General features: G+C 42.3%; 3 protein-coding genes and 1 long non-coding RNA gene across 8 annotated transcripts; 2 read left to right on the top strand and 2 right to left on the bottom strand.

The window, feature by feature from the left end:
* Positions 1-17,867: 17,867 nt before the first annotated feature.
* Positions 17,868-21,132, bottom strand: LOC110530467 (ubiquitin-conjugating enzyme E2 variant 2). Of its 2 annotated transcripts, none has more exons than XM_021613547.3 (4): positions 20,842-21,132; positions 19,307-19,476; positions 18,874-18,999; positions 17,868-18,720 (listed from the first exon to the last, which is right to left on the bottom strand). In XM_021613547.3, the coding sequence occupies exons 1-4, from the start codon at positions 20,894-20,896 to the stop codon at positions 18,574-18,576; spliced, it is 498 nt and encodes a 165-aa protein (XP_021469222.1). In that variant the 5' UTR covers positions 20,897-21,132; the 3' UTR covers positions 17,868-18,573. The 2 variants fall into 2 exon arrangements, with proteins under 2 accessions (XP_021469222.1, XP_021469223.1); XM_021613548.3 differs by having other exon boundaries at positions 19,328-19,476; positions 20,842-20,996.
* A 277-nt stretch (positions 21,133-21,409) lies between these two features.
* On the bottom strand, positions 21,410-32,605 carry LOC110530465 (DNA replication licensing factor mcm4). Of its 4 annotated transcripts, none has more exons than XM_021613543.3 (17): positions 31,913-32,605; positions 31,231-31,312; positions 30,988-31,143; positions 30,470-30,633; positions 30,243-30,344; positions 30,010-30,105; positions 29,765-29,860; positions 29,366-29,504; positions 27,153-27,373; positions 25,886-26,006; positions 24,654-24,913; positions 23,908-24,273; positions 23,527-23,654; positions 22,890-23,097; positions 22,325-22,553; positions 21,873-22,006; positions 21,410-21,717 (listed from the first exon to the last, which is right to left on the bottom strand). In XM_021613543.3, the coding sequence occupies exons 2-17, from the start codon at positions 31,292-31,294 to the stop codon at positions 21,625-21,627; spliced, it is 2,577 nt and encodes an 858-aa protein (XP_021469218.1). In that variant the 5' UTR covers positions 31,295-31,312; positions 31,913-32,605; the 3' UTR covers positions 21,410-21,624. The 4 variants fall into 4 exon arrangements, with proteins under 4 accessions (XP_021469218.1, XP_021469219.1, XP_021469220.1 ...); XM_021613544.3 differs by having other exon boundaries at positions 31,231-31,337; positions 31,913-32,005; XM_021613545.3 differs by having other exon boundaries at positions 31,231-31,325; positions 31,913-32,005.
* An 830-nt stretch (positions 32,606-33,435) lies between these two features.
* LOC100301812 (CCAAT/enhancer binding protein (C/EBP), delta) lies at positions 33,436-34,943 on the top strand. Its single transcript, NM_001160641.2, is given in 1 exon segment — positions 33,436-34,943. A coding segment is annotated over 1 exon segment (924 nt). The 5' UTR covers positions 33,436-33,661; the 3' UTR covers positions 34,586-34,943.
* A 25,432-nt stretch (positions 34,944-60,375) lies between these two features.
* LOC149982103 (uncharacterized) lies at positions 60,376-64,227 on the top strand. The gene is made up of 2 exons (XR_016482584.1): positions 60,376-60,621; positions 62,358-64,227. It is a non-coding gene; the product is annotated as an uncharacterized LOC149982103 (long non-coding RNA).
* Positions 64,228-72,089: the final 7,862 nt, after the last annotated feature.

Here is a 72,089-nt window from a genome sequence, read left to right as displayed (position 1 = left end):
CTCTCTCTAACCCCTCCACAGACACCCCTCTACCCCTAACTCCTTCCACCTCTCTCTCTACCCCTCCACAGACACCCCTCTACCCCTAACTCCTTCCACCTCTCTCTCTACCCCTCCACAGACACCCCTCTACCCATAACTCCTTCCACCTCTCTCTCTACCCCTCCACAGACACCCCTCTACCCCTAACTCCTTCCAACTCTCTCTCTAACCCCTCCACAGACACCCCTCTACCCCTAACTCCTTCCACCTCTCTCTCTACCCCTCCACAGACACCCCTCTACCCATAACTCCTTCCACCTCTCTCTCTACCCCTCCACAGACACCCCTCTACCCCTAACTCCTTCCAACTCTCTCTCTAACCCCTCCACAGACACCCCTCTACCCCTAACTCCTTCCACCTCTCTCTCTACCCCTCCACAGACACCCCTCTACCCCTAACTCCTTCCAACTCTCTCTCTAACCCCTCCACAGACACCCCTCTACCCCTAACTCCTTCCACCTCTTTCTCTACCCCTCCACAGACGCCCCTCTACCCCTAACTCCTTCCACCTCTCTCTCTAACCCCCCGCCTCCACTTGCTTGCTGCTTGGTTCAGTCCCAATCTTTTACACATCTTACATGAGGGTTATTTCTGGCTCCTCTGTTCCCAATGTTTGCATTATTAGGAGTACATTTCATGTCAATTTATGATCGGTTAATACCACATACTTTTTTATTGAGATTTTCTCTCGATCCAGTTGAGAAGAAAAACCTTAAGCCCCTGCCCCTGAAAAACAAAAAGCTTCAGTCACATTTTCAAACAACTTTTCCCCCATTTGGATCATGCCGGGCTCATGAAAATAACTGCTGGAAGAATTAAAAGAATAAGTGTTTCATAGCCTACTTATTGTCAATTACAGGCAGTAAAAGTGCAGACAGTTTATTGAAACAGTTGACTCCAAGTTTTATATTATAATAACCATAAGGACTACTGAACCCTTGAGGATCACTGTACTCTGAGAACCAAAGTTTAGAAACCTAATTTTGAATGAATATTGAGATAAAGCTGATACTCTGGCTGCACATGTTCAGTTTCAGTGTAATGGAACAACTACTGTATATAGGCCCTCTCGCTAAAAATCCCCACCCTCGGTTCTCAGTGGAACAACCCTCCCAAGGGTGTAGGGGAGAAAAGCATCTTGAATGACAATGTAAATGCCTAGTTGAACTCAGGCACTAGTACTTCCAGAGACTGGGAAGGGAAGGGAACAGTGCTGAGAGTGCTCAAACTAGCCACAGCACACATGAGCTCATGCCAGAAATATGCTAGCAGAAGGCCACAGGAGCCATGGAAATATTTGGACATATTTTTTCGCTCCCTCTGCTCGTCTGAGATGATACCAACTGCATCATCTTTTATGGTTTAGAGGCGTTTTCATGTGGCTCGAGGGAGGCAGAAGTTTGGTCTCGTGTTTTTGTCTTATGACATTGCATTTGAACCACAAAAAATTTGACCCATTGTCCCATAAGGTTGACCCATATGTCTGTATGATTACAAACTCTCCAATCAATCATGATACCATGTCCTTTCATAACTGTCAATAATGAACATTGATTCAGTATATACCATAATATTGCACAATGAAACAACAGTAAGAAGCTGAAAACTGTAAACATAGCGTCTGTTTGGCAGCTAGTTGTAAAAGGTCACAGATTGACCTTGTTTGGTGTTTTCTAGTGTGTAGAGACTCCCGCTAGAAATGGTTATGAAAACATGAGAATTACATTGACATAATCCACTTTGCCCCGTTCTGTGGCAGATGGGGTTTAGTCTGGCCGGGCACACCACTCCTCTGAGCACATGAGAGGTACCATGAAAATCAGTGCATCCATGTAGGTTTCATTTCCTTAGCAATGTGACTAATCAATGTGACTAACTAATGTGACTAAGGCTGCAGATAAAAAGAAACTGGAAAATGGCACTGTGAACAAAATGAACTTTTGGATATCAGAGCGGCGGTAACTCACCAGCATTACGACCAGGAATACACCTTTCCCGAATCAGATCCTTTGTTTGTACCCTCCTGGGCAATTTAACTGATTCGAGAGCATGTTCCAAAACACCGCAGGCAGACAAGAGGTACTCTTTGGACTTTTAGTCTGACTCAGGAGGCGCAAACACCAACCACCGCTTCCGAGTATATTACTCGCTAATTTTCAGTGTCTGGATAATAAAGTTGACGAGCTCAGGGCAAGTGTAACGGCTGTCGTCGGTGGAAGAAGGTGAGGACCAAGGTGCAGCGTCGTAAGTGTTCATGATTTTTAATATAATCAAAACTGAACACTAAACAAAATAACAACTAGGAAGAACGAACAAACGAAACAGTCCTGTCTAGTGATGACACACAAAACAGAAAATAAACACCCACGAAACACAGGTGGAAAAAGGCTACCTAAGATGATTCTCAATCAGAGACAACTAACGACACCTGCCTCTGATTGAGAACCATACCAGGCCAAACTCAAAAACCAACATAGAAACACAAACATAGACTGCCCACCCCAACTCACGCCCTGACCATACTAAAACAAAGACAAAACAAAGGAACTAAGGTCAGAACGTGACAGCAAGGATTTCCTTCCAGAGAGACATCAGCAATTGTAACATACTCTGTTTCACTGAAACATGGCTCTCTCGGGATATACTGTCCGTACACTCAGTTGGGTTCTCAGTTCATCATGCAGACAGGAATAAATATCTCTCCGGGAAGAGGAAGGTCAGGAGTGTATGTTTCATGATTAACTACTCATGGTGTAATTGTGATAACATACAGGAACTCAAGTCCTTTTGTTCACCCGACCTAGAATACCTTACAATCAAATGCCGACCATATTACCTCCCAAGAGAATTCATCTACGGTTAGTCACAGCCGTGTATATTCCCCTTCAAGCCGATACCGCGACAGCCCTCAAAGAACTTCACTGGACTTTATGCAAACTGTAAACCACATGTCCTGAGGCCGCATTTATTGTGGCTGGGGATTTGAACAAAGGAAATATGAGGAAAACGTTTACCGAAGTTCTATCAACACATTGACTGTAGTACTCGCGCTGCTAAAACACTCGACCACTGCTACTCCAACTTCCAGGATGCCTACAAAGCACTCCCCCGCCCTCCCTTAGGAAAATCTGATCACGACTCCATTTAGATCCTTCCCTCCTATAGGCAGAAACTCATACAGGAAGTACCTGTGCTAAGGACTATCCAACGCTGGTCTGACCAATCGGAATCCACACTTCAAGATTGTTTTGATCACGCGGTCTGGGATGTGTTCCAGGTGTTCCAGGCCTCTGAGAACAACATAGACAAATACACTGATACAGTGACTGAGTTTATCGGGAAGTGTATAGGAGATGTTGTACCCACGGAGACAATTAAAACCTACCCTAACCAGAAACCGTGGATAGATGGCAGCATTCGCGCAAACCTGAAAGCGTGAACCATCTCATTTAACCATGGCAAGGTGACTGGGAATATGGCCAAATACAATCAGTGTCATTATTCCCGACGTAAGGCAATCAGACAGGCGAAACATCAGTATAGAGACAATGTGAAGTCGCAATTCAATGGCTCAGACACGAGAGGTATGTGGCAGGGTCTATAGACAATCATGGACTACAAAGGGAAAACCAGCCACGTCGCGGACACCGATGTCTTGTCTCCGGACAAGCTAAACACCTTCTTCGCCCGCTTTGAGGATAACACAGTGCCATCGACGCGGCCCGCTACTAAGGTCTGTGGGCTGTCCTTCTCCATGGCCGACGTGAGTAAGACATTTAAGCGTGTTAACCCTCGCAGGGCTGCCGGCTCAGACGGCATCCCTAGCCACATCTTCAGAGCATGCGCAGACCAGCTGACTGGAGTGTTTACGGACATATTCAATCTCTCCCTATCCCAGTCTGTTGTCCCCACATGCTCCAAGAAGCCCACCATTGTTTCTGTACCCAAGAAAGCAAAGATAACTGAATTAAATGACTATCGCCCTGTAGCACTCACTTCTGTCATCATGAAGTGCTTTGACAGTCTAGTCAAGGATCATACCACCTCTATCTTACCTGACACCCTAGACCCACTTCAATTTGCTTACCGCCCAAATAGATCCACATACGATGCAATCGTCATCGCACTGCACACTGCCCAATCCTATCTGGGCAAGTGGAATACCTATGTAAGAATACTGTTAATTGACTATAGCTCATCATTCAACACCATAGTACCCTCCAAGTTCATCATTAAGCTCAAGGCCCTGGGTCTGAACACTGCCCTGTGCAACTGGGTCCTGGACTTCCTGATGGGCCACCCCCAGGTGGTGAAGGTAGGAAACAACCTCCACTTTGCTTATCCTCAACACTGAGGCCCCACAAGCATGCATGCTCAGCCCCCTCCTGTACTCCCTGTTCACCCATGATTGCATGGCCACGCATGCCTCCAACTCAATCATCAAGTTTGCAGATGACACAACAGTAGTAGGCCTGATTACCAACAATGATGAGACAGCCTACAGGGAGGAGATGAGGGCCCTGGGAGTGTGTTGCCAGGAAAATAACCTCTCACCCAACGTCAACAAAACTAAGGAGCTGATAGTGGACTTCAGGAAACAGCAGAGTGAGCACTACCGTATCCACACCAACAGGACCACAATGGAGAAGGTAGAAAGTTTAAAAGTTCCTCAGAGTACACATCACTGACAAACTGAAATTATCCACCCACACAGACAGTTTGGTGGAGAAGGCGCAACAGCGCCTCTTAAACCTCAGGAGGCTGAATAAATTTGTCTTGGCACCTATAACCCTCATAAACTATTACAGATGCACAATTGAGAGCATCCTGTTGGGTTGTATTACCACCTGGTACGGCAACAGCACCGCCCGCAACCGCAGGGCTCTCGAGAGGGTGGTGCGGTCTGCCTAACGCATCACCGGGGGAAAGCTACCTGCCCTACAGGACACCTACAGCACCCGATGTCATAGGAAGGCCAAAAAGAACATCAAGGACAACAACCACCCAAGCCACTGCCAGTTCACTCCACTATCATCCAGAAGGCGAGGTCAGTACCGGTGCATCTAAGCTGGGATCAAGAGACTGAAAAACAGCTTCGATCTCAAGGCCATCAGACTGTTAAATAGCCATCACTAGCACATTAGAGGCTGCTGCCCTATATACATAGACTTGAAATCACTGGCCACTTTAATAATGGAACACTAACACTTTACATATTTGCATTACTCATCTCACTCTTAAAGTGGCCAACTGATAGAGATTTATATCCATCCTGCCCTGCATTTCTAAAGTCTTCGAAAGCCAAGTGAACAAACAGATCACCTACTATTTCGAATACCACTGTATATTCTCCCCTACGCAATCTGGTTTCAGAGCTGGTCATGGGTGCACCTCAGCCACGCTCAAGATCCTAAACAAAATCATAATCCCCATCGATAAAAGACAGTACTGTGCAGCCATCTTCATCGACCTGGCCAGGGCTTTCGACTCTGTCAATCACCACATTCTTATCGGCAGACTCAACAGCCTTGGTTTCTCTAATGACTGCCTCGCCTGGTTCACTAACTACAGTGCCTTGCGAAAGTATTCGGCCCCCTTGAACTTTGCGACCTTTTGCCACATTTCAGGCTTCAAACATAAAGATATAAAACTGTATTTTTTTGTGAAGAATCAACAACAAGTGGGACACAATCATGAAGTGGAACTACATTTATTGGATATTTCAAACTATTTTAACAAATCAAAAACTGAAAAATTGGGCGTGCAAAATTATTCAGCCCCTTTACTTTCAGTGCAGCAAACTCTCTCCAGAAGTTCAGTGAGGATCTCTGAATGATCCAATGTTGACCTAAATGACTAATGATGATAAATACAATCCACCTGTGTGTAATCAAGTCTCCGTATAAATGCACCTGCACTGTGATAGTCTCAGAGGTCCGTTAAAAGCGCAGAGAGCATCATGAAGAACAAGGAACACACCAGGCAGGTCCGAGATACTGTTGTGAAGAAGTTTAAAGCCGGATTTGGATATAAAAATATTTCCCAAGCTTTAAACATCCCAAGGAGTATCAGACCACTGCAAATCTACCAAGACCTGGCCGTCCCTCTAAACTTTCAACTCATACAAGGAGAAGACTGATCAGAGATGCAGCCAAGAGGCCCATGATCACTCTGGATGAACTGCAGAGATCTACAGCTGAGGTGGGATACTCTGTCCATAGGACAACAATCAGTTGTATATTGCACAAATCTGGCCTTTATGGAAGAGTGGCAAGAAGAAAGCCATTTCTTAAAGATATCCATAAAAAGTGTTGTTTAAAGTTTGCCACAAGCCACCTGGGAGACACACCAAACATGTGGAAGAAGGTGCTCTGGTCAGATGAAACCAAAATTGAACTTTTTGGCAACAATGCAAAACGTTATGTTTGGCGTAAAGGCAACACAGCTGAACACACCATCCCCACTGTCAAACATGGTGGTGGCAGCATCATGGTTTGGGCCTGCTTTTCTTCAGCAGGGACAGGGAAGATGGTTAAAATTGATGGGAAGATGGATGGAGCCAAATACAGGACCATTCTGGAAGAAAACCTGATGGAGTCTGCAAAAGACCTGAGACTGGGACGAAGATTTGTCTTCCAACAAGACAATGATCCAAAACATAAATTAAAATCTACAATGGAATGGTTCAAAAATAAACATATCCAGGTGTTAGAATGGCCAAGTCAAAGTCCAGACCTGAATCCAACCGAGAATCTGTGGAAAGAACTGAAAACTGCCGTTCACAAATGCTCTCCATCCAACCTCACTGAGCTGTTTTGCAAGGAGGAATGGGAAAAAAATTCAGTCTCTCGATGTGCAAAACTGATAGAGACATACCGAAAGCGACTTACAGCTGTAATCGCAGCAAAAGGTGGCGCTACAAAGTATTAACTTAAGGGGGCTGAATAATTTTGCACGCCCAATTCTTCAGTTTTTGATTTGTTAAAAATGTTTGAAATATCCAAAAAAAGGTTGCAAAGTTCAAGGGGGCCGAATACTTTCGCAAGGCACTGTACTTCTCAAATAGAGTTCAGTGTGTCAAATCGGAGGGCCTGTTGTCTGGACCTCTGGCAGTCTCTATGGGGGTGCCACAGGGTTCAATTCTCGGGCCGACTCTTTTCTCTGTATATATCAATGATGTCGCTCTTGCTGCTGGTGATTCTTTGATCCACCTCTACGCAGACGACACCATTCTGTATACATCTGGTCCTTCTTTAGACACTGTGTTAACAACCCTCCAAACGAGCTTCAACGCCATACAACACTCCTTCCATGGTCTCCAACTGCTCTTAAATGCTAGTAAAACTAAATGCATGCTCTTCAACCGATCAGTGCCTGCACAGGCCGCCCGTCTAGCATCACTACTCTGAACGGTTCTGACTTAGAATATGTGGACAACTATAAATACCTAGGTGTCTGGCTAGACTGTAAACTCTCCTTCCAGACTCACATTAAGCATCTCCAATCCATAATTAAATATAGAATCGGCTTCCTACTTCGCAACAAAGCCTCCTTCACTCATGCTGCCAAACTTACCCTCGTAAAACTGACTATCCTACCGATCCTTGTCTTTGGCGATGTCATTTACAAATTAGCCTCCAATACTCTACTCAGCAAATTGGATGCAGTCTATCACAGTGCCATCCGTTATGTCACCAAAGCCCCATATACTACCCACCACTGTGACCTGTATGCTCTCGTTGGCTGGTCCTCGCTACATATTCGTCGCCAAACCCACTGGTTCCAGGTCATCTATGAGTCTTTGCTAGATATAGCCCCGCCTTATCTCAGCTCACTGGTCACCATAGCAACACCCACCCGTATCACTCGCTCCAGCAGGTATATTTCACTGGTCACCCCCAAAGACAACACCTCTTTGGCCACCTTTCCTTCCAGTTCTCTGCTGCCAATGACTGGAACGAATTGCAAAAATCACTGAAGTTGGAGACTTATAGCTCCCTCACAAACTTTAAGCGTCAGTTGTCAAAGCAGCTTAACGGTTGCTGCAGCTGTACATAGCCCATTAGTAAATAGCCCATCAAACCAACTACCTACCCCATCCCCACATTTGTTTTTCTGCTCTTTTGCACACACATATTTCTACTTGCACATCCTCATCTGTACATGTATCACTCCAGTGTAAATTGCTAAATTGTAATTAATTTGCCACTATTGGCCTATTTATTGCCTTACCTCCTTACTTCATTTGCACACACTGTATACAGATTTTTCTATTGTGTTATTGACTGTACGTTTGTTTATCCCATGTGTAACTCTTTATCTTGGCCAGGTCGCAGTTGTAAATGAGAACTTGTTTTCAACTGGCCTACCTGGTTAAATAAAGGTGAAATAAAAAAATATATGTATATACTGTATTCTATCCTATTCTACTGTATCTTAGTCTGACATTGCCTGTCCAAATATTTAAATATTCTTAATTAAATTCCTTTACTTTAGATATTACTTGTTAGATATTACGGCACCGTTGGAGCTGGAAACACAAGCTATTTGCTACACCCGCAATAACATCTGATAAACTGTTGTATGTGACAAAATAAAATGTTCTTTGATATGACAGATATGGGCCTGTTACTAAATAACAGGTGCATTTCATTGAAGAGAACAACGACAGCTTAATGTTGTGATGTTGTGTCAGCTCTGTGTCAATGCTTTGGAATAGTCTCTTGAAAAGAATAAAGGAACAACAAATCATGAAACATTAAATCAAAGACATTGGGAGGTACCAGAGACAGAGAAGCCTTTATTATCATTCACAGAGCACGCAACGAGACGAGGCAGAATGATGACCAAGCTAACTCAAGCCAAGCCCCGAGGGACAGTGAAGAGTCATTCATGGTGGAAAGCTCTTCTCCTCGTATCCTTTCTTCACTCTTCTCTTCAAGACAAGCCCAGGGGGACAGTGAGTAAGGAGTCATAGGGGGGGGGGGAAGGCTCTTCTCATCAAGACAAAACAGGACTGATGATGATCACTAGCTTCCATCCAACACAAAGCCCAGGATTCCCTCCTCTTCCTTCCCAGCATTGTCTGACATCCTGCAGGGCCAGGTTCCCTCTGTGGCCCTGTGGACGCTGCATGCCACAATAGCACCAACCAACCAACCAGTAGGGCCTGGGCATGGGGGGGGGGGGGGGGGGGGTGACCACGGGGACAGACAGCAGCAGTCAGCTCAGCTTGATGGGATGTAACCAATGACTGTTGGGGATGTGACACACTTCTTTTCCTCAACAATTAACTACACTACAAAGCAAAACGCCTGACACGACATGAAAGTCTAACGTAACATTATAGTCATGATGGACTCTAGTTGACAGGTCTACAGTACTATGAAGACAAACTGTTTATCACGCAGTATGTACAAGTGGCCACATACTATTACATAATTTGGTGCTGAATATTAACAAAATGTGCTCCCCTTATAAATGTCTTTAAAAAAAATATGACACCGATCAATGCGGATATAGAATAACAAACGTTTTAAACATAAGCTACATTATATAAAACACTGGGGGAAATGTCATGATGGACTGAACCATCTCAACATGTTGCACATTCCATGTGGCGGTAGGGCTAAGAGAAAAGGAGGCTGGACAGTCAGTCTGACTCCTCCAGACTTTGGTTACCATTGCACACAGTCCTCCTCTCAATATTAATAATAATATTACTGATGGCACCGCGCTGAGAGAGCAGGATTAGTCTTTATACTGCTGGATGAGAGTGGCCGGCCACAGCGCTCCCTGCTTTGGCTGCTATACATATGGGATTTGACTTGACTTTCTTAAACACAGCAAAATGGGAAGTCAAACATATTTTTCATTTAAAAGCAATTAAGTGGATACCAGTCAGAATCACTGGCTCCAGCGCGCAGCGGAGCGAGGGAGTTTTTCTTTTTCTGGGTTTTATTACCCATTTCCTTTCCCCTTGCGCCAGCAGAAGGAATGCTCACTTTTCTCTCACTAAGCCACAATTCCAATGCCAGAAACACACATACAGGGAGCACCATGAGCCAGTGTTTCCCTAAACATGTGAGGAGACAATATAAGGGCCCTCTAACACTTGAGAAGTGTTGTGTTCCAACATTTATAGTGAGGTAATTAGAAACATCCAGCTGTAATTTAATAGTTCCCGCAGAGTAGAGACATGAAGTCTAGTGACTTTTCTTCCATCCGTATAAATAGCTTGAAATGCAATAAGAACACAGCTCATTTGCTAATATATATTTTTTATCTTACCCCCTTTTTCAAAATTCTGTCAGTTGATGTGAGGCCCTCTTTAATATCACATTGGCCACATATTAAGTGGCAATAAATAGGCAATTTTAATTGATGTTTCAGACAGTATGTTTATTATCATAATACAACATTGGCCATGAGATAGAGAACTTCCCTTTGACTAGCTGATATATCGTTCTATGGATTCCAATAGCCGTGAGCGGTAAGCACAATGGGTCAGAGTATACACAAGCTGACTGAAGCCTAGCTATCTGCATGATTATTGCACTCTGTCTGTGAAGTGCATGTCAATTGCCCAGGGAGCCAAGAGTGCAAGCAGACATGTGGTTCTAATCTGTCCCTTTTCTCACAGTGAGAAGAGGCAATTCATGTACTAGCTCACTGTAAATACAGCACTTAAAACACACAACAGACCTTCCTTGTTTTCACAGCACCACACATTTTATATGTGAGCAATTCCCCCATTGGGAGTAAACAATGCCATTTTTTGTTATCATCAACATCATTTTTTCACATCCAAAAAATAGATAAACAATTACCCTAATACTGGGAAATATCATGTTCTCTGTTGTTCCACGTTGCCATTGTTGTAACAAATACAGTCTGTGCATCCATTCTTTGAAAATGGGCCTCAAATTGCTTCAAGCTCAGAACAAGTAAATTATCTTTATTTTTTTTTAATTTATCTTTTTGTTTGTTTATTCACTTCAACTAGGCCTATTATATGTTCAGACTCAATTTGCACAAACTCAGCCTCAGACAATCATGGGTAAATCCTGTGAAATGTATACAGAAATGTGCTTCTGATAGACAGACATTCTCCATTTCCATTCATTCCTCCTATCCTGTGGGCTGTAAAAGAGCCAAAGCTTTTTACAGTACTGACAGACGGAAGACGTGACCTTTTGGCCCCGGGGGGCAGAAGGTGAGATCTCTGGGAACCCACTAAGGAGGGCTGGCTCCAGCAGCCAGTCTGTAGACTAGCCTCATGTCCTCCTCACCACATTCCTTCCCAACTTAGATCACTGAAACACTCTCAGGCTGCATTGAAATCAGTCACTCAAACCCAAACCAAGATTGATTAATTTCACACGCTTTTGAACGGTGAGATACTGGTTGCCTGACTGCATGGCTGGAGAGCTGAGACTGAGAGGACAGAGACACTGTGGGTGTAAAAAGTGAACTAATCTCAGTATAAGCCTCCATTTGAGATTCCTGCAGAGAGAAAGAGCCTTGAGAAAATAAGAAAATGGATTAAATTGATGTCTTTGTTCAGCTGTTCAGAGCTAAAACTCAGATTAGAATGGTTAAAGAGTCAAGTGTGGATTTGCGGCTCCTATTATTAAGATGAATCTCTCTTAGGTTAAATACTTTATTATATGGAAAGCTCGTTGTACGACAGGTTAAATGGTAAATACAGTGCTGATTATCTTCAAACTGCTGCCTGTGCCACAGCTATCTCAGCGGGGATGCCATTTTTTACCCCAGAATTTCTGGGGACCCCATTTATACCCCCAAAGTTCCCCAAATGTAAGGGCACAACCTTGAAATCGGCAAATTTAGATTTTTACATCAACAAATAACTTTCAATTCATTGCATTTTCATCTCTTATCAAAATGAAACCAATAAATACATTTACTCAGTAAAATTATATTTTTCAAATAATCTTTCTCAAAAATAATTGTATATTGTACCATACAATAATCTGTACTCTTCCTTTTTTGTTCCAAAAAAAGTTTCTATTTTTTATTGTATATTGGCGAACTCGACTTTGAATATCACCTCTGTAAATCAACACATTTCACTGCACCTATCCTGTGTATGTGACAATAAAACATGATTTTTTATGGTGAATAGTATGCATAAATATATTCCTGTGTGTGTAACTGGGAATTGGTGGAGAGCTCTTCAGATTTGGGTTAAGTAAATCAGTTACAGTGAAGACTTTAGATTAATGACTTATAATAAAAGTATGCTGGTTGTCCCTACCTCCCACTAGTATATTTGAAAAAGAAGCATCTAGTCATCCAGCCTCAGCAGCACACACTGTACTTGTCCAGACAGAAAATTATTTATAGCATGTTTGAATAAAGTATAAATAGCATTGTATTGTAATGGAAAATTACTAGTAAAAATACATGTTGACCTTACTCTGTTCCAGTGATTGCTAATCCATATACCAACCAACAGCATATGCACTCACCTCCATATGTATTTGGACAGTGAAGCAAACATTTTAAAATGTGGCTCTATAATCTATAGCATTTTGGATTTGAGATCAAATGTTTCATATGAGGCGTGACAGTACAGAATGTCACTTTCTGTTTTACCGTTTAGAAATTAAAGCACTTGATGTATCTAGTGTCCCCCCCATTTGAAGAAGTCATAAGTATTTGGTAAAACTTCACTTATAGTGTATTAGAGTAGTCAAACATTTAATATTTGATCACATATTTCTGGCATTCAATGACTACATAAAGCGAAAAACTAGTTGAATGGGCATTTGCAGTGTGTTTTGGTTGTGTTTCAAATTACTCATAGTGCTACTGGCCTGGAACTTCCCTCAGAGTACTGTCAACCACTCCACAACCAGCATGTCACATCAGGTCAGACATTATACTATCAATACTTTCAGTAGGTTACCATCCATTTAATACTATTGTACCATACTTCTCTCATTTCCCCATGCAACCATCACACCCTCTATGGACACAAAACCTGGTAAATAGAAATATATCAGCACACGGACCAAAACTACAGTACCAGTCAAAGGTTTGGACACACCTACTCATTCAAGGGTTTTTCTAAATTTTTACTATTTTCTACATTGTAATCTAAAAATCTATGGAATGACACATATGGAATCATGTAGTATCCAAAAAAGTGTTAAACAAATCTAAATATATTTGGATTCTTCAAAGTAGCCACCCTTTGCCTTGACAGCTTTGCAGACGCTTGGCATTCTGTCAACCAGTTTCATGAGGAATGCTTTTCCAAAAGTCTTGAAGGAGTTCCCACATATGCTGAGCACTTGTTGGCTGCTTTTCTTTCACTCTGCAGCCCAACACATCCCAAACCATCTCAATTCGGTTGAGGTCGGGTGATTGTGGAGGCCAGGTCATCTGATGCAGCACTACATCACTCTCCTTGGTCAAATAGCCCTTATACAGCCTGGAGGTATGTTTTAGGTCATTGTCCTGTTGAAAAACAAATGTTAGATAGATAGATGGGATGGCGAATCACTGCAGAATGCTGTGGTAGCCATGCTGGTTAAGTGTGCCTTGAATTATAAATAAATCAGACAGTGTCATCAGCAAAGCACCCCTGCACTATCACACCTCTTTCCTCCATGCTTCATGGTGGGAACCACACATGCAGAGATTATCCGTCTCACAAAGACACGGCGGTTGGAACCAAAAATCTCAAATTTGGACTCATCAGACCAAAGGACAGATTTCCATCGGTCTAATGTCAATTAGATGGAATATTTCTTGGCCCAAGCAAGTCTTCTTCTTATTGGTGTCCTTTAGTAATGGTTTCTTTGCAGCAATTTGACCATGAAGACCTGATTCACAAAGTCTCCTCTGAACAGTTGATGTTGAGCTGTGTCTATTACTTGAACTCTGAAGCATTTATTTGGGCTGCAATTTCTGAGGCTGGTAACTCGAATGAACTTATCTGCAGCAGAGGTAACTCTGGGTCTTCCTTTCCTGTGACGGTCCTCATGAGAGCCAGTTTCATCATAGCGCCTGATGGATTTTGGGACTGCACTTGAAGAAACTTTCAAAGTTCTTGAGATTTTCCAGATTGACTGACCTTCATGTCTTAAAGTAATGATGGACTGTCTTTTATCTTTGCTTATTTGAGGTATTCTTGCCATAATATGGACTTGGTATTTTACCAAATAGGGCTATCTTCTGTATACCACCCCTACGTTGTCACAACACAACTGATTTGCTCAAACGCATTAAGGAAAGAAATTCCACAAATGAACTTTTAACAAGGCACACCTGTTATTTTAAATGCGTTCCAGGTGACTACCTCATGAAGCTGGTTGAGAGAATGGCAATCATTTATTTAGATTATTTAACAGTTTTTTGGATACTACATGATTCCATGTGTTATTTCATAGTTTTGATGTCTTCACTATTATTCTACAATGTAGAAAATAGTAAAAATAAAGAAAAACCCTTGAATGAGTAGGTGTGTCCAAACTTTTGACTGGTACTGTACATTCAAAGCCTTCTGACAAAATTATGGAATAATAGTGTTCTCTATCTGGTTGCATTTCAGTCTCCACCGAGGACATCTTTTGAGAGAAATAATCAGTCATACTTTATTTGGATAGTCCTGATTTTGCCATCTTTAGATGCGCCAGATGGCCATACTTTCAACAAACTATCTGTGGATAAGCAACTACTTGCTAAGGTTACGGTTAGGTTTAGAATAAAGGTCAGGGTAAGGGTTAAGGTTAGGATAAGGGTTAAGGTTAGAGCTAGTAAATAGTTAGTTGAACTGTTACTGACAGTCTGCAGAGCATCTACAGGTGGACTATCCAAATAAAGTGTTACCAAATAATCACTTGCGGGTGTCCAGAATGATGACTTAATCCCATCAATTAATAATTTATAGCTTGTGCTTGGACACCAATTCAAAGACACAATGAGGAGGACACACAGTGACTGCTGGCTAACAGGCTGGCTGCACTGCACAACACGAGTAGCTAGTGCAATCATACTTCCCTTTGGCAATCAGTTCAGTCTAAAGCATGTCTCTTTCTTAAGAGTAATGTAAACATGCAGCAATGGAGGCCCTGGAGACAAACCTAAGCAGCATCACGCTGCTGCCCCTGCCTTTTAGAACCGTCATGGCCCCTAGAGCAGAAACCACAGCTAGATCACCCAGTAGTATTATCTCACAGGTATATAGCTCCCTCTAGGGGATGATGATGTCACAGCTGATTTATTATAGAAGGGCTGAAGCTACAGTATGTAACAAGAAGGGGTGAATCTTTAATCGAATTTCCTTGATTCGTCAAGAATTTAAATTTTTTCCTTGATTCCCACTTTAGCTCCTTCTCAAATCACACCAGAGGGGAAGATCCAGGATGGAGAGGACGCAAAGAATCAAGGAAAGATCATTGAGATTCAGTCCATCAGGGAGAAGAGATCCTCCACCAGGTCTTCCCAAAGCACCTTTTCAAAGCTGGTTTCTTCCCAGCATCAGCACAAATGAACAGACAAATGATAAGTTGTACAGTAGTGACTCCATGATGTGTAAATCATACCAAAATATGGACTCAAGACATTACTGACATTTTTCCTGTGTACTCCTCCAGTAGATATTTCCTTTGTATATTTAGGTTGCTTTAATGAGTTAATATGCTGTTAGTGAGATGACCAGGCTGGTGTATAGTTCAACACCAGTGTTATTTACAGTAAAGGAAATATTCAGGAATGGGATATTTCTTTGTTTTCTTCCTCATCTTTTGGGATACCATTTACCCTTTTTTCTGCTGAGAATATATATCCATTGTTTATGTAAACCTATCATCTTGAGTTGGGATCTATAAACAAATACAGCAGAGAGAATGCATGAATACATTTAACAAAGGAAATGTTTGTAGTTATGCTGACATTGAGCTCTCCCATACTGAGGTTATGTGGTGTGTGTGTACACTACGTGTATGTGTGTGTGATGTCCAGTCCACAACGATATGGGCGGTCTACCCTGCAGTGAATGTGATGCTCAGCCACAAGACAGTCAAGCTGCTCTCAGTCAGGCCACTGCAGTGGGGGAGATTTATGTGGTCAGGTCATGTGGAGGACTGGCACGGTGGACTTGCAGTCACTAACCATTACAGTCACCCCCGAGTCTAACGTCACACAATCCTCTGTAACATGAAAGCTGTACTGTACTGATACTGACCCTCTCCTGCAATCCAGAGTTCTGACAGTATAGGAAAAGGGTGTTAAATAACTGTCCAAAATCATGAATGTATCAGTATTGTTAATCAGAATGTATTGCCTTTAACACAAACAGCTCATAACTGTATGAAGAAGAAAAAGGGGCTCGTAAAAACTCAAGCTAACGGATAGTTTTATAATTATCTGCTAATACAATAACTTGACTATGGCTTGGCAAATGGCTATTATACACTATCCAAATGGCCTGACATCCCCCTTGTAATTGTTTAGGTGCCAATTGCTAGTGGTTAATCCCCGAACCCCATTTAAAGCATGAAAGCAAATGTCTTAAGGCTAACAAGTGCCAAACCATTCTATAAAGCATTCTATACAGCATCACAGATGGAGATAAAAAGCTAGAAAATATATTGCTGATCTATGAGAATTGTTGAGAGTCCAAGGCATTATTCAGAATGTATTCAATATACAGTGGGGCAAAAAAGTATTTAGTCAGCCACCAATTGTGCAAGTTCTCCCACTTAAAAAGATGAGAGAGGCCTGTAATTTTCATCAACGGTACACTTCAACTATGACAGACAAAATGAGAAAAAAAATCCAGAAAATCACATTGTAGGATTTATAATGAATTTATTTGCAAATTATGGTGGAAAATAAGTATTTGGTCAATAACAAAAGTTTATCTCAATACTTTGTTATATACCCTTTGTTGGCAATGACAGAGGTCAAAAGTTTTCTGTAAGTGTTCACACACTGTTGCTGGTATTTTGGCCCATTCCTCCATGCAGATCTCCTCTAGAGCAGTGATGTTTTGGGGCTGTTGCTGGGCAACACGGACTTTCAACTCCCTCCAAAGATTTTCTATGAGGTTGAGATCTGGAAACTGGCTAGGCCACTCCAGGACCTTGAAATGCTTCTTATGAAGCCACTCCTTCGTTGCCCGGGCGGTGTGTTTGGGATCATTGTCATGCTGAAAGACCCAGCCACGTTTCATCTTCAATGCCCTTGCTGATGGAAGGAGGTTTTCCCTCAAAATCTCACGATACATGGCCCCATTCATTCTTTCCTTTACACGGATCAGTCGTCCTGGTCCCTTTGCAGAAAAACAGCCCCAAAATATGATGTTTCCACCCCCATGCTTCACAGTAGGTAAGAAGCATTTCAAGGTCCTGGAGTGGCCTAGCCAGTCTCCAGATCTCAACCTCATAGAAAATCTTTGGAGGGAGTTGAAAGTCTGTGTTGCCCAGCAACAGCCCCAAAACATCACTGCTCTAGAGGAGATCTGCATGGAGGAATGGGCCAAAATACCAGCAACAGTGTGTGAAAACCTTGTGAAGACTTACAGAAAACGTTTGACCTCTGTCATTGCCAACAAAGGGTTTATAACAAAGTATTGAGATAAACTTTTGTTATTGACCAAATACTTATTTTCCACCAAAATTTGCAAATAAATGAATTAAAAATCCTACAATGTGATTTTCTAGATTTTTTTTCTCAGTTTGTCTGTCATAGTTGAAGTGTACCTATGATGAAAATTACAGGCCTCTCTCATCTTTTCAGATATTTCATTATAGATTGAGTAAAAAGGAATCCAGTTTGCAACATACAGTATTTCTCAAGACAGTGATTTTAATGTCAGAGAAATCGCAATGTCATAAACTTGTAATTTTCTTTAGAAGTTAAATACATGGGGTATTTTTTTCAGAACAGAACAGGCTTGAACATACGTTACAATTCAAAGAGCTGCAGAACAGAAACATTATTGGAATCGTGTCAAATACAGATATACTTTTTTAAATCCTTCAAAACTTGTGACACTACTTCTGGCCTAAAGCCATTGGTTAATCTTCATCTGCATGATATGTCAACATACCTCCTACATTTGACTAAATTACAATTTAAATGTAGCTTTTGGTCAACTATTTATTTGTTAAAGCATGCCATCATACACACATTTCAATTATTTATTTTAGTCACCTGCCATTCGAAACATAAATTGTTTGACTTGGGTATACACTTGGTGCCATTCTTCTCTTGTAAAGCCAACTTGATACATCTCACAATCATAAAGTGAATGGTCACACTAACTTCAATAGAAGAGAAATAACTGTGTACACTTGTGGTCTTAAAAACATAATTTCACTCGCAGTGGGGACGTTCTAGAATGACCATAGGCTAACTAAAAGGAATGTCCAATCTTGCTCAGTCTAAATTCTTAAAATAGTGGAGTGAGAATCATCACGATTGTGATGGCCTACACAATCATTTCAAGGAGAATACGATTTAAGACAATAGGGGTCAAAAGTAAACAACAGTTAATTACTGTAGGTTTGTCCTTCTGGTGGTTGTGGAAGCTTCATATTCTCTTTGGACATCATTAGACGCCTTAACTCTTGAAGAACAACTTTAATGCTATAAGAGGTTTGCCATTTAGATAGAATTGGTATGCTACGTGTATCCACCTGAGAGAGAGAGGAGAGGCAAATTAGTGATCATCCTTTGATGAGCACTAGGCACTGAGTTTACCAAAAACACATGTACATTAATAATTATATAAATATATTTAGACCTGTTTCATTTGTAAGGGCAAAAAATGTAAATGTGATGTTACTTACCATCCCATTGGAATTGTTTATGCCATTCATGCTAACTTTTGTTACAAATCTAACAATTGGAGGTGATTCAGGATATTTAGGACCACATTCCACTTTCAGACTGTATATCCTGTTCTCATAATTAGTCTGGAAAACAAAACACAGAAACAAACATTGCTTGGTCCGGGTAATGGTGATGAGCTATGCTCATTACTGTGCCTGTCTTGACTTACTGTTTTTTGTTGTTGTCTTAAAGCATTTTCAACAACAACATTTTGCCAAAGCGTGGTCTTAGAACACACAACTATTACGGAAATGGCACGGTGATGTGCTTATATTACAGAGGTAGTTTGGTAATCAAACCTTGAGTGCGGTGTAACCTTGCCTGAGACTTTTGTTACTTTAGCTCAGCTGGCTAACACGGTCATGTGACGCGCAGATGTCTCTTACTTACTCCTGCTGCGGTCACACTTACTCGTGCCGGTCCGATGATCATGCCTGTCCACCGTGTTAGCGTCATATCTTCATCATCTTCAAGGCCCCAGCTGACTGTCCCATCTCCAACACCTTTCTGACCCTCTTCAAGCTCTTCCAACAAGCGAAAATTACGTGGAACTTTAACTCCTGAAATAAAAACAAGACAAGATTTTAAAAACTAGAAGAGGCAATCCTGGGGAGGGTTTGTCCATGCTACCCTCAACTGTTCATGCAACACAATAACATATCAAACTGCTCACGCAAGTTAAATGCAACAAATTCTTAGAACTTGCTATTTGCTTGTGGCTGAAAACAGGCAACCAACTGTCACTATCCCTTGTGCTGTATGTCACTGGAATGAATACTTACTTCTAATGGGTGATGTCAATGCAGGGTACCATTTCAACTGTACACTGATGGTAAAACATCAGTCTGACCTGGCATGATCTTCCCTATCTGACCCCATGAAAGTTCATAAATAAGAGATCATCCTAACAGTCATGAACCTTATCTATATGTAGCCTATTGAACACTGGATAATTAGTGATGATGGCCTGGACTAACCTCATCCTACATGAATCCAGGGGGGATGATGAGATACAAAGATGCATATGTGCGATTTTGAGTGGGTGTTGTGTTCTGGATCATTCTGTATGCCAGGGTGGAATCAGAGATATGGAACCCTCGTGCTTGGCTATGAAACTTATGGGATGCAGGCGTCATGATTCCTCAAAATCCACCAGCGCAATATCAGACCTGACATGGGCCAACTTCCTTTATTCTTACAGGCACAATACAAACAGCGAACTGAGAAAGGTAATGTATTAATAAAAATGGTTGCATAGTAAATGTGTGATATGACGTTTCCTTCAATTAATACGAAACTTTGGTCTGGCATGCATAATAAAATGCAGCAACTTCACGCCCCACGGCTAGTATATACAAATCTAGTTAGCTACCTAGTACAACAGTTGCACGAGCGCTAAACCAGCTTCCTCTCCTTGCTGCATGTGAGTAGCTAGCGAACTATTATGAAAACCAGTGGTCTCTTCTAAAATGATGCAAATTCTGTTTGCTACTAACTAGCGAGCTTATTGTAAAAATCTGCAACTTCATAACCAAAGTTAGCAAAGCACCCAAGCACCTAACGTTATCGAACTACTGTACTAGCTAAACGTAAATATATGCTACTGGTGGAAGGCTAACTAAATTATCCTAATCCCAGCAAATACTTATGCCAGTTTGTGACCAACTTTGTATAGATAATGAAAATATACATATAACATTCTGGTTTGGCTAAGTTACAGAGTAGTGAATACACCACTGAATTTTGCTAGTCTAGCTTGCTAACGTTAGCCGCCACTCGATTTCTGGCTAGCATGCTGCAAGCATTTCAGACCCCAGGTTTATCTTCTAAACATTGTTTTCGCGTAAACATAGTATTTTTATATTCTGACTTCAATTATATAATATTGAAATCTTTACATATTTCCCAAAGTGAAGCAGACAAACCTGAGGAGGCCGCCATCTTCTTCAGCCAAATCCAGAAGCACACAAAAAGTGCCATAAACGAGGGGTGTGTCAGGTTAGGTGTCTGCAGAAAACGCTCCCACCGGTTCCTTCCTCGTATTCGACTATACACTACTAGATTCTGTACAATATTTTAAGATGCATGTGGCTGACAAGGTGGTCAATAGCAGGAGGTGCGCATTACACAGCTACAAAATAAGCTGAAGAATAATGCTGAGTATATACACAGGACCTCAGCTGATACAGCCAGAAGAGGATGGACCACTCAAGACTAAATTTAGGGAGTTTTTGCTTGCTCTTTTTGGTCTATGCAGGGTAACTAACACCCGACTGCTGAGAAAGGTCTTTAAAATAATATACAGTATTCCAAAGTGTAAACTACCGGTCACCATGGCACACCTTGTCAGAGTTGTGCATTGTAGCACTGGCATGTTTGTCATCAGCATTTGTCCTTGATTAGCATGAGTAAAACTGAGTCACCCTTCTCTGTTGGTCCAATGTTCATTGAAATATTATAGACAAATCAAAAAAATAAAATAATAATAAAAGCAACCCTCAAACATAGCATTTATTTATTGCGCACCATAATAAACATCTGAGACACCAAGCACTACCAGGAATCACAAAGCATACAAAGCTAGCCATCATCATGGTCAAACATTCTTTACACACCAGTATTCAGTACAGAGAAAAAGCTGTTGCTACAGGGAAATACATGTGAATTCAATGACTGTACAAGGAAAGAAGGGAGATGCGTGTATTTCTTTACAGCAGGCGAACAGTCTTTCCAGTGACGGTCAGATAGTCTTCATCTGCCAGGGCACGCAGAGCCTCTTCAAACATGTCCTTCGTTATTGCCTGAAAAAAATATAAATAATTGGGTCAGATATACACCATATTCAGAAGATATGCCTGCCATCCAATTAAAATACATATCTAAATATAGTTTAAAGGTTTTTCTGTATAGTTAGTTCTCATCAATAGGAAAAGCAGAGCTGGTAGGTACTACTTACGGCTTTAGACTGTCCTCTGAGGTCATCAAACAGCTGCTGGTATTTCATTGCAGGGGTCTTTCCCCTGGACTGGATCATTTTTTTCAGAGCTTGGGCCACTTCCTCCTTACGCTTACGGGCCGTGGCACTCATTCCTGGGTTGAGTAAAAACAAGACAGGTTAATACTTGCTCCACAATACACATTTTTTAAGATACTGACTAAGGTTGGGTTTGCATAGTCAACCAATTCTAAACATTAAACATGGCATGGCAGACAGGAATTTGAAGAGCTGTCATAGCACTACACAGACATTTTAGTCATTTAGCAGAGCGACTTACAATTAGTGCTTTCATCTGAAGATAGCTAGGTGAGACAACATCACAAATCGTATCAAGTCAATGTTCCCTTAAAGTATTTATCAGCAGCCAGTGCTAGTGGAAAAAGTGTCGTTTTAGACAAAGGCTTCCATACCAGTTGTGAGAATGGAGATGTCTACGAAGCCAGTCCTTGGGTCTGTAGCAGACTGCTTGAGGGCCTCGCGGTGTAGTCTCTTGGCCTCCTCCACGTCGACCGTCTCCACCTTGTCAGAGAAGCGCACCTTGGCATGGGCCTCGGCCAGTCGGATCAGAGACTCCAGCTGCCTGGGGTAGGCAGACACCATCCCCCGCCCGCTGCCGATCTTCCTCATGTCCACATAGGCCTGGGAGAGAAAGATACCCATACAGTCAATCCAATTTCTTTATAAAGCCCTTTTACACTTTTGAATGCTCTGGCATGATATTTTAGTGCAATGTTTTGACCAGAAGGTCTTTGTCTGGCATAAACCTGGAACCAGCACTTCCACACAACTCGGGGCCAGAATCAAATATTTATCTCCAGCAGCCAGTGGATGGATGACATTTGTTTACTAGCCAGTCACTGAATACTTTTTTTTTTACCCGTATTTATCTGGTGGCATGGCGCTAATGTCAGGCCCTGAAGTTACATCTACATCACAGCCACTTTCAATTTGGAGCATTTTATTTAAATATCGTACTTCAATGAGTGCCTGGCTGGCTTCTTCGTTCAGTCTGGGGTTGATGTAAGTGCGAGCATATGCAATGTAGTCCTTCAGCACTGCCATGTCCAGGAACTCTTCCTCGATCTGCTCCTCGCTCTGGTAGTAGAGCGCCACCAGGTGGTGAGCCAGGCGACGGTCGTACGCCTCGTCTTGAGGATCCAGCATCAGGAAGATCAGATCAAATCTGTAGGGAAGAAAATGGTATTTTGATTTGTTTGTTTGTTTGTTTGTTTGTTTGTTTGTGTATATATATATAAAATAGTTAACATACTTCAACCTTATTTACAACAGTTCATAAGAGTGTTGAGCCAGTAACCGAAAGGTCGCCAGTTTGAATCCCTGAGCAGACTAAGTGAAAAGTATGTTGTTGGGCCCTTGAGCAAACCACTTAACCCTAATTGCTCCTGTAAGTCACTGTGGATAAGAGCATCTGCTAAATTTCTAAAATGTAAATGATATGCATATTGTGAGTGCAACATTTATCTATGCCAATAAGGCTCAGTTGTTAGGGGTTCAGTGGCCGCCAGTGAAGCGACCCAAATAGGATATTATTAACAATTAGCACCATATATCAACAGTGTTCAGGGCTGTTAAGCTATCAGGTAATATTTACCTTGACAGCAGTGTGTGAGGGAGCTGGATGTTCTCGATGGTCGTCTTCTTGGGGTTCCACTGAGACTCCACGGGATTGGCTGCTGCCAGGACAGAGGTGCGAGCATTGAGCTGGCAAATAATTCCAGCCTGCACAAAGAGAAGAGCTTAGTGAGAAACTACCCTGTCGTTCACCGTTACTAACAATCTATCAAAACACAAACAAATCAGAATGCTTCTACAATAGTAAAACTTTTAATCATTCTGTTAGCAACACCACATTCAAAACACAAATTTAACAGAGGCCTATACGTTTCTCAGAAGTGCACTGGTCATTAGGACTAGTCCTGAGCATTGCGCTGAAACTTCAGTCTCAACTTGTTTTGTCCTTCTCTAAACCCACCTTGGCAATGGAGATAGTCTGCTGCTCCATGACCTCATGCAGCACAGAGCGTGTGCTGTCGCTCATCTTGTCAAACTCATCAATACAGCATATCCCGTTATCACTGAGCACCAGGGCTCCGGTCTGCAGTACAAGCTGCTTGGTCTCTGGGTCCTTCATCACGTAGGCTGTGAGGCCCACAGCACTGGAGCCCTTCCCAGACGTGTACTGACCGCGGGGCACCAGGTTGAACACATACTGCAGCAGCTGGGACTTGGAGGTACCGGGGTCTCCACAGAGCAGGATGTTTACCTCGGCACGGAAGTTACCGCGGCCTGTCTGGCTGAAGTCTTTACGGGTGCCCCCGAACAGCTGGAGAAGAATACCCTGTGGAAGAGAACGTTTGTCCTGGTCATGACTTTAATTAAAATCTGAACGCAGGCAAAAATCAAACAATTGCTGCAGTAAAATGCCCTGGGAAAAGAATGACAAACTTTATAGTACTGTTCATAGATGTTGCATAAAAGCAAAATCCACTAATATGAAAGACTGCAGTTACACATCCCTGGCAGCAGAGGACGCCACATTGCTATGGTCATCTGAAGGGATCGATGGGACAGTTGTCCTGTGGCAAGTTTCCCCAAAAGCATTGTCGCACAAACATCTTATAACCACAGCAAGCAATGTAGAAAATATGATCTTAGAGCTGCAATGTTGCTTCTGGGAAACTCATCCTTGACTGATAGTTGATAACCATCCCCACTGACCTTCTTGATATCCTCTTGTTCGTAGATGCTGGGGGCCAGGGCGGAGGAAAGACGCTCGTACACGTCTGGTTTGGCGGCCAGCTCCTTCAGTGTCTGGACGCGCTCCTCAGTGAAAAGCTTCTGGTCTGAATCCTCATCCAGCCCATGAAGGCGCTTCTCGTCCGTCTTACGGAAGTGGATGACGTCGATGTGGGTCTTGTACACCGACTTCACTGTGCTCTGGCGAGGGTTCTCACGCATAGGAACCGCTCTGTAGATACCTGTTGTGGAGATGAGTTTAGTAATGACGACAGTCATTTTTTGTTTACCATCCAATGTCAGGTTACAGTGATGTACTCGCATCCTGACATCAAAAAGCTCTGCAGAAGGATAGCTAACACTGTTGGGAGTCTCATAAATCTTGACAAACACAAGGCTGATGGCTATAGCCATGTTCAAAGAGTATATTATTCTTCTGGTTTTATCAAGCTCTATTTGGGATATATTACCCTGCCTTGCTGGCTTGCTAGGTAATCAATCCTCTGATGACATCTGCAATATTGTAGATGATACCCATTTGATGACGTGTTTGTTTAACTTGCACAAGCTGCATTTTATGTTGCATGTGATCATATCCACTGCTGGGTAAACAAAGAGGTTTCTGATGAACTGCGAGCGCAACTTTTCATGACAAGGACAGAAAATGAGTCTATAGGACCAAACTGCAGTAAGTCACAGCAGCAGTATGCATGACAAGGGCCAATAGCTTTACCTGACGTGACAGGACCAGGAAAACTAGGCCCATGGTTATAGGCTTTAAAGGGGCAATCTGCAGTTGAAACAATAAAGTAGGCACCCCACCTCTGTTTTTCTTTTTGTTTTTTGAAGCTGAGAAATGTAACCATCCAAGATATCAAAATTATAGCTTTAAGCATATTTTGAGGTTTTACAGTGTATACAAAGATTGAAGTAAAACAAGCTTAAATTTTGGTTTCTGGCAGTTAAACTAAGCTCATGAGGCACTTAAGTTATATTCCTCAAAAATCAATAAGTATATATAATTAATTTACAATCAGAAAAATTGGTGTAGCAACTGCGGATTGCCCCTTTAACTAGAGCAGAGTCTTTCTTGGTCAGATCACATGGAAAGTTAAAACTCTTAGCCCTTCATAGCCTGTGTGACCATATCACCAACAGCAAAGCTATACAGCCATCGGTTCACAGCTATTTCTTTTAGGGGTCAAACAGCTCACCAGTGATGTTGATGCGGTCTCCTGGCTGTACTTTGTCGACCAGGTCGTTGTGAGCGTACACTATGGTGGTGTGAGGGGTCTGCCCAGCAGGCATGTCATCAGGAGACTCCTGAACTTTGATCTGAAAAAGAGAGGAGAAAATGAATCAGTGAGAAATAAAGGCGCTCTTGCTTTAGTTGTGGCTGGGAATACACTAGTATTGTACTTGTGAACAAACCCAGGAAGATGAGCTCTAATGGGTAACAACCATTATCTCATCAGTTCTGTTCAGCAGCATCAAAGAAAAGTATATCTTCCATTGAAAGTAAGCAGACTGTCGTACAGTATAAAGTCATCCCCTCTCCTTGGTAGAGGGAGGTTTTCAAGGATCCACCTGAATACCTGAGATCCGAGCGGGTCCGGATCCAGAATTCTAAATAATGTCAACGGTCTGGGTTGGATCTGATTGTCACGGGTATGTGTAACTTTAACTTAGCTGCAGTAGAGAGAGAGAAATTGTTGCATGTGAACCATTTACATTTATGCTGCTGCTCTTTTCATAATAGTGGTGCGTGTACCTTGTTGTTGGACAATCATAAGTCAAAGCGGCAATATGCTACAAATCATGTCATGTGTCAAATACAACAGGTAGACCTTACTGTGAAATGCTTACTTACAAGCCCTTAAACAACAATGCAGTTCAAGAAAGTCAAGAAAATATTGATTAAATTAATTAAAATAAAAAATGAATACCAAGGCTATATACAGGGGGTGCTGGTACTGTGTTAATGTGCGGGGGTACATTTTACCTCTGTGTTGAAAAAGTTATGAGATATCTAATAAATGGAAGATGGAATTAAAATGACAGAATTCAAAGTGAAAAGGAAGTACAGGCTAACAGGCAGGCTGCTACTTAATATTTTGAATGGGGTGGTTTGTTATTGTGTAGGACGAGAAAACGCATGCCTTGATTGGCCTAGCTAGCTTAACTAGTTTCTCCTGGTTTGATGCAGTTAAGACAGGTACTACGTAATCATATTGGATGATAAATAACCTAGCTATGGGCAGATATTAGTCTACTGTAGCACGAGTCGGCTTGGTTGGTTGTCGTCTCTCCCACGTGTCACTTGCTCACACTCACTGTAGCCTACACACACAGCACGGCCACTGGATCGACCAGGTCTATACGGAACGGCTCTAGTTGCAGATGGTGCAGTAGTTCATGTATTGGCGTCTTGTCCGATTATAAAAAAACAACTAGTGCCTTCTTCCTCTCCCCATAGCTCACCATCTGTTTGTCGGAGAAGGCAGAGCGGTTATGGATGAGGGCCAGGCTGTGGGTGGTGTTGCAGTTGCGGCACACTGCAGGTTCTGCGATGCGGCCACGGTCCACCTCCACACGGGTAGAGAAGGCACACACCTGGCACTGGAAGAAGGCCTCCTGCATCTCTGGGATCAGCTGGGAGGTCCTGATCACCATGCCGCTGATGGTGATCATCTGATCAATGTCTGGGAGGAGAGCGACAGCGAGGCAAGATTGTATTAAAAACGAATCATTAAGCATCAGACCTGGGTTCAAATAGATATTTAGTTCCAAAAGTTTAAACCATTTAGCACTTTAGGACGCATAATCAAGTGCTTGAAATTGAAAGAAAACAAATACATGATTCACTCTTCATATGATTGTGTAACAGATCTGCATGAGTTGTTCAGGGAAGCTAGACATCCATAATATGGGGCGGCAGGGTAGCCTAGTGTTTAGACTAGTAACCGGAAGGTTGCAAGTTCAAACCCCCGAGCTGACAAGGTACAAATCTGTCGTTCTGCCCCTGAACAGGCAGTTAAGCCACTGTTCCTAGGCCGTCATTGTAAATAAGAATTTGTTCTTAACTGACTTGCCTAGTTAAATAAAGGTAAAAAAAATAAAATAAATAATATGACATGGCCTAGGCCAGGGGTCTCCAAACAGCTAGATCTTTTCCCCACATTGTTACGCCTTAATCTAAAATTAAATAAATTGTTTTTTTTCTCTCATCAATCTACACACAATGAATACACAATACCCCATAATGACAAAGCAAAACCAGGTATTTATACATTTTGGCAAATTTATAAAAATATAAAACTGAAATATCACATTTACATAAGTATTTCAGACCTTTAACTCAGTACTTTGTTGAAGCACCTTTGGCAGATTACAGCCTCGGGTCTTCTTGGGTATGATGCTACAAGCTTGGCACACCTGTATTTGGGGAGTTTCTCCCATTCTTCTCTGCAGATCATCTCAAGCTCTGTCAGGTTGGATGGGGAGCATCACTGCACAGCTATTTTCAGGTATCTCCAGAGATGTTTGATCAGGTTCAAGTTCAGGCTCTGGCTGGGTCACTCAAAAACATTTGAGACTTGTCCCAAAGCCACTCTTGCGTTGTCTTGGTTGTGTGCTAAGGGTCGTTGTCCTGTTGGAAGGTGAACCTTCGCCCCAGTCTGAGGTCCTGAGTGCTCTGGCGCAGATTTTAATCAAGAATCTCTCGGTACTTTGCACCGTTCATCTTTCCCTCGATCCTGACTAGTCTCCCAGTCCCTGCCACTGAAAAAGATCCCCACAGCATGTCATGTGCCTTTTACTTAGGAGTGGCTTCCATCTGGCCACTCTACCATAAAGGGCTGATAGGTGGAGTGCTGCAGAGATGGTTGTCCTTCTGAAAGGTTATCCCATTTCCACAGAGGAACTCTGTCAGAGTGACCATTGAGTTCTTGGTCACCTCCCTGACCAAGGCCCTTCTTCCCCGATTGCTCAGTTTGGCCGGGCGGCCAGCTCTAAAAACTGTCTTGGTGGTTCTAAACTTCTTCCATTTAACAATGATGGAGGCCACTGTGTTATTGGGGACCTTCAATGTTGCAGACATTTTTTGGTCCCCGTCCCCAGATTTGTGCCTCGGCACAATCCTGTCTCGGAGCTCTACAGACAATTCCTTCGACCTCATGGCTTGGTTTTTGCTTTGACATGCACTGTCAACTGTGGGACCTTATATAGACAGGTGTGTGTGCCTTTCCAAATAATGTCCAATCAATTGAATTTACTACAGGTGGACTCCAATCAAGTTGTAGAAACATCAAGGATGATCAATGGAAACTTGATGCACCTGAGCTCAATATCGAGTCTCATCGCAAAGGGCCTGAATACTTATGTACAGTGTTTATGCTCAGACCATCCATTTTCGTTGTTTGTCTATGAATAATTATAATATTAAGAGTAAAAAAAGAAAAAAGAAGAAAACATCCCAAACCAGGGAAAATAATATATATATAAATAATTTGATAGGGCCCCTTAAAGTTGTTTATTACCATTATTTTACCAGCTATATTGACAGACACAGCTATTGTACACCAGAGAAGAATGTGCCTATTTGAAAGCTATTTTTTAAAAGACGCAGTAGCTCGACATTTTTTTTGTAGCTCTCACACTAAAAAAGGTTGGAGACCCCTAGTCTAGACTATTACCTTCAGGGTTTAGGCTCCTCATGTTCCTGGTCTTCAGGGCGTTGTATGGCCGCACCTGGATCTGGTGTTCCAAGATGGAGTCTGGGAAACGCTCGAAGAACAGCTCATTGACGGCCATGTCAAATGTAGGTATGACTTCCTGTGATATAGATTTAGGAGAAACATTATGAATCACCATTTATATTGGTATGCCCACATCATTAAACATATTGTGTCTCTATGGGCAGGACCATGGTAATAAATGGCAGATGAATAATGAAAACCGCCTGTGCATGCTGTCACAATTGGATTTAATACGGTCATACGGGAATTTGTTTTAAACTTTGCATTCATAGCTCACTATCCTCCATTAATATTAATGTGCAAGACCATCTGGCACATGTATGCATGTTTATTTACCTGGGGGTAGGAGATGAGCTGCCTGTACAGGTCTGCATCAAAGGACTGCACATGGCTGCAGTTGACATTCAGCACAGGGTCACCAATCACACTGATCTAGAGGGACAACAGAAAAAGAAAATGAACATCACTGCAAAATGACAAGCAAAATGTTGCATTACTTTTCTCAAGAAAACCAAATACAAGATGAACTACAGGTAAATGGTTGATCACAGTTTTGGTGTCACACAGATGGGAGACCCTACCTCCTCCAGCTTCTGCATGTAGAGAGGCTCATTCAGGTCCAAACCAGCATTCTCATCCTCATTAGAAGTGGGGTCAATGAACCTCTGCAGGAATCTCTGTAGGAAAATTAACAATAGAAGCATTCAGATAACGAGCTTCTATCAATTTAAATAGATTTAACTAAACTTTTCTTTATCAATTACATTTTCATTATTTATTTTTCTACACCAATGAAGGCACACAACTTCCATACCTGAAACTTCTCCTTGCAAGTTCCCACATTGACATCAGTGCCCCAGATAACCAGCTTCTGTCCCGCTGCCTGCTCACTGGCTACTGCACCATCTGCACTTGGCTGGTGGAATAGAAAATGTCCTAAAGTGTTAGAGATTTGCTAATGGTATCATTCTATATCTATGTAGCATTAGCAGTTCTAGAATTCCTGACTATAATTCTCCATATAGGAGTTTCCCTACTCACCAGCTCTGTGTGGAGGTCCACCTGGGGGGCCTTCCTGGCAGAGCCCAGGTCAGGGCGCTGTCTGACTGGGGTGCCACGCACACCACTGCGGGGGGTACCCTCCAACCTGGAGCTAGGAGTCCCGTACATCAGAGGGGAGCTCATGTCCACCTCACTGGGGAGAACTGGGGAGAAGAGGATAGGACATTGACATGACATTCAGAGTGATATCATAGGGTCAGCATCTCAGTTCTTTCAAGTACAGTTCCAGTTTATTTTTTTCAGTTGTTGCACAAATTATCTGGGCCCGTATCCACAAAGCATATCAGAGGAGGATCTTTCCATATAAAACTGATCCTAGATCAGCACTCCTATTCTGAGACGCTTTGCAGATAAGGGTCCAGATGTCAAAGCCTGGAGAAGTGTTTCCGTACCAGAAATGGCAATACAGCAGAAATAACATTTTTTTGTAACTGCAAAAAGGGCTCTCAAATAGCATCTTGCAGCATTCTGTGTGTCAATGATGGTAAAGCAGTTACCTGAACGGCGTGGGCTGGAGAACAGAGAGGTGTCATGGACTGCAGGGCTGGCAATATCTGTAGCTGGAGATGTGGGCATGGCTGGCAGATCCCCGTTGGATGAGTCCTGACCTCGTCGCCGCTGGGAAGGAGGAGAGGCCAGGCCATCACTGCTGGCTACAGACAGAAAAAATACATATCCAAGTCAACAATCAACATAACTCTGTAAATATGACTCAGATAACCTGTTTCTGTATAACTTACGAGTGACTGGAATGTCATCCCTACTGCGCTTGCTTCCAACGGGAGTTGATGTTGGTGAAGACATCCTGAATGATCACAGGTCCTAGATATAAAATCTGGTTGAGTAGCTAAAACAGTCAAAAACTAAAGTGAAATACATGCATGCGTAATTTACTTTTACAAAAACATTATGCAACCAGCATGTAACATAGCTGAGTTGAGCTACAGTTAGATAATAATAACGCCAGACTAGTTGTTGGTACTTGCATTCTTTTGACATGTGCAATGAAAGTGAAACAATGCACACTAGCCAGCTAACTAACAACGCTAGCTAGCTAGCTAGCTAGCTGAACAATTGACTAGAAACTCCCGAAAAACTTGTAAACTATAAATAAATATTTTTTTCTAAATCCTAAACTAGCTACTTCCTCTAAATTAAGCATCATCATCCTAATCATGTTGAATTAAATAACATAGTGTCTGGCATGTTCAAGACAACTGTAAACAGTAGCTAGCTAACTTTACAGCGTGCAAGACACTAATTTAGCCGAGGAAACCCAGTAGATTACTGAGTGACTTTACTTTAACTCCCAAACACATATACGTAATCTGAATTCTCTTTAATAGCATACAATATTCAATACGAAATTACCCATATCGTTAATTTATCTTCTGATACCATAGAAATATCTTACAATCTTACCTTCTGTAGGATGTAGCTATGTCGTGCGGCTGCAATGAATTTGGCGCGAAATTGTGGTTGACACGTAATATTCCCGGGAAACTTTGCACCAATAGCAAAGCAAAACTACTTGAGCGCTAACCATTAGCACTTGCACATCGAGGGGGTTCAGGTGTCAATGTCTTAGATCAGTAAATACGGTTGTTAACATTTTTCATGAAGTACATTAATAATTGTTTTTGTTGTAGCCTTTAATTCTTATTTTCAGTACTAGACCCATTCTTTTCACTGCAATAACTGTGTGTGTACCTAAAATTGCTGGGTAATCACCCCTTCTGATTTCGTTTAGCCCTACATATATTCCACTCAGGGGCCATAGTGTCAATGTTTGCCAGAAGGTTGCATATGTGTCACTAGAAATGTCTATGTGTTTTGAATATCAACCCTGGTAAAAATACGGAATGCATATCCGTGGGAACACATCAAACATGCAGAATTCCTCTTATTAGTAATGACTGCATTCCCTGATATATAAAATAAATTAATAATAATCATTTCCACGGTCATCATGGACATTGAATTTCATTCACGTAGATAACTGCGTATTTTGAACAGCAAATGTTTAACACCAAATGTGTGATTACAAATATACTGAACAAAAATATAAACGTAACATGCAACAATTCCAATGATTTTGATGAGTTACAGTTCATATAAGGAAATCAATCAATTGAAATAAAATTATTAGACCATAATCTATGGATTTCACATGACTGGGCAGGGGTGCAGCCACGGGTGGGTTTGGGAGAGCATAGGTCCACCCACTTGGAAACAAGGCCGACCCATTTTTTTTTATTACAGACAGAAATACTCATCAGCATGACCTCAAACCTCACTTGCCTGTTTACAGGTGATTGATGCCCGTAAACCCTTTTCAGTACACTACACACTGACGTCACGCGCGACTCTTGGCTGCAGTAAGAAAGCCATCTCCAAATGTTTTTTTTTGTAAAATAATTATTTTGGATGCAGCAGTTGTTATCTAGAATGCTTGTGCTCATTGGCATAAACTGTAGCAAAAGTTAGCCAATGCGCCATTTTACTGGTTGAAGTTGAAGTGTTTTTTAAACATAATGCAGTTGATTTGCGATTATGACACACACATTATATTAAGCAGGACATTCATACGATCCTTTAACATCCAATTATAATCCAAAAGTAGTATGAAATGCACTCATAAACAACATGTAAATAGAGGCTTTTTTGCTGGCGTTCTATAAGAACGTGTTCTGCCACTAATTTGCCCGCATCGCCCTCTTGCGGCAATGTTTGCAAATACAAAGGGGTCTATAAACTCTGGCTTGGTATACGCAGCATGAAATTATGCACTTGTAAATCAATCCACTCGTAGTAAAGAGGGTGGCGTAGTAAAGAGGCGACCACGTGATTCAAACTCAACTCTACTGGCTTGTCAAAGGGGGAGTTAAACCTTTGACGTAAGCAGGGGAAAGTACAAAATACACTCCGCGAAATACAGACGCTTCAGAGAAGTTAGAAACAGGTCATAAACCTACAGTGACTATGCAGCCACTATTTTAGGATAAACCTAAACACCACTTGAAAGAAGCAACGGTGTGGAAAATAAAAAGAAGCTCCATTAATACAGAGTGAGCGTGATACATTGTTGCATTGTATCAAGCTTGTTCCAACTACTTGACTACTAACGAAATATATTGACGTCCGAACCCACGAGGGCAGAAAGCAGAGTTCATGTGCGACATATACAGCCTGGATTCTCAGTTCGTGTCTTCACAATGCAACATGAGTTGGGCGGTGGAGCCTATCAACTTCTACGACAATAAACTGAGCAGCGGTCTCCAGGGGGTCTGTAAACCCGGTAGAGGTGATCATGGCACGGCCGAGGAAAGCACCATGACCGAGTTAAGTACAGCCCCTGCAATGTACGACGACGAGAGTGCCATCGACTTCAGCTCCTACATCGAGTCGATGACAGCAGTGCCACACCTGGAACTCTGCAACGATGAACTTTTCCTTGACTTATTCAACACTGTGAAGCAAGAAAAGACCGATTTATGCATGTCAGCCTCGACTACATCGCCCAGCAACATGCAACATATGTCAAGTTGTTCAACCAACGCATACGCATTTGGAAGCCAAAAAGAGTTCGAGAGGAAGCTCAAGGGGGGATTTGACAAGGGGGCCTTCAGCGCACCGATCAAGCAGGAATCGGACTGGAGCGACAGTGACATGTCCTCGTCGTTACCTTCACAGATAGAAACCTGCGACAAGACCTCCGTGAGCCGTCTCATGGGACAACCAACTCCGCCAACAACCCCAGAGCCCATCTCAAGCCACTCCAGTGTCAGCTCAACCCAGTCCTCCCCTCGGAAGGTCGGCAAGGACAGAGGGAAAAAGAATGTTGACAGGTACAGTCATGAGTACCGCCAGAGACGCGAGAGGAATAACGTTGCGGTGAGGAAAAGCAGGGACAAGGCAAAGCAACGCAACGTGGAAATGCAGCAAAATATGCTTGAACTGGGTTCAGAGAATGACAGATTACACAAAACCATCGATCAGCTAAACCGTGAGCTCACTGGGCTGAGGGATTTCTTCAAGCAGCTTCCCAATCACAATTCCTCGTTTGTGGGGACCACGGGTGGGGACATCCGGTGACAAATTGTCACTTTCTAATGAACTGAACTGAGCTTTTGAAATACATACCTCAACAGACTTTTATTACCATCTGTGTAACAGATGCATTACAAACAAGCGTACATTTATGGCACTGGAAATGTACTGGAAACCGGAGGCCTACTCCCATATTGCTGCCATAATCGTTTTTGGGAAAAATGTTTTTGTATATTAAATTATTTTACCACTTCATTTACATATTGTTATACCAGATATGATACATGTTTTTATAATTCAAAACTTTGTATAAGAGCCAGAGCATGCTCACATTTTTATATAGTTTGTATAAAAAACTTGAAATATTTGGCTATATGGAATCTCTAATAAAAGTGCTGAAAAGTCATACAAATCATGGTCTATGTGTGTGTTTGGGATGCATAGATTATTAGTATACATCAGTGATTATAAATTACTTGGAATGGTTAAAGTGGGTTTTATTTGGATCTGGTGGTGCCAAGAATCTACCTCAGTTGGAGTTGGGCCACCTCTGTAGAATGACATTTTCACGGCTATTTAAATAAAGACCCGAAAAAGGTAAAATATTTTTTTTTTAATTAAAAAATAACTATACATACACTAGCATAATACAATGTTTATTGACAGAGTATAAGTACCATTCATCTTCAGAAATATATTAGGAGGTAGATATTCAAGGAAACACAGAGAAACGTGTGGCTATTTACAGCAAACAGGCATATTTTACAGTCACCAGTTGCACCCACGTGGGCCAAGTTTGACATATGTTGCTCCTCTCTGGTCTGTCAGTTCTAGCCTTGGGCTGTCAGCTCCTGGGTCCTAACCCATCAGTAACACACAAACAGATCTATTTTTTCACCAATTATTCACATTCTGTACAGAGAGAGCTTGTGGGGCTGGGCTGAGGAGGCCTCAGTCTTACAGATTTATTTCATGGGGTCCCACTCCCCACTTTGACAGCCTCAGAGGCAGATGTCTTCCAGGCCGATGCACAGGGCAGGTTTCCTGGTGACCACACGGATGTAAGCGCTGATGGGGCCCACCCCCCTCCCCAACACATTCTCCATCTTGCAACCTGGAAACTCCAGCACATGGGCAATCAAAACCTAACCATGGATCAATAGTCTTAGGATATGGTCGTACATACAAGTTAGACATGCTCAATGAGAACAAAAGTTGGAGCTAAGCTAGCCATCAAATGTCAATGTTACTCGTATAATATAGTTTCTGACGACAAAACACAGTATTGTTATTATTAGATTGGTGGGGGGAAAACACCCAATGCAAAAATTCAATAGACAATATATGTATTGAATACGGTATGTGGTGCTGATCCACTTCAGTTAACCTGGGTTGCCCGGATTCTCAATAATGGATGTAAGCCAAGAATATACCAAGAATGCTTGATGGTATATGATGGTCAGAGCCATACATTTAGATATATGGCTCTGATGGTGGTATGTGGTGAAACTAGTGGTTATATATTAGAAGGCAATATAGAGCCAACTTCAGCAACACTAGTATCATGTGGCTTCTCTTACACTATTGATCTGTGTGAGTGAGTGAGGCCATTGTTCTAAACAGATTGTCACGGATCCCTCCGGAACTTTCATTGCGCACACCTGGCCCCTATTCCCACTGATTGTATTTGTATATATATGTCCCCTTTGTTCATCATGGTGCTGTCCATTATTGTTACAATGTACGTTGGTGCGTGTGAGTACCTGTACTGTGTGTTTTGGGCTTTTGTGCACTTGTGGATTGCGCAGATGATTACGGGTCTAGTCCCATGTGTTGATCATTGTGCGTGTGTGTATTTATTTGAGGTACTCCTCGCTCTTTTGTTTGGGTTTCAACCCTGTGTTTTGTGTACATGTTTGTTTGGTGTTTGTCCCCGTGCCTTTACACGCTGTAATATGGGGTATAATAAAAAAAACTATTACGCATTCCTGCGCCTGTCTTCCAAATCATTGTTACCAACGTGACACAGATCTCTTATCACAGTCTAACTACGGGACATTGGACAAATGACAATGATGTCACTGTGTCAGCAAATATACTGAGTTTGTTCTGACACATGGGAGGATCCAGATGCTGTACTGGTGCACTTAACCATACTTAACTGAGAGACAAGCACTGTCTACATAAATAAAAGGAAGGTAATGTACCGTATATTACATAACAGGTGAGCAAGAGAGAACTCCCCTCATGGCCAGAGGCTGCAGAGTAACACACAGGCATGATGGTGCTCTGCTGGAGCTAGAAAACAGCAGAGAGAGAGAATAGTCACCATACTAGGTGTTTGAATGGCCTGTACTGGTCCATCAAACTACAGTTCTTCATATATTACAGCACATGCATTATAAGAATGTTATAAGATATTATAAGCATGGACTTTATTTCAGAGCATTTTTTGACAGTTTCACTTTCTCATAACGATACAGTCAAAGACTTTATTTGACAGCGACACTGTAAGAAAATACAGAAGTATGAGGATACCCTTAAAGTGATACGATGTTTTGAGCTCACACCTTGATTAAGATTAGATTTGATCATACTTCAATTTCTGCTACTATATGCGTATATACTGCTATCACACATTGAAAATACAGACATTTGCCAATACACATTCACATAACTAGAACTCAAAATCACAGACTCTCACCAGGGAATCACAAGCCACACAATCGAATGCTTGACTAGAGACAGCACAGGCATAAGGTGTTATAATACAGATGATGACTTCACATTTCCCAGCCATCCCGAGTTTCCGAGACCCCTCTGGGAAAAATGCAGTTATTATATTCTATTGTATTGGTAAACCAATAATTCAATCAGTTTATTAGGCTTATCCACTATAGCTTTTCAGCAAGTGCATTGAAGACTTACAGCTTTTGGGGTGCCATCTCCAAGCAGTCACTCCCACATAAGCTGCAGACTGGCCAGGAGTAGGCTATGTCCTCATCCACACCAACTATCACACCCTGCAAACACCAACACAACCATCAGTACCAGCCAGAGAAACAAACCACTACAGGACACCACACTGACCAACCTGGTTCACATAGGCAAGCAACAAGGGCGGAAACTGAGAATTAGCGGTTTAATCATCTTATCAATATTCCACTGTGGTTTGGCTTAAAAACGAAAGATATAACTAGCTCTGTAAGAAAATAAAAATGCAATTCTTATCTGTGAGATGATAAGGATAGCAAGCGTTTACTCCCTTAACCAAACTGACACATTCTCAGTTAATGGCCCGAGATGAGTCCGGGACCACACATGCACACCAACTTATGTAAGATACAGTGCCGTCAGAAAGTATTCACACCCCTTGACTCCCCCCCCCCCAAATTTTTTTTTATTAGAACCTCAATAAAAAATGTATTAAATGTAGATTTTGTATCACTGGCCTACACACAATACCCCATAATGTCAGTGGACTTATGTTTTTAGAAAATTGTACAAATTATTTAAAAAGTAAAAGCTGAAATGTCTTGAGTCAATAAGTGTTCAACCACTTTGTTATGGCTAGCCTAAATATGTTCAGGAGAAAAAGTGTGCTTTACAAGTCACATAATAAGTTGCATGGACTCACTCTGTGTGCAATAATAGTGTTTAACATAACTTTTTTTTAATGACTACCTCATCTCTGTAGCCCACACATACAATTATCTGTAAGGTCCCCAGTCAAGCAGTGAATATCAAACAGATTCATCCACAAAAACCAGGGATGTTTTCCAATGCTTCGCAGAGAAGGGTACCTATTGGTAGAAGGGTAAAATAAAAAAAGCAGACATTGAATATCCCTTAGAGTACGGTGAAGTTATTAATTATACTTTGGATGGTGTATCAATGCACCCAGTCACTACAAAGATACAGGCGTCCTTCCTAACTCAGTTACCGGAGAGGAAGGAAACAGGTCAGGGATTTCACCATGAGGCCAATGGTGTCTTTCAAACAGTTACAGAGTTTAACAGCTGTGATAGAAGAAAACTGAGGATGAATCAACAACATTGTATTTACTCCACAATACTAATTAAAATGACAGAGTGCAAAGAAGGAAGCCTGTACAGGATAAAAAAAATAATGTGCACTGGTGTTGGTAACCAAGTTACAGTTTTGACTTAAATCTGCTTGAAAATCTATGGCAAGACTTGGCTGTCCAGCAATGATCAACAAGCAACTTGGCAGATCTTGAAGAATTATAAAAATAATAATGTGCTAATATTGTACAACGCTTTTAAAAAAAAGCTTTATTTAACTAGGCAAGTCAGTTAAGAACAAATTCTTATTCACAACGACGGCCAGACCAACATATATTTTCCCTTGTCAGCCCGGGGATTTGATCCAGCAAACTTTCAAGGTTACGGGCCCAATGCTTTAACCACTAGGCTACCTGCCGCCCGAATATATGAGTGTAGATAAAGACATATTAAACCCTTTTCTATACTACAGAGCTGTACTGTGCTGGCCTGGTTACCATAGTTGCTGGAACCGTGCTGGAAAGGACAAGACCAGCTTACCCAGAAAGACTCAGAGCAGTAAAAGCTGCCAAAGGTGATTCTAACATGTATTGACTCGTGGGTGTAAATATTTATGTAAATTAGATATTTCTGCTTTACATTTTCAATAAATGTGCTAACATTTCTAAATACATGTTTTCATTTTGTCATTATGGGTATTGTGTGTAGATGGGTGAAAAACAAATACATTTAATACATTTTGAATTCAGAATTCAACACAACAAAATGTGGAATAAGTCAAGGGATATGAATACTTTCTGAAGGCACCATAGATAATTTCCAACTTGATTAAAAAACTCTGAGCCTTCACACAGAGCCAAGGCAAGCTGCCAAAAGTTAGAAGGTACTTACGAGTGTAGATGAAGATATATTAAACCCTTTTCTATACTACAGAGCCAAGCAGAGCTGTACAGTGCTGGCCTGGTTACCATAGTTGCTGGAACCGTGCTGGAAAGGACAATTTGAAGAAAAAAAACTATCTGAGCCAGGACAGCATGGTTCAGGTTCGTGTAAGTAGTGTGATTCAGGCATTGGTGTTTGTTGTATTATTCTGCCAGCTGATCAAACATGAAAGACCAGTGAGAGAGTCCTGAACTAATCCAGAGGGTTCACAGTTTGATCCAACATGGAAGACAAGGGAAGGAGACCTGAACTAATCCAAAGGGTTCACAGTTTGATCCAACATGGAAGACAAGAGAAGGAGACCTGAACTAATCCAAAGGGTTCACAGTTTGATCCAACATGGAAGACAAGGGAAGGAGACCTGAACTAATCCAAAGGGTTCACAGTTTGATCCAACATGGAAGACAAGAGAAGGAGACCTGAACTAATCCAGAGGGTTCACAGTTTGATCCAACATGGAAGACAAGGGAAGGAGACCTGAACTAATCCAAAGGGTTCACAGTTTGATCCAACATGGAAGACAAGAGAAGGAGACCTGAACTAATCCAAAGGGTTCACAGTTTGATCCAACATGGAAGACAAGGGAAGGAGACCTGAACTAATCCAGAGGATTCACAGTTTGATCCAACATGGAAGACAAGGGAAGGAGACCTGAACTAATCCAGAGGGTTCACAGTTTGATCCAACATGGAAGACAAGGGAAGGAGACCTGAACTAATCCAGAGGGTTCACAGTTTGATCCAACATGGAAGACAAGGGAAGGAGACCTGAACTAATCCAGAGGGTTCACAGTTTGATCCAACATGGAAGACAAGGGAAGGAGACCTGAACTAATCCAGAGGGTTCACAGTTTGATCCAACATGGAAGACAAGGGAAGGAGACCTGAACTAATCCAGAGGGTTCACAGTTTCACCTTTGATCTCTGCTGTGACACAGGATGTTAACAGATGCAGCTTGTCGTGATTTACTCAACTTTCCCTACATTTGCACATAAAATAGGCTGTAGTTCAGACAGACAGTGAATGGATTTGTTTCCAGTACCTTAAGGGCTTACATTACTCTTTAGTTTGATTTGATCACTTAAAGGACAACTCCACCCAAAAACGATATATTTTGCCATTTGTTTCAATAGTACATTGTTGATATGTTGATTGCATGTCAGCAATCAAGTTTTCAAGATATGTAACTTTCAAAAATCATAAATCTGGCCCGTACTATGCATGATGGCCAGATTTCTGTGTTTTGAAAGTTACATATCTTGGAAGCTTGTCTATTATCTCTTAATTACCATTAGTAAATAGAGAAAGAGCAGCTTGTCCTGATTGATAAGTCATTCAATAAACACATACCAAAACATATTGGATTAATCCAATAAAAAGAACACAAACCAGGTAAATTTTACTCACAAATGACTTTGCATTTATACCAACAAGGTGTGAGTGTTATAAAGTACATTCCTTGAATGATTTGTTCTTCAGTCCACAGCTAGCTATATTGGAGGGCTTTAAAAGGTTGTCAGAATCAGTGGCTCAACTGCTTGAGGGAAACTGTGAATAACAGCGGAAGAACACAATGCATTCGACTAACCACAAGAACGCCTCTCTGTTTCTCACAAAGCAAGATATACAGATAGGCTACAGCCACAAAACACTCAAAATAACAACTGTTTGTCTTTCTGTAACAAAACAACATCTGGGCCAACCCTGAAAATAATTGATAAAGGAAGACAGCGTGACTTTCAAGCCACAAAGGTGAATGACGTGTACAGTATATATACTGACCCGAGAACATGCAAAGAGAGTTAGGTGGTGTTTCTGGGCTCAGAGGATCCAGCCTCACAGGCTATGGTAAAGCCTGGGCTGGGCTTGAGGTAGAGGCTGAGGTAAGTACTGGGTCTCAGACAATGCTAGTGACCATGGGCCCACTGTGCTCTCAGTATCTGGGCATCACACAAATGACTGCTCCACGCACAGGATCCACGCACAAACCTGAACATGGAGAGAAATAATGGCATGGCATCATAAAAAAGTAGTTTGAACCTGACATTGGAGGTGATAAATGACAACAACCTGGCACTTGTCTTTTCCTACTAGCACTGACTTTGCTGATATTTTCTTTATTGAGATAGTGTACTGACTACGACTGTGATATGTGGTTGTCTCACCTAGCTGTCTTAAGATGAATGCAAACCCCCGGGCTGCTGCTGCAGACTGACCCACATCACTACATTGAGACTGGAGGGGAGAGCGATGGGTGGAGAGTGAGAGATATAGTGGGGGATGGGTGGAGAGTGAGATATATAGTGGGGGATGGGAATAGGAGGTATCATTCATATATTAGCCAATATCATAATAAAGAGAACAAGAGAAACGGGAGAGGGGATCATTCATTACTGCAGATTAATATATATATATATATATAGAGAGAGACAGAGAGAGAAAGAGTATGAGAGAGAGAGAGAGAGAGTGAGTATGAGAGAGAGAGTATGAGAGAGAGAGAGAGAGAGAGAGTGAGAGAGAGAGAGAGAGAGAGAGAGTGAGAGAGAGAGAGAGAGAGAGACAGAGAGACAGAGAGACAGAGATACACAGAGAGAGACAGGGAGGGAGAGAAAGAAAGAAATGGGTGTGAGAGACTATGAGCTTACTTGGAAAGTACAATCCTAAGTGTGCAGCACTCCCTTATGTGCTGCCTCAATAGACACACACACACATACTGCTGACTCCAGTCCCTTAGTCAGTGTAAGACACTTATCAAGTGTCTTAGTGAATAAACACATTTCTGTCTAACTGTCAAATAAAAAGCACAAGGCTCTGCTGGTTCAGTGTGGTTGCTCTGATTCATTTATTTGATGACTGACATGAAAAAGAGTGGTATAGACAGAAAGCATTGGACTTTGCCACTCACTTTATTCTGGGCTTTTACTGTTTCTCCCTCCCAGAGGTCAAAGTGTAAAGGTTTCACAGATCAATGGAAAAGAATGCCTTTGTAGATATTTTAGCATGCACACAGATAGTGAAGGCTGCTCTCTACGTCAGTTGTTGCCTCTTGTCTTATCAACAGCCAGTTCAAATCACCAGCGTCTGTCCACCACAACAGGACGTGATCATGTTCCTGTCAACTCTTCAGTTGATTTACATCTACACGTCTCTAATAAGATACATATCACAGATGACAGTTTCTCAGTGATGTCTATACACTCTTATTGAATTGCAAGATGCATTTGAAAGTACCTGCATTTTATTTGTGCATGACAGCTAAAGCGATGGCTGCTCAGCTCACACTGAAACATATAACAGGTAGTTACTTACAACAATGCATATTTGATATCTACAGGTTCAACAAAGAGTCAGAGTAAAGGAAAATGGTGTAATCTGGAGTTAACAACTCAATACACGTTTGGAGGAATAGTTGGGGAGGTAAAAACAAGGAGGAGAGACGAAAGCATCTCAAACTGTTGAGTTGGGTTAGACTTCAGTTCTGTGTGTATGTGTGTGTGTGTGTCACTAGTTACCTGGAGTATGTCTCAGGATTTGTTGTGTAGGAGGCAGGTATAGAGGGGATAAAAGCTGTCGAACACAAAAGGGGATAAAAGCTGTTTGAACACAAAAGAGATTGACTTCCGACACTGTTCAGAGGTGCTAAGTACTGTCGGCAGGCAAACGTTTGACAATCCTACCGGTGTGTCTGAGCTTTAATTCAGTCAGTACAGAGAGTTTGCATAGGCAGTTTCTTATGCTCACATAAATGAACCACAATGCCATGGGTTCTCAATATAAATTAGAGTGGTATCACAGGTGGCCAGACTGTCTGTCAGGTAAGAGTCTGTTATACCTGCGAGAGAGAAGATGAAGAAGACAGTGAGGTACAAGCTATACAGGGAGGGAGGTGCAACAACATCACAGTTCATTTCACTTCCATGGAATCACAGATCTGTTAAGGCAGGGCACTTTATAGTTTCACAGAATCAACAGAAAGCATGCAGAGACTGGTGTGATACACACACACCTCCCTTTATCACTATCAATCTCACACACACTGAAAAGTGGAACTTAGAACAAACACCCTATGTAAATCACACACAAAAACAAGTATGGCTTCTATTGGTTTCAATTGACAGTTTTGATGGCTCAGGGTCTGGATGTCACAAAACCTGAAAAAAAGAGATTGCATCCCCACCCCAAAACCAAACTGAATTTAACTTGTCCTTTTTGAGTTCAGGACCACCAGTTAGTCAGTGTGTGAAAGGTGGAGTTGACGTTGCTATTCCTCCTCATGCTGTCACTCAGTCTGTTGTTAGGAACCAGTTCCCCAGGTCCTAATCACAGGGTATCTGTGTACATAACTGGCTCTGCAGCCCAGGCTGGTCCAACAGGTCAGGGTAAAGACTGAGCTCACCTCACACATTATTTTGTTACTAAGATCTGAATGTAGCGTTTTGTAGCTTTCTACATGTGGGAGTATGTGAGTACTGAAAAGGGGGAGTCAAGGACAACACTAACATTTATCTTAAACTGACTGTACATCATTACATCAGCGTTATGTAATTGTTGATTTAATGATGGTTAAAATATGGAGGTTTTTAAGTGCCAACAAATTATTAATAACACCTGTTTAAGCCTTGATAGAGAGGCCTTTTAAAAGATTGAACACCAGCTATTGTATATGACATAGATGTTTTCTTTTGCACAGAGTATAAGATGGTGGCTACATCTGTTTGGTGCAATCCCAAATTGACCCCTAAACCCTATGCACTTCTGGAGATCTGAGAGGATTTAACAGGTGTACGTAATATGGTTATCACACCACCTTGACCTCTGATAGGCTAGGTGGAAGTTTCACCGTATTGCTTTCACCTGTCCAATCCTCTCAGATCTCCACATGGGCACAGGGCTTAGGGGTCGATTTGGGATTGGGCCTTTGTTTTTGCTCCTGAAGGTGATATATCCATCATGGCTGACTGTAGACAACAACCCTGCGAAATTATGGGATGCACTCTAACCCCTCCTCTAAATGTCCCCACACCAGTTCCTAAACTGTTACTAATCTGAGCTCCTGACTGTGGAAAGTAACTCATAGGTTCAGTGCGTGCACCGATGATGTATCACTTTACATGTAAACATGGGACAGTGACATGGCAGGATGATCAGTGGGCGGCCATCTTGAACTCAGGATGGAAAGTTATTATGAGAGGTACATAGGTTAAATGAGTGCAGTGGAAACTGTCCATGGCTTTCATATTGACGACACATTTGGCAGCTATTGATCATTCACAGTTCACACCTGTTTTTGTAGCTTTAGCTTCAGGCTTGGATATCAGATATCACAGGCCTTAGTCCAGAGCTGTGTTGGCCCTGCTAGGGAGACTCGCAAATAGTCACTAAAATCTTAATAAATACATGTGTACAGGAAAATACAAACCTTGGACTAACAATAGTCTGTAGCCCTAAGTTGAAGTTCAGGTGAAACGGCCTACATTAGATGGTGTGTATGTGTGTGTCTGTGTGTGAATCTGTGTCCGTAGGTGTGTGTGTGACTCTCTCTGACCTCCTGGTGTAGAGGTGAAGGAGGCCCTGGCAGGGTGTGGAGCTGGACCACACTGAACATCCCCTAGCAGTCCTGGACCAGCTCACACAGCCTGGGATCAATCCACATAGGAACAGGGAGAATGGAGGGAAATAAATTGAGGGTTGCAAGAAAAGGTTGTCGTTTGCCAGTCCATTGACTATCATTTATAATCTGTATTCATATAATAATTTATGTTGGTGATGGCGTAAGAATATAATATTAATTGAACCAACATTCTGAACCAAACCCACTGCTTTGAACCAAACCACTGCTTTGAACCAAACCCAAACCCTCTGCTTTGTGAATAGGGTTTGTGTTGAATTGTGTGAGGTTGGTGGCTAGTTTGACAGGCTGGCTGCTGAGAGAGAGGACCTTTGGCCTAGTAAACAAGATGTGCTGCTCTGCTACTGCATACTGCTGCTCCCAGCGACCTAGGAGTAGAAGGACATAGCAGGAGGAGTTACTAGTACTCACAGAGAGATATCAGAGGGAGTTAGCAGGAGGACTTACTAAGACAAACAGAGAGATATCAGAGGGAGTTAGCAGGAGGAGTTACTAGGACTAACAGAGAGATATCAGAGGGAGTTAGCAGGAGGAGTTACTAGGAGTAACAGAGGGATATCAGAGGGAGTTAGCAGGAGGAGTTACTAGGACAAACAGAGGGATATCAGAGGGAGTCAGCAGGAGGAGTGTCTAGGACTAACAGAGATATCAGAGGGAGTCAGCAGGAGGAGTTACTAGGACTAACAGAGATATCAGAGGGAGTCAGCAGGAGGAGTTACTAGGACTAACAGAGATATCAGAGGGAGTTAGCAGGAGGAGTTACTAGGACTAACAGAGATATCAGAGGGAGTTAGCAGGAGGAGTTACTAGGACTAACAGAGAGATATCAGAGGGAGTTAGCAGGAGGAGTTACTAGGACTAACAGAGGGATATCAGAGGGAGTTAGCAGGAGTAGTTACTAGGACTAACAGAGATATCAGAGGGAGTTAGCAGGAGGAGTCCGCAGGAGGAATTAGTAGGAGGAGTTAATATGAGGAGTTAGCAGTACGTTTTGGCAGAAGGAGATAGGAGTCAGCCCTTCAAGTCCAGACACAGCCCCTGTACTTACCAGTCCTAAGAGGGAGGTGAAAGACAGGTTAAAGACAACAGGGAGGGGACTGCTTCTCTTAGTGCTCTATGCCCTCCGTTAGGAGAGAGGGAGGAAAAATAGGGGGAGGAGGAGAAGGGATAGGCTCGTAACAGACAAATGTTCAATTTTTATTTTCCAGACATTAGGAATGTTTTGAGTCTGTTGGTTTCCATTCTAGTCACATGATTGGATATATAAACGGTGTTGGTAAACATTGGTCTGTCTGTGTTCATTTCAAGGGACCTGAAAATATCTCACTACATTCTTCACATCACATTACTTTCCTAGGGAACGGTATAGTGTTAAATTAAGGTGTTGTTTTAACTGGTTTGGCAATTGACAATTACCAATCTAAATCCTACTCAAGTATAGGAGACAATGGATGAGTCCAATAAAAAAATAAGAAATATCAGTCTACTACACTCTTTGGCAAAGTTTCAATTACTCAATAAGGCAAATGAGGTAATCATCATCCATGCTTATACTGTCATTATTTATAATAGTATATACTTATCAGAAAATAGTTGTGACAATTTTCTTTTAATAATATTTTTTAATAAAAAAATGTTTAAAAAACATCCAATGAATATACAAACTTACACATACGAACAACAATTATAAGACGCACACAAAAAATAACTACATCTATTCTGCCCAGACCCACATGTTCACACCCCTATCCTTAGTGCCTGAATTATTGTTTGCCACGTTGCCTAACACTGTATCAATTTGTTTTTCCTTGGTCACCCATGCTAGTGTTGAAGTCGGAAGTTTACATACACCTTAGCCAAATACATTTAACCTCAGTATTTCACAATTCCTGACATTTAATCGTAGTAAAAATTCCCTGTTTTATGTCAGTTAGGATCACTACTTTATTTTAAGAATGTGAAATATCAGAATAATAGTAGAGAGAAGGATTTATTTCAGCTTTTATTTCTTTCATCATATTCCCAGTGGGTCAGAAGTTTACATACACTCAATTAGTATTTGGTAACATTGCCTTTAAATTGTTGAATTTGGGTCAAACGTTTTGGGTAGCCTTCCATAAGCTTCCCACAATAAGTTGAGTGAATTTTGGCCCATTCCTCCTGACAGAGCTGGTGTAACTGAGTCAAGTTTGTAGGCCTCCTTGCTCGCACACACTTTTCAGTTCTGCCCAAAAATGTTCTATAGGATGGAGGTCAGGGCTTTGTGATGGCCACTCCAGTACCTTGACTTTGTTGTCCTTAAGCCATTTTGCCACAACTTTGGAAGTATTCTTGGGGTCATTGTACATTTGGAAGACCCATTTGCGACAAAGCTTTGACTTCCTGACTTATGTCTTGAGATGTTGCTTCAATATATCCACATAATTTTCCTACCTCATGATGCCATCTATTTTGTGAAGTGCACCAGGCCCTCCTGCAGCAAAGCACCCCCACAACATGATGCTGCCTCCCCCGTGCTTCACGGTTGGGATGGTGTTCTTCGGCATTATGGCCAAACAGTTCTATTTTTGTTTCATCAGACCAGAGGACATTTCTCCAAAAAGTACAATCTTTGTCCCCATGTGCAGTTGCAAACCATAGTCTGGCTTTTTTATGACGGTTTTGGACCAGTGGCTTCTTCCTTGCTGAGCGGCCTTTCAGCTAATGTCGATATAGGACTCTTTTTACTGTGGATATAGAAACTTTTGTACCTGTTTCCTCCAGCATCTTCACAAGGTCCTTTGCTGTTGTTCTGAGATTGATTTGCACTTTGTGCGAAAAGTGCAAATCAATCCCAGAACAACAAGTACGTTCATCTCTAGAAGACAGAACGCGTCTCCCTCCTGAGCGGTGTGACGGCTGAGTGGTCCCACAGTGTTTATACTTGCATACTATTGTTTGTACAGATGAACGTGGTACCTTCAGTTGTTTGGAAATTACTCCCAAGGATGAACCAGACTTGTGGAGGTCTACAATTTGTTTTCTGAGGTCTTGGCTGATTTCTTTTGATTTTCCCATGATGTCAAGCAAAGAGGCACTGAGTGAAGGTAGGCCTTGAAATACATCCACAGGTACACCTCCAATTGACTCAAATTATGTAAATTAGCCTATCAGAAGCTTCTAAAGCCATGATATCCTTTTCTGGAATTTTCCAAGCTGTTTAAAGACACAGTCAACTTAGTGTATGTAAACTTCTGACCCACTGGAATTGTGAATTATAAGTGAAATAATCTGTCTGTAAACAATTGTTGGAAAAATTAATTGTGCCATTCACAAGGTAGATGTCCTAACTGACTTGCCAAAACTATAGTTTGTTAACAAGAAATGTGTGGAGTGGTTGAAAAACAAGTTTTAATGACTCCAACCTGTGTTGGAAAAAAAAAGTGTATGTAAACTTCTGACTTCAACTGTATATCAATATTTCAATAACAAATCATTTGATATTTCCATTGTGTTAATGATGGCGGAGGAATTTATTTCCAAGTTTTTAGTCCATGTTTCTTCAAGATGAGTGATGAGACGAGAATCGTCCAGCCCATTAGCTATCTCACTACTCCCCCATGTACCATGCCTTGAAATGAAGCAGACACACGGATTAAAAGTAAGTTTACATTGTAATACTTCTGACAGCCAACTTTTTAGCTCCGCCCACAACTTCTGGACTTTTGTGATTTAAAAACAAACAAACAATGAAGGCAGGGACAGAGAAGCAGTCTAATATTAAATTGTTTACAGTGACACTAAATATAGTGTTGACATGTCTCCTGTTACAGCTAGTATGTCTTTGTGCTGTGGTCAAGACATTTGCGCATTTGTGTATCTTAGTGCATATTAGTTACCAAACACATATTTATAGCTACATTAATTTGGAAGATAGATAATTTTGGGTAGAACTAAATAAAAAGACCCCTTACTCTCTGATTTAAACTGACAATCACTTCTAATTTTTGAATGTTAACAAAATTGACCTGAAATCAGAGTCTGATCCAGAATAGCTCACTTTGTCCACAATGGCCAGTCTAAACAGTCACAGTTTTAGAGTTAACTGTGGCACAAAACTTAAGCCAAAACAAGTTTAGAATTTTGTCGACAGCAGAGCAGGTTCAAACCTGAAGACCTAAAGTGAGTATATAAAGATAGAGTTGGGGAGAGGGGTGAGAGAGAGAGAGAGAGAGAGAGAGAGAGAGAGAGAGAGAGAGAGAGAGAGAGAGAGAGAGAGAGAGAGAGAGAGAGAGAGAGAGAGAGGAGTCACGTGTTATTACCATCTTGACATAAACAACCACCCACCCAGCCTCTAAACTAAAACTATCCCCCATTCAGCCCCTCTTTTAGCCTTCTCCAGAACCACTTCCTCAAACAGTCACAGGCTGATTTTGGGAATTTGTGAGCAATCACAGGAATACTCAGCAACTCGGGGGTTCTTCCAGGAATTAAGATCGATTGAGCACACATACCTCCTCACACATTGACTCACCCACACACCACTTGGCAGGCCCCACAGTAAGTAAGCGACCCACACACTAAGAACACAGCCGAGAGGACTCATTGGCAGGAGGTGTGGAGGCGGGATTCCTTCCTCTGTGAAGTCCACCAATCATGTCACAGAGTGTGATAAACATGCATGTAACTGGATCCCTGCAGCACATTGTGTTCCCTGCTCTACTGCGAAAATACCCACCCTCCTCCTCCTCTCCTCTCCTCTCCCTCTCCTTCCCTCCCTCCTTCTCCTCACTCCCCTCCTCTCCCCCTTCATCCTCTTCTCCCACCCATCTTGTCCTCCTCTCTCCCTCCTCTCCTCTCTACTCCTCACTCCCTCTCTGCAAACAGTTAATCTTCTTGTTTATTCAATTCCGAATTTACTGGAACTAAACATCTTCTTCTTCGAGCATAAATATAATCCTGGATTCCTCTGTCCCATGTGTATGTGAAAGGAACAGTCTATAAATCCAACAACAACAGGACCAGAGAAAATTAGCTGAACAGAAGAGTGAGTCATATATATTGGGGACTGAGTACAAGGTCTTCAGGTCACCCATCCTACTTCCTTTAGCCAGACCAGGGACAGGCAACTTCGATGGGGGTGGGGGCAACAAAAAAAATCTGAACTCATCATGAGGGGCCACAGTGGCTCGCGGGTTTGCAAACTCACATCCATACCCACACATGCAGTCAGGGCCGCCCCTAAGCCTTTTGGAGGGTCCTAAGTGAAATTTTGTTGCGCCCCACCTTGTGAGAAAAACACTCTTGCCAGCGAAGAGAAAAAAATACATTTTAAAGTTAATTTCCTGCAATTCCACATAGTTTGCCATAGAATGGAAAGAAACATTTGCAGTTTTTTATATAATATCTTAGTGAAACTGACTAACAAAATCAGTCAGTAATCCGACCATGTTTACTACAATTTTAGATAGCTTGCCACTAGACTAACTAACTAGTATAAAAAATGTTAGCAGACAAAAAATGCTTATGTACAACCGAATGTCGAAATTGAAGCTTGTGTATTCTACTATTCTAACTCTCAACAGTAAGTTGAGACCATGACTGAGTTCCAAAAAAAAATGCTTTATTCGTGGGCCTACAAAACTGCGACGGCCGCCAGTTGCCCATCCCTGAGCTAGATGACTTAAGGGGGCCATTGGGCCAGACTAGGCCTACATTGGGTTATAGACTAGGCCTACATTACACTAACATACAGTACCAGTCAAAAGTTTGGACACACTTACTCATTAACTGGCTTTTCTTTATTTTTTATATTTTCTACATTGTAGAAAGCTCCGCTCCCAATCCATCAATAATACTCGGCTCCCAATCCATCAATAATACTCCACTCCCAATCCATCAATAATACTCCACTCCCAATCCATCAATAATACTCGGCTCCCAATCCATCAATAATACTCCACTCCCAATCCATCAATAATAACTTCTTAAAACAAACAATAAATAAAAAAACAGAACCAAGATTCCTTCAAATATTGCATTACTACACCCCAAAAACACATGACAACATTATCACTTCAGTTGACTAAATGGAAACAATATTTTAAAATTGGGCAAATTCCTATTACTCAACACTGGACACTGAATAACAGGCTCAAGCAGAGAGGCAGGCAGGCAGGGGTATAATCTGAAATCCCAGACCTCAATGCCATATCCTTGAGCCCCCCACCTGAGCCAGCTCAATCTGGTTGTGGACTAGTGAGGCTGAAGCCTGTGCATTGTGTTCCAATGTGTGCATGCATGTGCCTGTGTGTGTGTTTCCTGTGTTTATCAGCGGTAGCAGCATGGCAGGAGCAGAGGTGTCAAATTACTACCGCTGGTCCGGTGACAGCTTAGTCAGCTGACCGGGACTCTCCCCTTCCTTATACCCTAACATACCACTCCAATCCTCACGTGTGCCTCACTGTGTTCCCAACGCACAGACACACAGACACCCCGCCCCAAAAACCACAGCCGTACTTTTCAGCAGCAGGATAGAACAAAAACAACAGGCCAGGGAAAGGAACAAAAGGTCATATACTACATGCATGCGTAAGGCAGGCAGGCCAGGATTGGGCTGTAGTGTGCTAGTGTGTTCATTAACCAACACGACAAGACTTTAAAGTCACCGGGAGTACTAAAAGTAATAAAGCATGGTAGCGATTCAACAATATGACTCCTAAACAAACATAATACTGCAAATGGCCATGTTCTCACATCCCAGCACTTTATTCCTTCCAGTGCAATTTGTAAATATATATATATATATACACACACACTGTAGATGTATGGTTTTTGCTGCAAGCCATTTCCCATTGTGGAATAATAAAGTGAACTACAACTAGTACTTTTAACGACCATCCCTTCCATTTTGAGCTCCAGTCCAGGGTCCATATTCAGGCAACTGTCAAGCCTGCCTAAAATAAAAATAAATAAAAAAGCTATCCCCTAAAGCAAATAGCCATTGCTCTCTGAACAACAGAAGTAAATGGACATATGGGGGTGTAATGAGATAGCCGATGTGTTAGACGATTCTCTTCTCATCGCTCATCTTGAAAAAAAGCGTAATAAAATGTGGAAATCAAATAATCCGCCATCATTAACACAATGGAAAAATCAAATGATTTATTATTTAAATATGGAAAGTGCTTGGACAACGAAGAGAAACAAAATGGTGCGGTTTCAGACCATGTGGCAAACAATAATGCAGGCACTATGGATGGGGGTGTGAGCCTGCGGGTCTGGGCAGTTGAGAAGTAGTCATGTGTGTGCGTCCGTAAGTTGGTGTTTGTTGGTATTTGGTGTGAAAAAAAATATATAAAACATTAACAATAAAACATTATAAAAATCAATAAATGGAAATTGGTTTCATGTAGGCTGCCATTTAATCAAAGGTTAGAGTGGGCAATACTGGGCATCCCCTCCCTCATCTCTGGGATGCTGCAGCCCAGCCAGGCCCCAACGGGACCCTCCCTAGAGCTCCACAACACAGCATGCTGTCTTTAGTTCCAGAGAATTGGCCTGGTGGAGCACGACTCACAGCACAGCAGGGCTGGATTAAATTAGAAATGTTTGTGTCCTTTGTCAAGCAATGCCATATGGCTGGAGAGGGGAGACAGAGAGAGCCCTCTGTGGAGGGGGTCTGTTCAGTTAACAAAAGCTAGAAACTTAACTGGGGCACATGTTGCCACCAAGGAGAGCCAAGGCAAATGTCAGAGAAGAGGCAGAGAAACTTGCTGCAGAAAATAATCATTGAGGGTATGGTTGCACATTTTGAGGAATATTCAGAGGTGGAAACTTTCCGTAGGAATTAACGGGAATATATGGGAATTAACGGGAATATATGCAAATTAATATTAATACCATTTAAATGTAGATTTATAGATTTATAGTACAGATAGTATAGATCATTTTTTTGCATTGGATATATTTACCATATCATATGGAGACAGAAACATAAACCTTTTACAGTGCCTTGCTAAAGTATTCGGCCCCCTTGAACTTTGCGACCTTTTGCCACATTTCAGGCTTCAAACATAAAGATATAAAACTGTATTTTTTTGTGAAGAATCAACAACAAGTGGGACACAATCATGAATTGGAACGACATTTATTGGATATTTAAAACTTTTTTAACAAATCAAAAACTGAAAAATTGGGCGTGCAAAATTATTCAGCCCCCTTACTTTCAGTGCAGCAAACTCTCTCCAGAAGTTCAGTGAGGATCTCTGAATGATCCAATGTTGACCTAAATGACTAATGATGATAAATACAATCCACCTGTGTGTAATCAAGTCTCCGTATAAATGCACCTGCACAGTGATAGTCTCAGAGGTCCGTTAAAAGCGCAGAGAGCATCATGAAGAACAAGGAACACACCAGGCATGTCCGAGATACTGTTGTGAAGAAGTTTAAAGCCCGATTTGGATACAAAAAGATTTCCCAAGCTTTAAACATCCCAAGGAGCACTGTGCAAGCGATAATATTGAAATGGAAGGAGTATCAGACCACTGCAAATCTACCAAGACCTGGCCGTTCCTCTAAACTTTCAGCTCATACAAGGAGAAGACTGATCAGAGATGCAGCCAAGAGGCCCATGATCACTCTGGATGAACTGCAGAGATCTACAGCTGAGGTGGGAGACTCTGTCCATAGGACAACAATCAGTCGTATATTGCACAAATCTGGCCTTTTTGGAAGAGTGGCAAGAAGAAAGCCATTTCTTAAAGATATCCATAAAAAGTGTTGTTTAAAGTTTGCCACAAGCCACCTGGGAGACACACGAAACATGTGGAAGAAGGTGCTCTGGTCAGATGAAACCAAAATTCGACTTTTTGGCAACAATGCAAAACGTTATGTTTGGCGTAAAAGCAACACAGCTGAACACACCATCCCCACTGTCAAACATGGTGGTGGCAGCATCATGGTTTGGGCCTGCTTTTCTTCAGCAGGGACAGGGAAGATGGTTAAAATTGATGGGAAGATGGATGGAGCCAAATACAGGACATTTCTGGAAGAAAACCTGATGGAGTCTGCAAAAGACCTGAGACTGGGACGGAGATTTGTCTTCCAACAAGACAATGATCCAAAACATAAAGCAAAATCTACAATGGAATGGTTCAAAAATAAACATATCCAGGTGTTAGAATGGCCAAGTCAAAGTCCAGACCTGAATCCAATCGAGAATCTGTGGAAAGAACTGAAAACTGCTGTTCACAAATGCTCTCCATCCAACCTCACTGAGCTCGAGCTGTTTTGCAAGGAGGAATGGGAAAAAATTTCAGTCTCTCGATGTGCAAAACTGATAGAGACATACCCCAAGCGACTTACAGCTGTAATCGCAGCAAAAGGTGGCGCTACAAACTATTAACTTAAGGGGGCTGAATAATTTTGCACGCCCAATTTTTCAGTTTTTGATTTGTTAAAAAAGTTTGAAATATCCAATAAATGTCGTTCCACTTCATGATTGTGTCCCACTTGTTGTTGATTCTTCACAAAAAAATACAGTTTTATATCTTTATGTTTGAAGCCTGAAATGTGGCAAAAGGTCGCAAAGTTCAAGGGGGCCGAATACTTTCGCAAGGCACTGTACCTTATCATAAGTAGATATATTGCAAATGATTCAATCCTTCCAATATAAATGTAAAAAACTATTTAGTTACAAATTTAACTTTAATTAAATGAGTTGACTCTTCACATGGGAGGATTTCACTGAACAACAAAATAAAGGGAATATTAAATGATCCCCAATGATCCATAGCATTAAACATACAGTACATCTGTAAAATGATAGTCTATAAACTAAAGCTTTGGTTGTGTTCCGTCACACTGTACATGTGATGGAACAACGTGCTGTGCATGCAGAGGGTTACAATTCCATTGAATTGGGGATAGTTTAACCAAAATATGCCACAAGACCTAGAATTACCTTATGTGTATCCCACAAAAAAGGTTCACTGTTGTCAGCTAAATTTTGATGAATTTAAGCAAAATTCCCGGGATTAACTTCCCTTGAAAAATCTCCGGAAGGTTTCCGACCCTTTGCCACCCTAATTGAGGGCATAAACTTTGCATGTGGTCAAAAACCAAAATGATATTATACAGTTAAATTCAATCAAATTCAGAGGAGGAAGTACATGGCCGACATGAGTAACACACAGTTTGGGCTTCAGTAACAAGAGCACCAGATCTCAAAAAAAGAAGAAAAGAGCAGATGGGAGATTGTTGGTTCAAATCTGTCGAAAGACCATTAAAAAAGAGCTGGATGGGTTTTGTACAACACGATAAGATGTGACGTCTATACTCTACCTGCTTTTGCCTTTATGGAGCGGGATCTGCCAGGGGTAACGTAAACCCTCTGGACTACCATCTGCACCAACCTAGCCTGGCGCCTCCCAGGAGGGAGTCACACCCCACGCTTTGTAAAGTGCAGGGCAGACCATCAAAATTATATGATAAATCAAACCTAGGTTTGCAGCAATAGAATAGAAAATAATAGAACTAAATAGAACTTTATTGTCCATCCAAGGTCAAATACGTGCCAGTAAATGTAATTGTAACGGCATTCCTCCTCTTTGTCTGAAGAGGAGTAGCAAGGATCGGACCAATATGCAGCGTGGTAAGTGTCCATGTTTTAATAGCACAAACTGAACACGACAGGATACAAAATAACAAAGTGAATGGAAACGAAACAGTCCCGTGTGGCACAAACACTGACACAGGAAACAAACCAAAAGTGAAACCCAGGCTACCTAAGTATGATTCTCAATCAGGGACAACAATTGACAGCTGCCTCTGATTGAGAACCATACTAGGCCGAACTCAAAACCCCAACATAGAAAAACACACATAGACTGCCCACCCCAACTCACGCCCTGACCATACTAAATAAAGACAAAACAAAGGAAATAAAGGTCAGAACGTGACCTCTCTCTCTACTGGGACCAGTGCCCTGGTGAGGGACATGCTGGCTTGTTTGGTGTCAGAGTAGACCTTCTGGCTGAAGTGTGTTTTGAGAATAACGGTATTGGGTTCACCCTCGATCATGAGACTTTGACTGCAAAGAGTGGAGGGGGGATCTGTTTGAAATACAGAACATAATTCCAAACTGACATAAAACTACAGAAGGAATTTAAGGTAGATTATCTGTAACATAAGCAATATTGAGGTTTTAAGGGGTGTGGAAAGGGTTGAGTAAACATATAGAGGGGACTAGGGGAGTTCTGTTCTTGCATAAGGCTGCAGGCAGAGGCAGGAAGTCTGAAGAAGATGTATGATATCAAATGTAGATAGATTGATAAGAAGGCAGCCACCTCCACCTCCATTGGTCTCCTCACTCTCTAAACACCCTCCCCCAGGCACGTAGCAGGTTCAGGTGGGTTAAACGCCCTCATGCTCCATGGAAAAATACAACTGAACTGATAAGTTCGGAATCTTTCACTGTATACAAAGGTGCCTTTTTATTTTCCAGAACAGTGAATTCAAACACGGGCTGCTCAGAATAGTGTGAAAAGCAAAATCCCGACCAAACGTACTTCACAGTACGATCCAAAACTCTCAGTCAGAGAAAGTCGAGCCCTGGTTCTTTGCCTCTTTGCTGTTCTTTTGATGACATGCTCAATTTAAATTCTGAGTAATAAACTGCAGTGCATTCAGAAAGTACCCTGACCCCTTGACTTTTTCCACTTTTTGTTACGTTAGAGCCTTATCCTAAAATTGATTTGAAAAATGTTTTCCCCTTATCAATCTACACACAATACCCTATTTTTTAAAATGTCTTATTTATTTCACCTTTATTTAACCAGGTAGGCCAGTTGAGAACAAGTTCTCATTTACAACTGCGACCTGGGCATGATCAAGCAAAGCAGTGTGACAAAAACAACAACACAGAGTTACACATGGGATGAATGTAGTAAGATTAGGGAGGTAAGGCAATAAATAGGTCATAGTGGCGAAATAATTACAATTTACCATTAACACTGGAGTGATAGATGTGCAGATGATGATGTGCAAGTAGAGATAGTGGGTGCAAAAAAGCAAAACAATTAAAATAACAAAATGGGGATGAGGTAGTTTTGTGTGCTATTTACAGATGGGCTGTGCACAGGTACAGTGATCGGTAAGCTGCTCTGACAGCTGATGCTTAAAGTTAGTGAGGGTGATATAAGTCTCCAGCTTCAGTGATTTTTGCAATTCGTTCCAGTCATTGGCAGCAGAGAACTGAAAGGAAAGGCGGACAAAGGGGGTGTTGGCTTGGGGATGACCAGTGAAATATACCTGCTGGAGCACATGCTATGGGTGGGTGTTGCTATGGTGATCAGTGAGCTGAGATAAGGCGGGGCTTTACCTAGCAAAGAGTTATAGATGACCTGGAGCCAGTGGGTTTGGCAACGAATATGTTGCGAGGGCCAACCAACGAGAGCATACAGGTCACAGTGGTGGGTAGTATATGGGGCTTTGGTGGCATAACGGATGACACTGTGATCCACTACATCCAATTTGCTGAGTATTGGTGTTGGAGGTTATTTTTGTAAATTACATCGCCGAAGCCAAGGATCGGTAGGATCGTCAGTTTTACAAGGGTATGTTTGGCAGCATGAGCGAAGGAGGCTTCGTTGCGAAATAGGAAGCCGATTCTAGGTTACATTTTGGATTGGAGATGTTTAATGTGAGTCTGGAAGGAGAGTTTACAGTCTAACCAGACATTTAGGTATTTGTAGTTGTCCACATATTCTAAGTCAGACCCGTCCAGAGTAGTGATGCTAGTCGGGCGGGCGGGTGTGGACAGCAATCTGTTGAAGAGCATGCATTTATTTTTACTAACATTTAAGAGCAGTTGGAGGCCACGGAAGGAGTGTTGTGTGGCACTGAAGCTCGTTTGGAGGTTTGTTAACACAGTGTCCAAAGAAGGAATAGAGGTATACAGAATGGTGTTGTCTGCGTAGAGGTGGATCAGAGAATCACCCGCAGCAAGAGTGACATCATTGATATATACAGAGAAAAGAGTCGGCCCGAGAATTTAACCCTGTGGGACCCCCATAGAGACTGCCAGAGGTCCAGACAACAGGCCCTCCGATTTGACACACTGAACTCTATCAGAGAGGTAGTTGGTGAACCAGGCAAGGCACATTTAAGAAACCAAGGCTATTGAGTCTGCCGATAAGAATGCGGTGATTGACAGAGTCGAAAGCCTTGGCCAGGTCGATGAAGACGGCTGCACAGTACTGTCTTTTATCGATGGCGGTTATGATATCGTTTAGGACCTTGAGCGTGTCTGAGGTGCACCTATGCCCAGCTCGGAAACCAGATTTCATACGGTGGGATTCAAAATGGTTGGTGATCTGTTTGTTAACTTGGCTTTCGAAGACTTCAGAAAGGTAGGGCAGGATGGATATAGGTCTATAACAGTTTGGGTCTAGAGTGTCTCCCCTTTGAAGAGGTGGATGACGGCGGCAGCTTTCCAATCTTTGGGGATCTCAGACAAAACAAAAGAAGGGTTGAACAGGCTAGTAATTGGGGTTGCAACAATTTCAGCGGTTAATTTTAGAAAGAGAGGGTCCAGATTTTGCAGCTCTTTCAGAACATCAGCTATCTGGATTTGGGTGAAGGAGAAGTGGGGGGTGCTTGGGCAAGTTTCTGCGGGGGGTGCAGAGTTGATGGCTGAGGTAGGGGTAGCCAGGTAGAAATCATGGCCAGCTGTAGAAAAATGCTTATTGAAATTCTTGATTATTGTAGATTGATCGGTGGTGACAGTGCTTCCTAGCCTCAGTGCAGTAGGCAGCTGGGAGGAGGTGCTCTTATTCTCCATGGACTTTATAGTGTCCCAATACCTTTTGGAATTAGTTCTACAGGATGCAAATTTCTGTTTGAAAAAGCTAGCCTTAGCTTTCTTAACTGACTGTGTATATTGGTTCCTGACTTCCCTGAAAAGTTGCATATCACGGGGGCTATTCGATGCTAATGCAGTACGCCACAGGATGTTTTTGTGCTGGTCAAGGGTAGTCAAGTCTAGGGTGAACCAGGGGCTATATCTGTTCTTAGTTCTAAATTTTTTGAATGGGGCATGCTTATTTAAGATGGTGAGGAGAGCTCTTTTAAAGAGCAACCAGGCATCCTCTACGGACGGGATGAGGTCAATATCCTTCCAGGATAGCCGGGCCATGTCGATTAGAAAGGCCTGCTCACTGAAGTGCTTTAGGGAGCGTTTGACAGTGATGAGCGGTGGTCGTTTGACCGCGGACCCATTACGGACGCAAGCAATGAGGCAGTGATCGCTGAGATCCTGGTTGAAGACAGCGGAGGTGGGTGTATTTAGAGGGGAAGTTGTTCATGATGATATCTATGAGGGTACCCATGTTTAGGGATTTAGGGTTGTACCTGGTAGGTTCCTTGATAATTTGTGTGAGTTTGAGGGCATCTAGCTTAGATTGTAGGACGGCTGCGGTGTCCCAGTTTAGGTCACCTAACAGTACAAACTCTGAAGATAGATGGGGGGCAATCAATTCACATATGGTGTCCAGGGCACAGCTGGTGCTGAGGGGGGTCTATAACAGGCGGCAATGGTGAGAGACATTTCTGGAAAGGTGAACTGTTTGGGCACAGACCTGGATACTATGACAGAACTCTGCAGGCTATCTCTGCAGTAGATTGCATCTCCGCCCCCTTTGGCAGTTCTATCTTGTCGGAAAATGTTGTAGTTGGGGATGGAAATGTCCGAATATTTAGTGGCCTTCCTAAGACAGGATTCAGACACGGTTAGGACATCAGGGTTGGCGGAGTGTGCTAACGCAGTGAATAAAACAAACTTAGGGAGGAGGCTTCTGATGTTAACATGCATGAAACCAAGGCATTTACGGTTACAGAATTCAACAAATGAGAGTGCCTGGGTAGTGCTGGGGCTAAAGGGCCTGGGTTAACCTCTACATCACCAGAGGAGGAGGAGGAGGATAAGGGTATGGCTAAAGACTATAAGAACTGGTTGTCTAGTGCGTTGGGAACAGAGAATAAAATAAGCAGATATCTGGGTGTGGTAGTATAGATTCAGGGCATAATGTGGGGCACAAGGGTATAGTAGGATGTGAGTACAGTGGCGGCCTAGGCATTGAGTGACGATGAGAGAGATTGTGTCTCTGGAGGCACCAGTTAAGCCAGGTGTGGTCTCCGCATGTATGTGTGGGGGTGGGACAAAAGAGCTATATAAGGCATGTTGAGCAGGGCTCGACACAATCTACACAATCCTGTCTCGGAGCTCTATGGACAATTCCTTCGACCTCATGGCTTGGTTTTTGCTCTGACACCTTATATGGACAGGTGTGTGCCTTTCCAAATAATGTCCAATCAATTTAATTTACCACAGGTGGACTCCAATCAAGTTGTAGAAACATCTCAACGGTGATCATGGAAACATGATGCATCTGAGCTCAATTTCGAGTCTAATAGCAAAGGGTCTGCATACTTATGTAAATAAGGTATTTCTGTTTTTATTGTTTAATACATTTGCCAACATTTCTAAAAACCTGTTTTCACTTTGTCGTTATGGGGTATTGTGTGTAGATTAATGAGGAAAACAACTAATTTAATCAATTTTAGGATAAGGCTATAACGTAACAAAATGTGGAAAAGGTCAAGGGGTCTGAATACTTTCCAAATGCACAGTAGGTGCAATGATAGCTGCAGTGAAATGAAATTATTATATTTTTGGGGGAGACTAATCATGGAGAAACATGTGGTGTTTCTTTTATACGAGGAGGACAAATACTGAGAAAATAAACTTTTTTTAAATCAACAGTCAAGTATTACAGCTCGTAAAGGGGATTCACTTTAAGCTTTCCTGAACATTAATATACCAAGAAATATCCAGCCTTTAAAAACAAGCAATCTCTATTATGTGGATAAGGCAATGTTCTGACTCAATTTTTTTATGTTGATGTGGCACAGGTAATAACAACATGGCTTATAGTTGACTCAGAGACAACCACAGTCTCTGTGGATCCAGCTAGGCCTACATGTTCCAGCCTGCCTCTGACTGGTGATATGATAGAGGAGGCAGGATAATTAATCACACTTCATAAAAATGTAGGTTACAGGTGCTGTCAATATAACAAATTAGCAATTTCATGTAATCGAGTTCACTTAAAAAATAATATGTTATCTGCTATTCAAAAGGTGTACATTTCTGTTGTGTCGAATCATCAGGAAATTATCAAGAATAGACTAATGTTTGAGATGTTTGCCAGAAGTGAACAAGTGCACACACTCTAGCTACACACGTGTAATGTTTTAGTTATAGTTTAGCCTACGATTTCTCAATGTTAATAAACCCTCTTAATATAAAGGGTATATAGAGTGCCTCATCACACTCAATCGGTGTCAGTTTTAAGGTTTTAAAGACTCCATATTCTAAACTGAATCTATACCTAAATCGCTCAACTATCAGTGATAAAGGCTTTCTTGGAGGAACAACAGTACATAAAGTGTTACCCTGCACAGTGCAGGTGACTGTTGGGAGCTAGTACATGTGTCATCAGACAGGTAGTTAGGTTAAGGAGCGGCTGCTGTCGTCAGAGCAAAGGTGAATAATGCTGGCAGGTATTTCCGCTCCACTGTCTCACAAGGAGTGGTAGGCGGCTAGGCGGATGGAGGGGCCCAATCAGTGAAGGAGTATGGGGGTGGGAACCATTCACATGTCACACAGGAAACTGGTAGATAAGAAATAGAAATTTAACCAGCATCGAGGATTCTATTAATTACGTGCGTTTTCCCCTTTTGGACGTTCTAAAAATCTCTATACCAGCAAATAGGATATTTTGAGTAAAGTTGGGGGGGGGGTATTTAAGGAAAATGTGTAGGCTTATATTTTAATTGACGAAATAAGACAATGGCAAGGACCATGAGTAGAAAGAGCATTCAAATAAATAAATACATTTGTTTATAAATGCTGAAATTATTTTGCTTTCAATAACAGTCAGCGGGAGACTACTGTTCTCTACTGCTGGTGAAAATAAAACTGCTCTAATAATTCTAAATCAATGATACATTACACAGTGTGTGTGTGTGTGTGTGTGTGTGTGTGTGTGTGTGCATGTGCGCACATTTGTGTGTGTGTGTGCAGCAGAGCAGCATGTGTTTTCAATCCGGTCCTTTTGGCTTCTTCCACATAGTTCCCAAATGCTCCAGAAAATAATCCCAGTGTGTTTTTTCCCAGGCCGGCTTGCTGGAAATGACCTAACTACTCTACTGCCAGGAAGAGGAATGTGAAGCATCATTCCCTGGAGCAGCTGGTGACGTCAGAGCTTAGAGTAGGCCCCTGGGCTTCCAACAGGCCAGTCCCCAGTCGGGATATTCCAATGCTGACAATAGGCCCCTGGGCTTCCACCAGGCCAGGCCCCAGCCTGGATATTCCAGAGGTGACCGCTGGACTCCCAAAGTAAACCCTCAACAGCTGGAACCAGCCTCTGCCTTTCTCCTGTTCCAAAACAACCTCACACGCCCCAACTACTCTGTGTGTATAACACTACTGCACCGCACCAGAGGGCTATTTGGCCTCTCACTAGCCGAATAGTGCTTCCCGTTACGACACATTTTAAAACAGAAAAGTACTGGTAGGCCTTTATAAAAACATATAAACTGGGTTCAACGTGAGATATGACCATAGCTTTACTGCATGAGGAGGATACGTGCTCGATGATAGATGAGATAATGACTCTGGCATTTCCCGTGCCATTAAAATTATAACATGACACCATAGCTGTGCATTACCAATACAGTAACTACTGCAGACTGGTGCACTCTCACCATGGTGGGTACACATCGATGATGTCTCTAGGTTCAGGCATGAGCTGGGCAGCTGTCTCCTTAATAAACAGTACCAGGATCCGGGCTCTGCTGCTGGGAGTGGTGAAGGTGGAGGGAGGGGGTCTGTGGTGGTCCGTAGTGGGGGAGTGGTTCTGGTTAGCTCTGGTGGTGAGAGGGGGTCTGTGGTGGTCCGTAGTGGGGGAGTGGTTCTGGTTAGCTCTGGTGGTGAGAGGGGGTCTGTTGTGGTCTGTAGTGGGGGAGTGTTTCTGGTTAGCTCTAGTGGTGAGAGGGGGTCTGCGCTGGTCCGTAGCAGGGGGGTAGTGCTGCTCACACAGGGCCAGCTGCATGCAGCTCGCCACCTGGACTGTCAGGACCTCCAGAATCCCAGGCAATGGAGGGAGGACAAGAACAGCACAGATGGTGTCAGTGTCTGTGTGGGGCACCTCGTATTGCAGGGTTGGGGTCAATTCAGTTTTCAACTGAGGAAGTTGAATAGCAATTCCAATTTCTGAATCAGAAAAATCAATTCATAACAGTTTCACTGTCAGTGTCACTCGTGATGTAATATCTCTTATGGCGAGAGATGTTGTGAATGAATAAAGTACACTACCGTTCAAAAGTTTGGGGCCACTTAGAAATGTCCTTGTTTCTGAAAGAAAAGCACATTTTTTGTCCATTAAAATAACATAAAATTTATCAGAAATACTGTGTAGACATTGTTAATGTTGTAAATGACTATTGTAGCTGGAAACACATTTTTTATGGAATATCTACATAGGCGTACAGAGGCCCATTATCAGCAACCATCATTCCTGTGTTCCAATGGCACATTGTGTTAGCTAATCCAAGTTTATAATTTTAAAAGACTATTGATCATTAGAAAACCCTTTTGCAGTTATTTTAGCACAGCTGAAACTGTTGTTCTAATTAAAAGAAGGAATTGTCACGTTCTGACCTCTATTTCCTTTGTTTTTGTATTTATTTAGTATGGTCAGGGCGTGAGTTGGGTGGGCAGTCTATGTTTGTTTTTCTATGTTTTGGGGCAGTTCTATGTTTTCGGCCTAGTATGGTTCTCAATCAGAGGCAGGTGTCATTAGTTGTCTCTGATTGAGAATCATACTTAGGTAGCCTGGGTTTCACTGTGTGTTTGTGGGTGATTGTTCCTGTCTTTGTGTAGTATTCACCAGATAGGCTGTATTAGGTTTTGAGTTCTCACGTTTCTTGTTTTTTCGTTAGTTTGTTCATGTATAGTGTCGTGAATAAAATACAATGAACAACCACCACGCTGCGCTTTGGTCCGCCTCTACTTCATAAGAAGAGAATCGTTACAGGAATACAACTGGCCTTCTTTAGACTAGTTGAATATCTGGAGCATAAGCATTTGTGGGTTCAATTACTAGCTCAAAACGTCTAGAAAAAAACAACTGTCTTCTGCAACTTGTCAGTTTATTCTTGTTCTGGGGAATGAAGGCTATTCCATGTGAGAAATTGCCAAGAAACTGAAGATCTGGTACTACACTGTGTACTACTCCCTTCACGGAACAGCGCAAACTGGCTCTAACCAGAAGTGGGAGGCCCCGGTGCACAACTGAGCAAGAGGACAAGTACATTAGTGTCTAGTTTGAGAAACAGACGCCTCACAAGACCTCAACTGGCAACTTAATTAAATAGTACCCACAAAACACCAGTCTCAACGTCAACAGTGATGAGGCGACTCCGGGATGCTGGCCCTCTAGGCAGAGTTCCTCTGTCCAGTGTCTGTGTTCTTTTGCCCTTCTTAATATTTTATTATTATTGGCCAGTCTGAGATATGACTTTTTCTTTGGAACTCTGCCATTCCCCAATTTTGGAAGGTGTGCCCCGAGTGAAAAAGTTTGGGAACCCCTGCTTTATTAGACAGCAGGTGAATACAGGAAAGAGTGAACTGAGTCCTCTTTCTGTAATAAACTAATGAATCAATCTAATCAAGTGTGTGTGAAGAAATAACATAAATGACAGACACACACATACAGTTAATTCCTGTGAGAATGAACACAAACAGGGGTCTTATAGCTCAAGCTAGTCATGTTCCAATAACTACCGTTATTATTGTTTATGAGAAGTTGCTCGTAAATCAACGCGAGAAAGTCAACAAACAAGTGCCAACAGTAGTATAGCAAGATCCAGGAAAACCAAATACTCACTAGATGTTACATGACTCTAAAAACCAGTGATGGGGGGAGAATAAAATCAATACAGTTACATTTTGCTTCATTATTTTTGTTCAATATTACATTGATATGACTCCAAGTATCGATTTGTACAAAACAATTATAGATAGCGTTAGCTAGCGCAATAGCTTGGTCTCCATCTTCTTTTTAAATAGTGAGCCAAAATGTTTTCAGCACCATTATTACTGATCGTTTTCTCAGGCTCTCTTTTGTCTATCTGCAACAGATATACAGTGAATTCTGAAAGTATTCAGAACCCTTTTTTCCCCCTCATCAATCTACACAAAATACCCCATAACGACAAAGCAAAAATTTGTTGTGTTTTTTTTGCAAATGTATAAAAAATAAAAAACAGAAATATCACATTTACATAAGTATTCAGACCCTTTACTCTGTACTTTGTTGAAGCACCTTTGGCAGCGATTACAGCCTCGACTCTTCTTGGGTATGATGCTACAAGCTTGGCACACCTGTATTTGGGGAGTTTCTCCCATTCTTCTCTGCAGATCCTCTCAAGCTCTGTCATGTCACCAGGGGTATTTTCACAGTCCCCAAATGCAGAACAAATTCAAGAAAGTGTACAGTATTATATAGAGCCATTATTGCATGGAACTCCATTCCATCTCATATTGCTCAAATGAACAGAAAACCTGGATTAAAAAAACAGATAAAGCAACACCTCACGGCACAACGCCTCTCTCCTATTTGAACTAGATAGTTTGTGTGTATGTATTGGTATTGATATGTAGGCTACGTGTGCCTTTTGAAAATATTTTTTAATTGATGTAATTCTGTCCTTGAGCGAGTTGTTCTTGTCTATTAATGTTCTGTATTATGTCATGTTTCATGTTTTGTATGGACCCCAGGAAGAGTAGCTGCTGCTTTTGCAACAGCCAATGGGGATCCTAATAAAATACCAAATTGGATGGGGTGCATCGCTGCACAGATATTTTCAAGTCTCTCCAGAGATGTTCGATTGGGTTCAAGTACGGGGTCTGGCTGGGCCATTCAAGTACATTCAGAGACTTGTCTCGAAGCCGCTACTGGGTTGTCTTGGTTGTGTGCTGAGGGTCGTTGTCCTGTTGGAAGGTAAACCATGACAACATTCCCACAGCATGATGCTGCCACCACCATGCTTCACCGCAGGGATGGTGCCAGGTTTTCTCCAGACGTCATGCTAGGCATTCATGCCAAAAAGTTCAATCTTGGTTTCATCAGACCAGAGAATCTTGTTTCTCATGGTCTGAGAATCTTTAGGTGCCTTTTGGCAAACTCCAAGCGGGCTGTCATGTGCCTTTTACTGAGGAGTGGCTTCCGTCTGGCCACTCTACCGTAAAGGCTCATAGGGAAGCACAATTGGCTCAGCATCGTCCGGGTTAGGGGAGAGTAGGCCATCATTGTAAATAAGAATTTGTTCTTAACTGACTTGCCTAGTTAAATAAAGGATCAATTCAAAAATGTTTTTAAAAAGTGTGGAATGCTGCGGAAATGGTTGTCCTTCTGGAAGATTCTTCCATCTCCACAGAGAAACTCTGGAGCTCTGTCAGAGTGATCATCGGGTTCTTGGTCACCTCCCTGACAAAGGCCCTCCTCCCCCGATTGCTCAGTTTGGCCTTGCGGCCAGCTTTAGGAAGAGTATTGGTGGTTCCAAACTTCTACCATTTAAGAATGATGGAGGACACTGTGTTGTTGGGGACCTTCAATGCTGCAGAAATTTGTTGGTACCCTTCCCCAGATCTGTGCCTCGACACAATCCTGTCTCCGAGCTCTACGGACAATTTCTTCGAACTCATGGCTTGGTTTTTGCTCTGACCTACACTGTCAACTGTGGGAACTTAAATAGACAGTTGTGTGCCTTTCCAAATCATGTCTAATCAATTGAATTTACCACAGGTGGACTCCAATCAAGTTGTAGAAACATCTCAAGGATGATCAATGAGAACAGGATGCACCTGTGCACAATTTCGAGTCTCATAGCAAAGGGTCTGAAAGTAAATAAGGTACTTCTGTTTTAGTTTTTTCTATAAATTTGCAAACATTTCTAAAACCCTCTTTCGCTTTGTCATTATGGGGTATTGTGTGTAGATTGATGGAAAAAATGTATTTAATCAATTTTAGACTAAGGCTGTAACTTAACAAAATGTGGTAAAAGTCAAGGGGTCTGAATTCTTTCCGAATGCACTGTATAGTGAGCAATATGTTTGGAACATCAAAATGCAATAAAATTGAAGTATCAAATCCCAATACATATAGAATCGTGAGAATCGCAATACACATATTGGCACCTAAGTATCATGATAATATTGTATCGTGAAATCCCTGGCAACTTCCAGCCCTGCTAAAACTCTGCGAAATGTGTGCTAACTCTTTGCCTGAACATTCTATATTCATGTTCTTCTCTCACTCCGTCAAAAGAAAACCAAGTCATCCGTACTGACTGAACGTGAGTTGGAAAAGGTGGCCGTTTTTCGTGTTGTCTTTTTCCACGATCAACTGTCACGTTACAATAGTTGTTCAACCTAATTATCTAAGAGCCAATGACATTGGGTGACAAACTTGTGCTCCGGTTACACAATGGAAAGACAAAAAGCAAGTCAGCAAGCAGAGCGTTTCCTGTCACCTACATACTGGCCGCGACCAAGTTCACTGTTGCCGCAACCAGCATTTCCTCCATGCGCCCTCAGTCTTCACGAGACCACAGATCAGAGCATAAAATCATGCCCGCTTGAGAGAGAGCATAAAATCAAAGTTAATTTTGAACCCTAAACGGAGAGTAGTTAGCGTATGTAGGAACGTGTGGTAAGAATGAGGACCCTTTCATAAATAAGCACCACTAGGCTTCTTTCCCCACCCTGCACAATTATGTTTTGTAATGCAAATGCTAATGTTTGTGCTGTTCTAATAACCAATTTCTGTGATCATGCAAGTGGCTACAACAGTTTCATTTGACTTCAGTATGTATGGTGTTTCCTTGTTTTTACATGCATACTAAAGGCCAACAAATATTTTGGTGTTTCTCTATATTACATGTGGTTACAGTAAAGTCAGAGGGACTGGTGCGTTTGGTTGGTTGTTTGTACATTTGTTGTCTGTATTACCTTTGGCTGTTGTAGTAATGTCAGAGATGGACTGGTGCCTCCAGAAGCTGATGGTTGACCTCTGTCTGCACTGGAGCCTGTTCAGTCACTCCGCCAGGCCGCCCCTGCAGGAAACGACACACAGCATCACACACCTTCAGTATCCTCAACAATACTGTATAAATAGCACTCAATTCAGGTTGAGGTACTTTAAATGGATTTGTGAAAAGTCCACATACATGATTCTGTACATGGAACTGTAGAATTTCAAAAGAAAGTAAGTAGCTAGGCTAGTAGTTACACTCTGTGGAGAAAGGATGTCTTATCTAAGGGTCTTAACTATGATAGTGACATGTGGTACCCACATGATGTCACCCAGGTAGCCGTTTGACCAGCAGCATCGTCCTGGAAACATCTGCAGACCTTGTGTATGTTTGTGTGCGTGCCATGCAACGATGATTATTTCCCTTGCATTGTTTCTCAATATCCAAGATCTAGCTTATTATGAGAGAGATCATACAGTTGAAGTCGGAAGTTTACACACACCTTAGCCAAATACATTTAAACTCAGTTTTTCACAATTCCTGACATTTAATCATAGTATTTTAAGAATGTGAAATGTCAGAATAATAGAGAGAAGGATTTATTTCAGCTTTTAATGTCTTTCATCACACTCCCAGTTGCTCAGAAGTTTACATACACTCAATTAGTATTTGGTAGCTTTGCCTTTAATTGTTGAACTTTGGTCCAACGTTTCGGGTAGCCTTCCACAAGCTTCCCACAATAAGTTGGGTGAATTTTGGCCCATTCCTCTTGACAGAGCTGGTGTAACTGAGTCCGGGATGTAGGCCTCCTTGCTCGCACACGCCGTTTCAGTTCTGCCCACAAATGTTCTATAGGATTGAGGTCAGGGCTTTGTGATGGCCACTCTAGTACCTTGACTTTGTTGTCCTTAAGCCATTTTGCCACAACTTTGGAAGTATGCTTGGGGTCATTGTCCATTTGGAAGACTCATTTGCGACCAAGCTTTGACTGATGTCTTGAGATGTTGCTTCAATTTATCCACATAATGTTCCTACCTCATGATGCCATCTATTTTTTGAAGTGCACCAGTCCTTCCTGCAGCAAATCACCCCTACAACATGATGCTGCCTCCCCCGTGCTTCACGGTTGGGATGGTGTTCTTCGGCTTGCAAGCCTCCTTCTTTTTCCTCCAAACATATTGATGGTCATTATGGCCAAACAGTTCTATTTTTGTTTCATCAGACCAGAGGACATTTCTCCAAAAAGTAAGATCTTTGTCTCCATGTGCAGTTGGAAACTGTAGTCTGGGTATTTTTATGGCGGTTTTGGAGCAGTGGCTTCTTCCTTGCTGAGCGGCCTTTCAGGTTATGCTGATATTGGACTCGTTTTACTGTGGATATAGATACTTTTGTACCTGTTTCCTCCAGCATCTTCACAAGGTCCTTTGCTGTTGTTCTGGGATTGATTTGCACTTTTCGCACCAAAGTACGTTCATCTTTAGGTGATAGAATGCGTCTCCTTCCTGAGCGGATTGACAGCTGTGTGGTCCCATGGCGTTTATACTTGCGTACTATTGTTTGTACAGATGAACATGGTACCTTCAGTCATTTGGAAATTGCTCCCAAGGATGAACCAGACTTGTGGAGGTCTACAATTTGTTTTTCTGAGGTCTTGGCTGATTTCTTTTGATTTTCCCATGATGTCAAGTACAGAGGCACCGAGTTTGAAGGTAGACCTTGAAATACATCCACAGGTGCACCTCCAATTGACTCAAATTATGTCAATTAACCTATCAGAAGCTTCTAAACCATGACATCATTTTCTGGAATTTTCCAAGCTGTTTAAAGACACAGTCAACGTAGTGTATGTAAACTTCTGACCTACGGAATTGTGATACAGTGAATTATAAGTGAAATAATCTGTCTATAAACAATTGTTGGAAAAATGACTTAGTTTGTTGAGTGGTTGAAAAACGAGTTTCAATGACTCCAACCTAAGTGTATGTATGGAAAATGTTAATTTTGTCTTTAGTCTTCAAACCTTTGAAATGTCCTTTTCTTTTTGTTGGAGTCCTATGGGTCCTTGGAGTTCCTGTCGGTATGTTTCTGGGGCGTCTGCCGCACTGCCTGAGTGGACCTGACCCAGTCAGTGACCGACCATCTACTGCCCTCTCCCTCCCCAGTCTGCAGAGGACACTCAGCCATAACCTCAGCCTCCGGTCTGCAGAGGACACTCAGCAACAACCCCAGCTTCCAGTCTGCATAGGACTCTCAGCAACAACCCTAGCTTCCAGTCTGCAGAGGACACTCAGGAACAACCCCAGCTTCTAGTCTGCATAGGACACTCAGCAACAACCCCAGCCTCCAGTCTGCATAGGACACTTAGCAACAACCCCAGCTTCCAGTCTGCATAGGACACTCAGCAACAACTCCAGCTTCCAGTCTGCATAGGACACTCAGCAACAACCCCAGCTTCCAGTCTGCATAGGACACTCAGCAACAACCCCAGCCTCCAGTCTGCATAGGACACATAGCAACAACCCCAGTTTCCAGTCTGCATAGGACACTCAGCAACAACCCCAGCTTCCAGTCTGCATAGGACACTCAGCAACAACCCCAGCTTCCAGTCTGCATAGGACACTCAGCAACAACCCCAGCCTCCAGTCTGCATAGGACACTCAGCAACAACCCCAGCCTCCAGTCTGCATAGGACACTCAGCAACAACCCCAGCCTCCAGTCTGCATAGTACACTCAGCAACAACCCAAGCTTCCAGTCTGCATAGGACACTCAGCAACAACCCCAGCCTCCAGTCTGCATAGGACACTCAGCAACAACCCCAGCTTCCAGTCTGCATAGGACACTCAGCAACAAGCCCAGCCTCCAGTCTGCATAGGACACTCAGCAACAACCCCAGCCTCCAGTCTGCATAGGACACTCAGCAACAACCCCAGCCTCCAGTCTGCATAGAACACTCAAGAACAACCCCAGCTTCCAGTCTGCTCTGGGTCAGGGTGTCATTATCTTTCCTTCTCCCTCCCCATCAGACGGGTAGTTGGAGATGTCAGTGTCTGCCATTAGTCTATTATTAAGAGCTTTACACATCATGCCATGATATCAATGTAATATGTTCATTCCAACTGTCATTGTTTTGGCAGGTCTTTTCCTTCATTCAAATATTTGATCCAACACTTGGATGCCTTTATGTGCCATATTATCGCAAATCAAGTATTATGTACAATAGGATCAAAAACCTCTCTTAAACTGTCATCAATGAGGATTAAGGAACTTACGTGGAATTATAAAGGGTGGGCACAAAGGAACATGCTGTTACACTAACAATAACAGAACACTGTGTTTTACTACTGTTTTGTTGGGCACACACAGCACACCTGGATATAGGTTCCCATGTGGAAAAATCCACGACACTCTCTCTCCACCCTGTCATGTGCAGACAAGACCAGCATACCAGCCCCCTTCCCTGTCAGCCACCCCCCCCCCCCCCAGTCCCCTTCCCTGTCAGCCACTCACCCCACCCCAGTGCAGCCTACCAGCCCCCTTCCCTGTTAGCCACCCACACCAGTCTACCAGCCCCCTTCCCTGTCAGCCACTCACCCCTCCCCAGCGCAGCCTACCAGCCCCCTTCCCTGTCAGCCACTCACCCCACCCCAGTGCAGCCTACCAGCCCCCTTCCCTGTTAGCCACCCACACCAGTCTACCAGCCCCCTTCCCTGTCAGCCACTCACCCCTCCCCAGCGCAGCCTACCAGCCCCCTTCCCTGTCAGCCACCCACCCCAGTCTACCAGCCCCCTTCCCTGTCAGCCACTAACCCA

Source organism: Oncorhynchus mykiss, chromosome 8 (genome assembly GCF_057628025.1).
Source record: "Oncorhynchus mykiss isolate SJ-2025 chromosome 8, ASM5762802v1, whole genome shotgun sequence".
Lineage (NCBI taxonomy): Eukaryota > Metazoa > Chordata > Actinopteri > Salmoniformes > Salmonidae > Oncorhynchus > Oncorhynchus mykiss.
Note: the sequence above shows the minus strand (reverse complement) of the source record. Positions and strands in the feature narration are given on the sequence as shown.

Excerpts from the sequence above, each read along its gene's own strand:
- LOC110530465 (XM_021613543.3), bottom strand. The coding sequence starts at position 31,294 with ATGTCTTCACCAACATCAACTCCCGTTGGAAGCAAGCGCAGTAGGGAT. Across the intron at positions 29,505-29,764 it reads AGCTCATCTCCTACCCCCAG|GAAGTCATACCTACATTTGA; the intron begins GTAAATAAACAT and ends TCTATATCACAG. Across the intron at positions 21,718-21,872 it reads TCAGAGGACAGTCTAAAGCC|GCAATAACGAAGGACATGTT; the intron begins GTAAGTAGTACC and ends TATTTTTTTCAG.
- LOC110530467 (XM_021613547.3), bottom strand. The coding sequence starts at position 20,896 with ATGGCACTTTTTGTGTGCTTCTGGATTTGGCTGAAGAAGATGGCGGCC. Across the intron at positions 19,000-19,306 it reads TAAGTGTGACCGCAGCAGGA|ACTAATTATGAGAACAGGAT; the intron begins GTAAGTAAGAGA and ends TTTGTTTTCCAG. Across the intron at positions 18,721-18,873 it reads TAAACAATTCCAATGGGATG|GTGGATACACGTAGCATACC; the intron begins GTAAGTAACATC and ends TCTCTCTCTCAG.